Source organism: Nicotiana tomentosiformis, chromosome 4, assembly GCF_000390325.3.
Source record: "Nicotiana tomentosiformis chromosome 4, ASM39032v3, whole genome shotgun sequence".
Classification (NCBI taxonomy): Eukaryota; Viridiplantae; Streptophyta; class Magnoliopsida; order Solanales; family Solanaceae; genus Nicotiana; species Nicotiana tomentosiformis.
The window spans coordinates 50,084,551-50,156,639 of NC_090815.1; the positions used below are offsets into that span (position 1 = coordinate 50,084,551).

At 40.2% G+C, this 72,089-nt stretch overlaps 1 protein-coding gene across 1 annotated transcript; it reads left to right on the top strand.

The window, feature by feature from the left end:
- The first annotated feature begins 33,830 nt into the window (after positions 1–33,830).
- On the top strand, positions 33,831–34,226 carry LOC138909652 (uncharacterized mitochondrial protein AtMg00860-like). Its single transcript, XM_070200863.1, has one exon. It carries the CDS (start codon positions 33,831–33,833, stop codon positions 34,224–34,226), a length of 396 nt encoding a protein of 131 aa, XP_070056964.1.
- Positions 34,227–72,089: the final 37,863 nt, after the last annotated feature.

The following is a 72,089-nucleotide window of genomic DNA, read 5'->3' on the forward strand; positions in this document are numbered from 1 at the left end:
CTATGTCGGTAGACTTAACCGGCAAAAAGTGTGTTGATTTTGTGAGTCTATCCACAATCACCCAAATTGAGTCAAACATACGAGGAGTACGAGGTAATCCTACCACAACGTCCATATTAATCATTTCCCACTTCCACATTGGAATTTCTATGTTCTGGGCCAACCCACTGTGCCTTTGGTGTTCCACCTTCACTTGCTGATAATTCGCACATCTTTTCACAAAGTCCGCCACATTCCCCTTCATGTTATTCCGCCAATAGACTTCCTTAATATCATGATACATTTTTGTAGAACCTGGGTGTACGGAATACCTAGAAGTGTGAGATTCAGTCATAATTCTTTTCCGGAGACCATCCACATTTGGAACACATAGTCTACCTTGGTACCTTAGCGTACCATCATCCATGCCAAGAGAAATGGTCATGGAATTGTGTTTATAAATCCCCTCTTTCAGTTGCACTAACAATGGATCGTTGTATTGCTTCTCTTTGACATTCACAACAAGCGATGATTCAGCCCTATTTTGCACAATTACCCCTCCTTAACTAGAGTCCGCAAGACGAACTCCCATACTAGCCAATCGGTGAACTTCCTTGGCCAATGGCTTTTTATGTGCCTCCAAGTGAGCCAAACTACCCATAGATTTCTGGCTAAGAGTATCCGCCACAACATTGGCTTCCCCGGATGATATAGAATATTGATGCCGTAATCCTTACGCAACTCAAGCCATCTTCTCTACCTTATATTCAATTTCATCTATTTGCAAATATATTGAAGGATCTTTTGGTCCGTAAATATGTCCACTTGATTCCATCATCGATGATTAACTCACCTTATTCCTAGTATTGTAGTCACCAATATTGTTTCCCGGTATTGCAGCCTAAGAGCTATCATATTAAACATGTTTGGTTCGTAACAAGTGGTCATCCTCTTTCAATCTGTTTCAAACGTTTCCCCTTTGATCTAGACAATATGTTCGTACTATACCTCCTTCATGATTGGAGCATTCACTCCCACCCCATTTTCCCTTAATTCATAGTTGACAACCTCATTGTGCCACACACTTGTCTGCCTCCCATGAACTCGTAGTATCATTATGCCTGGTTTGTTGAGTTTATCACACCACCACTTCATCACCAGTAGTCTCACTTTCCAATGTAATATTTAGACATGAACTCCCTCTAAATCGTTTAGCCGATATTCAGTGTCACTCAAGTCGGCTGCATTGTAGTTTATCCTTTATCTCTTCTATTGACACTTGGGCTATACGCGAGTCCACTTTCTGATACGAACTATTTTGCGATAACCATGACCATCTCAATTTATATATTTTCTTCCAATTCTTCTCGCCTCTTGACACTTGTGGGGATATCCGTGGGAAAGTGTATTAATCCATGTATCACTTAACACTTCTTTGCTTGTAAGATTCTTAAGAGACTCTCCATCACGTCCCGATGCACTCTTGGGTTATTATAATATCACATTTATCCCCCCCACTCATTTTGTCTTTCTTAAAGTCTTGGAATTTTAGCTAAATCGTAAATCAGTGATTAACTCATTCTAAGAAATTGCAAGCCTTTCACATTTGACATGTAGTACTTCTTTGGGTTCCATTGTCCTTGACTTTCTAACAAGTATAAAAACCTTTTTGCAAACCTTGCTCTTAGTTTCTAGTATCGTTGACCCTGTCATGTCTATTATCACGTATGAAGAATTTACATTTCTTAACCTTCCACATTATTTTCGTACTAGTGGTTTATCATCTGCATATCCTCTAAGAGAATCATGTTACCTCTTACCACTTTTATAGACTACACATGTCTTCAACAAAATATCCAAACATCATAGTTACACGGCCCAACTCTCATTTTATTGAGCTTAAGTAGCCTCACCATGGCCCTTCCCTCTCCACTTGGGGTGAATGTTTCACATTTCGACACAACTTTTGAATTTAGCAATTTGAGGATCACAAGTCCCACATCTCTAGTCCTCTTGTATATGATTGACTATTAGGGATATTTAAGTCCCCATGGTATTATCCTCATAAGTCCTCTACTCTTATTCAGACACATAGGCTTGGGATCCAAATCCCTCGCGTCAATATCCTTTTTGGAGTGTAACACAACTTCGTGCATTCCTAGGATTTTTATAACATTGATAGTGCTAGGGTCTTCTCATTGTGGGTTCAATTGACTCTCCTTTCATAACTTTTTGTCTCCTGTGAGAGACCTTCACATTTATCATTACTCTCCAGGCCATGCCTTTCATATATCATGTTCCTATGTAACAAATTTACATCTTAGAATCATACACATGGTTCCCACACTATCCACATGTACTAGTTAAGCTTGGGTCTCATTTATCACGTCAATGCCTCTTTGGAGGTGGGTAATCACTTCTAGCACTCTTCTCATATAAAGTATGCTCATGGTACTATATACTTGTCTCATATGGCCATACCATTCATTCAACATGATACATGTGCCATTCATTTAATATTCAGGCCTTTACCCATTCATCATGTGACATGACAGCATTACTTGGAATAAACCAAAAGAGCATTTAAACTTACCTTGAACTTCAACGCACGAATTAGAGGAAGAACAATTTCCCAATCAGTCTCATCGCACGATTCAGAATATCAAAGAAAGGTATTATTCCTAAATGTCCAAGTAGCATCCAACTTATAGATGTGGTCGACAACACACCGATAATAAGGACTCCACTAGACACGGGTCCGAGACATCCTAGGATACTTTAAAACCTTAGGCTCTGATACCAAGTTTGTCATGCCCCAAAAATCGAGGAGCGCGACCGGCGCTCAACCGAGAAAACCCGGCCGAGCAAGCCTATTAGATTTCCTTCTACCCAAACTCATCCATGAATAAAGAGGAGATATACTCCATTAATCAAACACTGAAAAGATTTTATTAACAACTTCCTTTTCATTGCCATTAGCAGTTTCATTCATAATTTCCAAAATGTTACTAGTTTATAGAAATAATGAAAAACATGATTTCAAAATACCAACATTTCCAGTTCAATTCCCCAACATCAACCACAATCCACAACCTGTCTACGGAGCCTCTAATTAGAATAGAATAGTAATATGGAAATGCCGGCAATAAGGCCCCGGCTATACCTCAAAACACAGTACATGAGAAACAAAAGATACATGACCCCGAAATGATGTGGGGCTCACCAAATTAGCTGAAAAAGAGTGCATTGCTATCACTGATCAACGCCGCCTGCTGTAGAACCACCTGCATCCATTTAAAGATGCAGCGACCCCAACAAAAAGGACGTTAGTACCGTCGAATAGTACTAGTATGAAAACCAAACACCAATTTAAAAAGTTAGAAATACAATATGAATATGATAAATTAGGGAGACAATAACATGATATAACTAACCGTTTAAACCAGAGCAAGCTTATTAAGAGCTAACATTATCAAAGCAGCTGTGCCACTTCACCCCAATATATATATGTGGGTGGTGGTGCCACAACAATACCAAAACTATACACAAAGTGGTCGTACCGCCTCACCCCAATGTATGCATGTGGATGTGCAGTCCCACCATATCATAATCCCTACACAAAGCGGTCATGCCGTCTCACTCCAATATATGCGGGTGGAGGTGTTTCACAATCACAATCTCTATACCATAATCCCCACACAAAGCGGTCATGTCGCCTCACCCCAATATATGCGGGTGGAGGTATATCACAATCACAATCTCTACACAACTTGGCATAATAACTTTCACAAAAATCACGACTTGAAATTATAACATGTGGATACACAATCCATAGTTTGGAACACATCCTCAATTTATAATGCAATATGATAAGATCATTTGAAACACGAATTGAACATATATCATTATCACAAAACTTATCGGAATATTCGATTTGTAATCAACATCTTGGAACTTACAAGGATAATGGAAATTCCAATTCTTAAAAAAGAGTTTAGCCAACATACCTCACTTGAGCTTCCTTACACTCTAAATGTTCCAGAATTCTTAGTAACTTTAATCTATTATAGAAATATAATAAATTGAACCAAAATTAGGAAGATGATTATGGTTCTAGCTCATTTGAGCATTTTATCAAACACTAGGTGTGCATAAGGTTTCAAGATCCTTTAAAAGAGGATTCCATCATCCCACAACCCAATCTTTACCATTTTTAGCTCAACAATCTTCCGACACTCTTTGATAACACATGCAAGAAAATAAACAACTCTCATACCCAAGAATTGTCTTGCTAATTATCTATTTTCAAAACATTTCGAAATTAAGGGTTGGGGTGTAGAATCTTACCTCTAGTATGAAGATCTAATGAGTTTTCCTTGTTAATCACCAAAGATTTGAGCAAAATTCAAAGGAAAATTTGTTGAAGAACACCTTCTCACTCTAGGAAACTCTCTCTCTCACTCTAAAAATATCAGATTTTGGCCAAAATGACTTAACCCCTCTCTATTCCCGGCCTTGGGGTTATTTAATGAGTTTCCACGTCCGCGGCCGCGGATTGGCCGTTGATTGGAGGCAGAAACTCTGAAATATGCGCGGCCGCGGATTCGGCCGCGCATCTGGTCGCGCATATGACACATGTCCAGTAAAATGGCCATAACATTCTGTATAAATATCCAAATAATAAACGGTTTGATGAGTTAGAAACTAGATTCAAAGAGCTTTAATTCGATAGGTTATACACCATATAACCCTTCCAATCTTGAGTGTTATTCTCGTTTGAAATTAGATCTTGTGCAAACTCACTTGAAATGTTATCCCATCATATAATTTTTAACTTGACTTAGCCTTAGGGCTCTTCTTAGACCATAAATAATTCTTAATATACCTCATACATATATTATCATCATCAATTGATATAACTCAAATTATCAGTCTTGTTCATACCCGAATTAATATAATTAGCACCCGCCAAGTTTCTTAATGGTCTTAAAATACTTCAAAACTTTTTCGGGGTGTTACAAAAATATTATAAAATGACTAATTTAAATCACTCAAAATAATTTGGGGAATAGTTAGTAAATATTTTAATAATTAGAAATGCATGAAATCAATTTTAAAACTTTTAAAATTATATAAATCACTTATATGACCCCTATAATTTGGGTAATAGTGCAAAGTATTATTTTGAAAGAATATGAAATACATTATAAAATATGAGGGTAAAATTGTGTATCAAAAATATTATGTTTGAATTTGTTAACACTGAAAATCAGCTAGATATTTTCACAAAACCTTTGCTTGAAGAAAGATTTTGTTTACTTCATGATAAAATAGGCATTTGCTTAAATCTCGTTTAATTTCTTTAGTTTCACAAAAGAATGCTCTAAAATGTTTGCAAAATTTCAGCCAAAAATATCCCTAATTGATATGACTACTCTGTGCATGCATTAATTGTGTAATTGACGGCGCGTCTTACACACATCTCTCCAAAATCGAGGCAACCCTTCATCCCTCATTTTAACACACATTCTCGTTCATATATCTAACTCACAAAAAGGATCCTATTTTTCTCTCATGGAAAAAACCAAACCCTCCCTGTCTTCCTCTATGCCTCGAAGAAGTCATCGTTTCAGAAAGAAGCCCACAAACTGATGATCTTGTAGATGCCGAGTCGTCGGAAGGCTCAGACCATCAACAGTTTGAAGATGAGTTCAATGATTCACATGAGGAAATCCTCATTACTCAAAAGAGAGCTGGAAAACGTTCAATGGAGTCAAACCTCAAACGGTCAGCACAGAAGAAAGGAAAAACAGAAAGTGTAGAATTTGGGCTTGAGGACTTGATAAACTTCTACGGTCCCGAGAAGAAATCAAAATTTATTGCCTACAAAGGGAATTCGATTGCTTATGGACCAATTGTAAGTTTGAAATCTATAAAAAAAAAAAAACCTCACTTTGCTGTTATCTCTATGTTTGAAAGTCAAAAATTTCTCTCTATTTGCCATTGTTGGTGACACTGTTTATGAAGAGCATATGCGTATGTTTTATGCTAATATGTTTGTGAATGAAAAAGATGATTTGAAATCCATGGTGTTGGGAACTCACATCATTCTTGACTCTTATCAGTTTGAAAAGATTTTTGCAACTAAGTTTGTTAGGTATAGTTTCGTTGTGCAACATTCATGGCCTGATAATTTTGAAGTGCTTTTTGAAGAAGCAAAAAATATTCTTTCTAAAAAACTCCCAAATATAGGTCTTAAAAACTGGAAATTTAAGCATTGTGTACTAGCCCACATTATTTCTACCACCTTGTTATCCCGCACTGGATCTCTGAGCACCCTATCTATTGGAGATGTGTTTGTTCTATACTGCCTTATGAATGGAAAAGCTATTGACCGGTTTGCTTGGGTATGTCATTATATGCTTGAAAGCATTAGGGATGTATCTTCCTATGCTAACAGTTTGCCTTACGGTATACTAATGTCTCACATTTTAAAAGTCATAAAAGTGGACTTATCTCCCTTTGCCCCTAAGATCATATCCAGCACCTATGACAAGACTGCCTTTGCTATGATGGGGTATATTCTAGTTGAGGGAACTTGGTTCAAGAAAGACAAAGCCCCAAAATACACTACTAAATAGGGCACTGGAGGAATTAAGTCTGAAGCCAATCAATCCTCTTTCTCGAAAGAGCTGCTGCAAATGCATCAAAACATTATAGGTATCAAGGAATTGCTAACCTCTTCGCAGGAATAGATGGACAAAATCAGGGATGTGACAAAGAAAACCGGAGCAGACGTGGCCAGATTAAGGATCAATGTTCAAACTACAAAAAGGCAAGGGATCGGGGCTATGAAGGATGTCACTAAGAAGTTGAACAAAGTCACCAAGGAGATTGATGCTTATTCTGATAGCTTCTGCACTAAAGTAATCAACACTTTGAAGTATTTTCTTGGGAGGAATTAATTTTTTGGATTGTATAAACAATTATTTTTGTATGTTTAAACTTTTTTTTGGTTGTTCTTGATCGGGCGTACAGTCGACTATGCCCACTTTTGCTTAACTATGACTGTTTAGTTGTATATAAATATGTCATACATGCTTGTTTTATTATTATTTTTCAATATCTATATCTCTCTTCATTCTCTTTTTTATTGATGTCAAAGGGGGAGAAGAAAAAGAGTACAATACAAGGGGAGAAGGAATACAACAAAGGAGCAAAGACAGGGGGAGCAGGAATACAACCTTGAAAGGTAAGTGTCCCCAAATCCGTCAAACTCTTTTTGGTTTATTGTCATCATCAAAAAGGGGGAGATTGTTAGGTTTAAAATTTTGATGATGACTAAAAGCAAAAAGGCTCGACTAATGTATCTACCTTGTGTGCAGATTCACTAATCAAAGCTATGGAAAGAAAGTACACCAAAGGCGGAAGAAACAATCGAAGGTCAAACGGCTATGTCATTCAAATCCGTCTACCAAGTGAATACAGGAAAGGAAAGGGAATCAGTCAAACGGGCAAAAGACTTTCAAGGATACAGGAAATGAAAGGGAATCAATCAAGTACAAGAAATCAGTGGAAGACTAAAGAGCAAGTGATTGGGAAGATAAAAATCTACCCAGCATATTAAGAATGAATCTGATTGTACTTCACAAGCAAAATTCATGAGGCTACCATTGGGTCCTACTCTTAGAGAATACTATCTCAAAAGAAAAGTCGGACTATCAATGATTTTTCGAAATCTCAGAAAAAGAAATTAGGGACTTCATCGAGTACTATTAAAGAAGTGAAGAAAGGACGTGGGAGATAACGCAACTTTCATCCAAGATTTTAGTCTTTCTACTTCTTACAAAATATTGTATTCCTAAACTTACTAGTGTATCAGAAGATAGAGAGAAAAAGAAAGCAGTTAAAGATTGTGTCAAGAAATCAGTTCTAACTCGTTTGTGGTGAACGTAAGAAAACCACTCCTATTGTAAGTACTATTGAAGATCTAAGAGAACCCCTATGACCCAAGGCAACTTAATGTAGGTACCACACCGGTATACGAACCAGTATAAAAATCTCTGTCTCTTTTGTTTATTTTCATTATGTACCTTTAGTTTTGTTTGGTATACTAAACACTGTCTGCGGAATCACGATAGTCAACTACAAACTAAGTTAGTCGACTAAGAAGGATTTTTACAATTCACCCCTCCCCCCCTCCCCCCCCCCCCATATTTTTAGTTCCTGGTGTAACAATTTCGAGCGAGTAAAGGGACGGGGAAAGGGAGGTGCATGAAAGAATCAAATAAAACAACTACATTGACATTACCACACTAGCAGAAAAATCCATTATGGTAAGAGCTTAAGTATCCCCAACAGAGTCGCCATGTTGTCGCACCTCATTTTCTCACGAAAGCGAGTTTCGACATGTGACAACTCTAAAGAGAAGAGTCGCCACCTAATGATTTTAAGGTTATTTAGGGAACCTATTTGTGAATAACTCTATTTTAGCTAGTTAGCGTTGCCAAAGATCGGGTAAGGGCTCAAATTATCTCAAAATAAAGGTGTTAGGCACTCTTCAAAGTCCATAACTATCATTCCAAGCCGATTTTTAAACTATGTGGGAATATTAAGTTATTAACTAAATTATCCTAAGTGAACATACGAATTCATTCATTATTAAGCTAAGTGAATAAGCGATTAAATAATCTACTAATCATTCTAGGTAGAGAAAATTACCGGATATAGTTCAACTACTAATATCGACTAACTTAGAGGATATTCTAAGAAGTAACACAAAGATAATACAGAGATGTAACGTTAATTGATAAAGCTTAATGATTCCTTAATTAACACTAATATCGCCAGTTAATGATTCCTTAATTAACTAACGTTAATTGATAAAGCTTTTTTTATTACAAAGATGTTCAAACCTTAGAGCAACTCAAGCAAATCTTAAATGCTAATCACTAAGCTTAGGTATAACATACATGAATAATTAGACATGGGGGGGGGGGGGGGGGGAGAGTCATACATTTTTAAGCCTAAAGGATCACCCCGTACAACATGAATAATACTTCATAACCTTAGGTGCAATGGTTGCTCATATTATCCAGCAACCATAGACTTTCATCTCCATCTACCCGATTACTATCTTTAAGTTATTTACCTAAAGCACGCTGATTCAATTCTAAATCGTACCTTATGTGTACCTACCCGTCCTATTTCTATTGTCTATGAGTCATTGGACAGTTATAGGGGTAGTTCTAGACTCGACCTAAGGTTGCTAAATTAATTAAAACTAAGAGACAAACAAGTTAAACTAATAGGACTTTCAAAGAACACAATTAGAATGTAAAGGGCTCACATTTACCTTCCATATAAACTCATATATAGGTGTGAGGAATTTTACTAATTAAAACATATTTTTAAGGTGGCGAAATTGAATATGTTGACATGGTATACTAGTATAACAATTTATGTCCTATGATCAAGATTTCTAACCTTGATGGTATACCGGACAGTTTTCCTAAACTAACTTGTGCCATTGAATTAATTTTCTTAAGCTTGGAACAAGATTTCTAGGTGACAGTTATAAGTGACCGGTTATAGTAGTGAGGGGTGTAAACTATCTAAGTGTTAATTTTATAGGCATGATCTCTATGTGAATGTCATAGAAAGACATACAAAAACGGAATTTCGTTAAAAGGTCCTATAGGCATGATATCTACGAGATTAAGGCCTTAGTGGGCACAACTCAGTTAAGTTGTGACGCAAACAAGTAACACATGTCATTAATTATAGTCTTATAGGCATGATTTCTAAACATAAGAACTTGAGAACATGATCTCTAGGCAGCGGTGAAGATAAGCGAGAAAATTAACATAGACTGGACCCTATAGGTATGTTAACTAGGTGATGTTATTGGTTTATTAAGCCTTATAGGCCAATTATATTGGCAATGCTCATTCCGCGTTAATTAAAGTCCTAGAATCATGGTTTCTAGATGAAACAAGCAGAAGATGAAAACATGTTTAGAGTATAAATCCTACATGCATGATCACTAGTAACTGGTAGCACATAGGAAATTAAAACATGATTTATAATGGCGGGTAGCATGTAAGGATTTTGGGACTTATACGCATGTTATCTACCCAAGCATGTATGAATTAAGATATCCCCAGGCCCAGTTCACTATTTCTCCAATTATTCATCTTTAAAAGTTACTACAGACCAATTAAAAATATTATAGGACAATATGAATACAAGAATAACCACATCATACTCTTGGGCCTTCAACAACCTTAAAACATCATGCAAACAGCATGCCCAAACGCCAAGTGCACAAGATTAAGCTGACAGTGCAATGTTTGACCCAATACCAAGTTTGGCCCAACAAACGATAACCAAAATCATAAGTAAACCACACTTTGTTTACCTGTTATGACCAATAGCTAACAAAAGTACCACGAATGCAAGTGAAATCCTACGCAAGCAGGTCATCTAGGTGAGTTCAAAGTTAGGCAAGAAACATACGTATGAACTCAGACGATTTGGCCTTTAACGTTTGCAAACTAACCAAGAACATTGTCTTCTAAATAATACTTTGGTATGTGATATCTAAGAGGTGAGAGAGAAATCATAAGCAGGACAAAAACGCACTTGAGAACCCACTAGATTCATGAAACCACACAAAGGATCTTACAAGCGTATACCTTAGATAGATTCAAAGTTAGCATGAGAGGCATTTAGACATATGCCTATATTGGGGGAAGCATAGTACAAGAACACATATTTTAGCATTAAGACACAAATTCAGCAAAGAATAACCTATGAACATTGTTGTATATGCAGAATACGTAGCACGTCACAAAGAGGGATATGTATGCTACTGGTATCAACAGAAGATTGGAGGATCATACATGTCACTTTAGCACACACACATATAGGAGAGTGTTGCTAACATATGGCAAAGAATCAGATAGAGATGTTTAAACTAAATTGACTAGTAGTATCAAGACATGGACCTACATAATTATACACAAATTCACACATTAAGAAAGTCCTACGACATGGCTTCCACCTTGAAGGTTTCAACATGGCAGTGGCATATAGAGTACACCTAGACATGAGTAGGTAAGGAATATCCATCTCACACTCCCGAGCCATGCTGAATCGGATACCATAATTGAGCCCCTCAATAAACCTGCGGACTCGCTCTCTAACTATAGAAACCAAAGTAGGTGCAGGCCTGGACAAATCATTGAATCTAACTGCATACTCTGATACTGACATAGTACCCCGGCGCAGCTGCTCAACTCCACGCACCATGTATCTCGAAGGGTCTGGGGGAACAAACTCTCTCAAGTACATCTCTGAAAATTGAGTCCATGAAAGTGAAGCTGCATCAACTGAGCTACCCTCCTTGTCAGCCCGCCACCAATGATACGCTGCTCCCGACAGCTAAAATGTAGTAAAAGCAACCCCAGTCGTCTCTACAATACCCATGGTGCGTAGAATACGATGTCACTTCTCCAGAAAACTGCGTGCATCCTCTGAAGCTATGCCCCTGAAAGTAGGAGGACGATACTTCTTGAACCTCTCAGTTTATCCTCCTCAAATGCCTCTGGCCTGACCTCAGGCTGAACCGAAATAACATGTTGTGCTGACATGACACCCGAAACCTTACCAACGTGGAATCGCTTCTCTAGAGTACGGGCGGCGGGTGTCTGAGCTCCTCCCTCAGTCTGTGAAGTAGCTGGTGCAACCGCAATCAATCCTATCTGAGCCAATGTACTAAACATGCTCAGGAACTGCACTAAAGTCTCCCAAAGTCCCCGGGTAACAACAGGCGCCTCCGGTGCTTGTCCCCCAATCAGAGCTGCCGGTGGCTCCTCAGCTGTTGCTTTGCTAGGTGCTCTAGCTGTAGCACCTGCTCCTCCTTGGTCTTTGCCTCTGCCTTTTCCCCGGCCCCTATCAACACCGGCTCTGGGGGCAGCGTCATCACTAACTACATCTGTGAGAGAATAGAACGACAAAGGCTCAAACTCCAAAATCAATAAACTCGCACGGTAGTAATGAAAGAAGTGAAGTTTCCGAACAGTTCTGTAGCCTCTCGACGATAAGTACAGACGTCTCCGTACCGATCCACAAGACTCGACTAAACTTGCTTATGACTCGTAACACCTATGAACGTAGAGATCTGGCACCAACTTGTCACGACCCAAAATTCCTCCATAGGAGTTGTGATAGCACCTAGTATCTAAGACTAGGTAAGCCTAACGCTTGCCGAATTAATAATAGATTTCAACCAACTAGATATTAACATGAACTAAATATTTCTATATAAACCCAACAATCCAAAGTAAATATATAACATCACAAAACCGGTAGTACAAGTCATAAGCTCTACTGAGTTTGCTATAAAAGTTCCAAGTACAACTGCTCCGTAATAGAAATAAATATTACAAGTAAATTTCAGAAAGTGACTCTGAGGCCTGCGAACGCATCGGCAGGTATACCTTGAAGTCTCCACAAAAATACTCGATCCGCTATCTAATAACTAGAACACTCCCAAGTACTTAGATCTGCATAAAAATGTGCAGCAAACGTAGCATGAGTACACCGCAGTGGTACCTAGTAAGTATCAAGACTAACCTCAGCGGAGTAGTGACGAGGAATAGTCAATACACCTACTAGACATAATAACCTATACAAGTAGGAATTTTTGAAACTAACAGGGAGTAGTATAAAGCTAAGCATGGTAAGAATGAAGTTACAATACTTGCAACAAGAACTAGAACAACAATTAACAACAAGGAGCAATAGGTAATAATGGCGTAATGTAAGTAGAATACAGTTAAAGTCCGGTGAAACTAAGTAAGGGAAAACAAGTAACAACCCAATAAAACAATCGCTTTCACACAAGGTTTATACAAGAGTTTCCCCGACGTACCATACCTCAAAGTCACAAATCACTGGTCCCAAATCACGAACCCTAATTACTTGGCATCTTGTGCCCACATTATAAATCACAAGTGCACAGCAACTCACATGCCAATACCATCAACACCTCATATCTGCACGGATAACTCACGTGCTAAGGGAGTGACAATATCTGATATCCGCACGGACAACTCACGTGCTCGCAATAACAATATCTCATAACCGCACAGAAAACTCACATGCCAATAATGGCAATATCTCAAACAGAAGGCAAGTATATGAGGATACATGTAAATGATCAATAAACATCAGGGTTTATCTTCTTAGACTGATATAAGTGACTAATTACGGTGTATGCTTGTGCAAGTGTTCTATCACGACTCGAGCCAACAAGTAAGATCAGAGACAACGAATGGCACATAGGAAACAACACAACAAAACGTAAAATGCATGACTCACTTAAGGGAGGCACATCACTACACAAATATCATCAATAACAATTCCCCCATGCCATCACAAGTCATCACAAATCATCCCCGATATAGCCCCCTCTGTCTCGCCACGTGCGCAACAATAAAATAAATGCCCTCCTTGTCTCTCCACACGGACATAATAATATTCCTTCTTTGTCTCGCCACATGCGCAAACCTACATATATAGCGTGCCTTGTCACGCCGCATGTGCAAATATCAATAATAACAATAGCACGAACAACTCATTTGCGAACACCCCAACAATCCTCTCAACAATATCATGTGTGCCAAAAATATAACAACACAATACAACAACTTGCACCACATGTGCCCATATGCCACAACATTTCCTCTAAAACTATTCCACTACCACAACCACGCATAGCCCTTAGTTCAACAACACTGAGTACAACAACAACAATGATAACACGGGAGCACGACAAGTAAATAACCATAAGAATTACTAAACACAAAGACTAGAAGAACGAGCTCACAATGAAAGACATAAAAAGTAATACTGGTTTCAAACAAGAATAACTAAACCATGAGAGAGACAGTGTTTAACAAGGATATCAAATAAGAGTAACTCAACAATAGGAGAGATGATATGTAACAACGACCTGAGATAAGGATAAGTCAGCAATGGAAGAGATAACAATAACTTCAATTAAGGATAATCAACTACCGAAGAGATAATAATAACTTCAATTAAGGATAATCAACTACGGAAGAGATAACAATAACTTCAATTAAGGATAATCAACTACGAAAGAGATAATAATAACTTCAATTAAGGATAATAAACTACGGAAGAGATAACATCAACTTCAATTAAGGATAATCAACTACGGAAGAGGTAACATGGCAATAAAAGAGGTAAAAACTCCAATTACGGCATATAAGTGTACATTTGGTAATAAATGGTAGAACATGAACCAATCGACTTCAAATAAGACATGTAAGGGTAAATTTCGCAATGGAGGATTTAACATGATAAGACAACTTCATTTTAATGTAGATAAGAACCTAAAAGTCTAAACCTGTCAAAAGCCGTGTACACACTAGTTACTTCGTGTACATGTTTTTCACGTAGTTTAAATAGTGCAAACAAACCAATCCCTACGGGGCAGTTCCCACACACAGCGTTAGGTAAGATACTTACTTCAAAAACCCTTAATATATATTCTAATACGGCTTTTCCTTTACAATTCTCCTCCGCTCGGCTCAACCTAACCAAAATCGACACACTAACATAAAATAATCGAAGAGAAATCAATTTCAATAATTAAAACTATGATCTTTACACAATTCCTCAAAAGTTAACAAATGTCAACCCGGGCTCGCCTGGTCAAAACCCGGGTCTAAGGGTAGATTCCGACTACCCATAACCACACGATTCCATACATGTGTTTTATTTCAAAATTCGAATCCAAATCGACTCTCAAAAGTTAATTTTTTCTTTTTCAAAATATAGACAATGTTTCCTAAAATTTCAATTTGATTTTTAGATTTTGATGTTAAAACACACATATAATCATGTAAAATATTTGAAAATTGAACAAAATCACTTACCCAATGATTGTAGATGAAAATCTCTTTTCAAAATCACCTCCTACTGAGTCTAGGGTTCCAAAATTTAAAAATGAGACTAAAAATCCCGTCCCTCAATGTTTTGTCTAGCAATTGCGACCCGGGGTTCTCAAATGTGAACCCCGCAAATGCGAAGAAACAATCGTAAAAGCAAAGAACCTCACATTCCTGCTCCCATCGCAAATGCGACGACTGGTTCGCAAATGCGATCTTTGGACCATTGCAAAACCAACTAAGATGATCGCAAATGCGATCACTGCATAACCCAGACCACCTTCGCAAATACTAAAATTGGGTTCGCAAATGCGAACCTAGAAGACTAATCCAAACATCACAAATGCGACGCATATCTCAAAATTGCGAGACCTATAGCTTTTGTGCAGAAACCAACAGTACTTAAAACTCTATAAATCACTCTGCAACGCATCTGAAACTCACCCGAGCCCTAGAGGCTCAAAACCAAACATCAACATAAGTCTAAAAATATAACACGAACTCGCTCACACCATAAAATCATCAAAATAACATTCGAAACCAAGAATCGGACCTCCAAAACACATGAAATCAACATGAAACTCAAGAATTTCTAAAAACACAACCGCTCATCGGATTCCTATCAAATAAAATCAGAATAATGCCAAACTCTGCGGACAATTTCCAAATGACAAAACAGACCTATTCAAAGTCCTGAAACATAAATCCAAACATGATAGCTATGAAGTCAACCTACGGTCAAACTTATTAAAATTCTAAGCCTTTAAATTTCTAACTTTCGGCAAAACAATCCAAATCAGCCTACGGACCTTTGAATTCGATTTCGGGCATATGCCCAAGTCCAAAATCACGATACAAATCTATCGGAGCTATCAAAATACAGCTACATGGTCATTTTAAAAAAGTCAAATCTCACTCAATATTTTCAACTTAAGCTTCTAAAGTGAGAATCACCCATCCAAATTCATCTTGAAACATCCGAAAATCAAATCCGACCATGCACGCAAGTCATAATACACAATATGAAGCTATCAAGACCTTAAACTGCTGAACGTCACCTTACAGCTAAAAATAACTGGTCGGGTTTTTACAACCCTTCAATCCACTCATGAAGTAATGCATATTGTCCTCCTCAGCCATATTACTTACATTCACATCAAGGATGAGATTTCCTTAACATTTTCCTTCATAGTTCCATTTTGTTTTAAGCGACGTAGTCCATCTCTTGCAGACATGACGAGTTGCTTTGAAGGAATTGAGATTTTGATTCATTCTTCATCATATCCCATTTTTCAATCTTGGGCAGTCCAGCACTTTCCACTTTCACAAATCGTGTCTGCCACCACACCTTTGCATCATCAGTCAAGTACATAGTTGTGATGGTCACCTTCTCTTCATCCGGCACACGAGTAGACTGGAAATACTGCTTTATATCCCACAAGAAATTTTCCAACTCTTTAGCACTTCTTGCGCTACCATAAGCATTTGGTTCCAGAATCTTCACCTTGGTGGGATCATCACCTTTTGTGAATAGTGTTTTGCAGTGCCCTTCAAAGTAGAAGCACTTCCCCACGCATTTCTTCCTTTTTCTCTCGTACCAATTCCATTTATGCCATGGTAACTTCATGTCTTGCCGCATGATATGCCTCCAAACATGCCATACATGCAAGAACTGAAGCATATGCGCCTATTTGAAGGGCCTGCCCAACAATTGCTTCCAGCCATGTTCTCAAATAGAACCACAAAATCTGCGACTGACCGTCATGAACTTAGTCTACTCTGATACCAATTTTCACGGGGGCATTTTCTATCAGCCAAAGCCACATCCACGCGACAATCAAGTTGCACACTTGACTCATCCTTCCCAACACTAAGCAAAATTTCAGCAACTTTGTACTTAGATTAATTTTAGGAAGAAAATGTAAAGAGAACACAAGCCAAAATTGGAAACTCCCATGGCGCTCCAACTTGCCAAACCTGCCTTGTCAAGCCTTTGCCAATCATGTCTTGCCTGTCCCACGACCTTGGCCAATACTTTCCCACAACAGCCTACATGACAATGCCTTACTCATTGTTCGCATCATTGGTTTTCCCACACATAGGCTAGTAGCAAGGCCATCACGCCCAATCCTTACCACAAGCATGCCATGCCCGATGCCAAAGTGTTAGATAACCTAACAACATACTACTCTTCAGCCTAGGACAAAATCTTATGATCTGACCTCCATCTTCTGAATCAAAGCAATCCTTCGGCTGAAGTGGCTGCTAAATCTAAAGCTATCCCTGACAACCCGAATAACCACCATTGAAACTCTATATTGGGGGTGCAGTGATCGGACACAGAGCTGGAGGTGCACTGTATGATAACTGCCCTAGGCGAGAAACATAATCACTATGGCAACCGGAAGTACCATGAGATTCCTGGAGCGCTGATTGCACTGGTCGAATGGCATGACCTCTACCCAAATAACTCTACCTATAGATGTGTCACCACTAGAAATATAAAAATCACTAGGCCTCTAATCAGAAGTTGCCTCTCTCCCATGATCATGAATTCGCTCATTCCTCCTAGCAATCTTTATCACCTAAGTGAAGGAAGTTTCAGTCTCGGCCTCTTTGGCTATCTGAAGTATGATATTATAGGTAAGATCCTCTAAGAACCTTTGCACCCTTTCCCTCTCAGTAGGGATCAAGATAGTTGCATGGCAATACAAGTCCAAAAATCATGTCTCATATTAGGTGACTATATTGCTACCCTGCTAAAGACTCTCAAACTGGCTGTGTAGCTTATCTCTCAGAGTAAGTAGAATGAACTTCTCCAAGAACAATGATCCCACTGGTCTACCCAGTTCATAAACCAACCACCACCTCTTGGCTAAACCATGCATCTAAAATACGGTGAAGTCAACTCCATTGGACTTAACTAGTGCCAAATTGCGCAAGATCTCATAACAACGGTTCACAAACTCCTGGGCATCCTCTAATGGCGTATCATTGAAGTGAGGAGGAGACAACTTCGTGAACGTATGCAACCTCTTCAACTGATCAGCTGACATCACGATCCTAACCTCAAGTTACGCGGCAACAATAAGATGAACCACTACAACTGGTAGCACTCTTGGGGTAGGATAATCATGATCCATCTACTATGGGGTATGAGTGGAAGGAGTCTGAACGCCTCCCCGGGTCTTACAAGAGGCTGGTCTCATAGGAAGCATACATGCATGAACCATGCTGTCCATAAGGCCCACCATGCGGATAAAGGCATCCTGAAGCACTAGAGTAGCAATAAACCTCTCTAGGTCATGTGCTTTCTTACTGGCTCAACCAGAACAAAAATCTCATCCTCTGGATCCATCTGCGGCTCAACTGCCGCTGCTGTAGGGAAAGTGTGAGTGCCTGTGGGAGCTGCTGCACGTGCCCTGGGTTAGGCTCTAGCTCTGCCCCGGCCTCCATCTCAGCCTCTACCCGTCGTAGCAGCTGGGACTTGGGGCTACGACTCCTGATCAGCTGCGTCTGAATCATGTGTCATCACCATATAGAAGAGAATAAGAGACGAAAGATTCAAAATTTAGGACAGAACAGTCACACAATAAAGAAAGAAAGAAAGGAAGTAAGGTTTCCTAAAGCCTTATAACCTCTAAAAGATAAGTACAGACATCTCTGTGCCGATCTCCAGGACTCAACCAAGCTTGCTCATGACTTTTGAGACCTATGAAACCTAGGGCTCTTGCACTAACTTGTCACGATCCAAATTTCTAACAAACAGGATCGTGATGGCGCCTAACACCGTTTGCTAGGCAAGTCAATACTTAACAATAAATAAGTAAAGTAGACTAACAGATAACAACATAATAACCTATAATAAGAGTAAGGCTTTGATATATATATAAATATGTCTAAAAACAAACGTTGCCACACAACCTACCAAATGGTGTCACGGAGCACATGAGCTATTAAAAATACTACATATAAATTTTGAATAGAAATGCAATACTATCTGGAGTGTGCGGACGAAAAGCAGTAGTACCTCGATCTCCCTCGAGTCTACCTCAACTCAATATCAACAATCCAACATAGCTTTTTCGTTGGAACAAGCCTCTAGATCACTTGAATTTAGTCAAATAATATCCAAATAAGTAAAAACAAGCTTTAGAAACTACCCTAGTCTCAAAAACAATCTATCTTTATCATATTCGGTAAAGTTAACAAAAGGTCAACCTGGGTCCACTTGGTCGAAATCCGAATTCATGACAGAATTACGATTACCCATTTATCCCCGAGTTCAAATTTGTTATTTGTTTCGAGATACGACCTCAAACCAAGGTCTAAATCTATAAAATACAAAATCTTAAATTTATATCCAAAAACCCTATTTCTAATCTATAAAATCTTAGATTTAGGAATGAAAATCTATAAAGAATCACGGAAATTAATCAAAAACAAGTTAAGTTACAAATCTATGATGTTTGGATGAAGATCTCCCCAAATGTCAACTCTACAAGAAGTTTAGATCTAAAAAATGGGAGAAAGTGAGCTAAAGATCGAAGCCCTTACCTGTTTCCCATCCTCTAATATCGCCGGTGCGAGACTGACCTAGCAGAAGAGACATCGTAGACATAAAACTAATGGCTCGCAGATGCGAGCATGCATCGGTGCAGATGTTACAGAAGTGACACGCCCTTCTCAAGTGCAAACCTCACATCCACGACAAAAGTCGTGCAGATGCAACCCTCCCAGGTTTGAGCCTCCGCAGATGTGAACCAGCAATGCATATGTGTCTCAGAACTTTCATAATACACACCGCAGATGTGACTAGCTGCCCAGGTCTCCTTAACCACAGATGCAAGCAAGTATTTCACAAGTGTGGCCTCGCACCAGCGCACCTACATGTCGCAAATGCGACTACTGTTGTACCCCCCTTTTTTTGCAAATACGAACTTACACACGTAGGGGAGAGCTTGAGCCATATAATCGCAGGTGCAACACTTGCAACACCAATAGTGCTAAGTCTTTCAAAACAACCCGAAACTAATATGTAACTCACCAGTGCCCCTCATGGACCACTCCAAACATCCACACAATCATAATAACATTACATGAACTCGCACGCTATCTAAAATCATCAAAATAACGCCTAAAGTCAAGAATGAATCATCAAAACTCAAAGCTTTGAATGTTCATAACTTAAAATTTTTATCTTTTCAAAATAAGCACTGAAACGGCGTCGGTTCATCCGGACGCTAGCTAAATATGTGTACAAGTCCAAAATCATCATACGAACCTACCAGTATTATCAAAATACCGATATTAGATTATTTACCAACAATATTGACCGTCGTCAACTCCAACCATTTTAAAGTTTAAAAATTCAATTTTCATTGAATTTAAACTTTTCGGAAATAAAAAACGGACAACGCATGCAAGTCATAATCATCATATAAAGTTATATAAGGTTTCAAATCACAAAATGAGAAGCTAGAACTTAAAAGGACCTATCGGGTCGTTACACTTTACCTTCCTGTAGAACTATTCTAGATACACGCTGCTTTGTGCATGTCTCTTTTGTACGCGGATTTGGTGCAAGTTGAATTTGCTTGACTTGTTGAACTCGAAAAGCATGACTATTACCTCTTATTTGGTTGTACACCTTTGTTATTGATACTCGTTGTTCTATGACTATTTCTTTAGATATTTCTCTATTATTTTACATGTTATTGAGCTGCATATTATAGATAATGTGGGTATCTTTTTGACTTAAAATCTCGTCACTATTTTACTAAGGTTAGTCAAGATACTTACTAAGTACATAGGGCCGTTGTACTCATATTATATTTCTGCACCTTGCATACAGATTTTGAAGTTGAGCTGCCGTGAAGGACAAAGGCGAGCATTGAATACGTACCAACGTTCCAGATACAAGCTACCACTAGTTCATGGTAATTTTTGACTAACATTATACAACAAGTCCTTTGGATACTCATATGAATTTTCACCATCTTATATATTGTTTATCGATAATCTTTCATTCGAGTTGTGTTATATATTGCTTGGTTTACCTAACATGTTGGGGTTAGATACCATTATGATTAGGTGAAATTTTGGGATGTGACGGTCTTTCAGAAGTCAAATAGTGACTTGCTCTAAATTCTACTCATGGATATCCAAGTAAGTTTCTAACCTACCAATTTCAACCACTGATATCTACTTCGTTATCAATTCGAGTACCAAGAACAACATCTTTATGTTCCTCTAACTACACAAGTCACAAATGACTTGATACAACCTCATGGAACCTAAATGTATCGAATACTCTAATCCGTAGATCTTTGAAGTCTTTCCTTAAATATGTTCCCCACTCCAACACAAAGAAACAAGGAATATAACTTCTTAAAATATACTTCTCAACCAAAGGATCTCCAAGAGATCTTATTACACATAGGCAGAAACGTTTTTGAATCATAAGTTGAATCCTAAAAATTTCCGATGCATATTCTATCCGAGTATCATCAAATTTAACCACTAACCGAAAGTCTCCTACCAACGAAAGTTATTGTAAAGGGATAATATGCAAATGGTTAAATGAGGAAAGGGGTGAGGGTTTTGGTCAAAATAAACGAGCTAGGCAATTTACGGAGGATTGGCATTTTCAAATGTGCGTGATTTAATTTGATTTGGGTTACACGTGGAAGCATTATAACTTTCCACACTGGACGCTTAAATGTCCCGTTAATTATAGGGGTCCATTTTGGTCAAAACGAAATGGCGTGACAAGCGTTTCTCTGGATTGATGTGTTAAATCTTATAATTAGTTGTTGATGTGTTTGATAAAACATTAATATATATATATATATATATATATATATATATATATATATATATATATATATATATATATATATTTATGCCATTACATTTATTTACAAACAAAAAAAATACAGTAAGAAGCATCGATACAAATTAAGGAATGACGAATCATAGAATGAAGTGGAGAGGGGAGTTAAGGGTTCTTTATTCAGACCATATACCGTACTCTTATCTTGATATGATAATTACTTTAATATAATTTTGTCACTTATTGTTAATATAAAGAAAAATAAACTCTGAATATTGTTCTCTTGCATGCGATGTGGTGATAATATGAAGAATTCTAGATAAAAAAAGATAATATGAACAATTATATTTTAATATTATATCTTGTTGACCAGATGGGGCTAACATAAAGAATTATATATTGCCATAATAGAAAATATTAAACGTTGTCATATTTATTTTAATATTAAATATTTATATCCTGCTGCCAAAGTGGTGCTAGTGTAGAGAAGCATTGTCATGATATAAAAAATTATATATTGCCATAAAATAAAGAAATATACTTGGTCATATTTGTTTTACTATTAGATATTTGTCTCCTGCTGCCAAAGGGGTGCTACTAGAGAGAAACAAATCTTGTCATAATATAAAAGAATATATTTTGTCATTTACAATTATGTTAAAGAATTAATTATTAGAGTACATTTTTCTCTTTCTTGCAAAGTGGATCTAATTTTTTGAACAAATATTCCCACCTGTTGCATTCAGATATCGATAAGAACAAAAGAACAAATATGTTGCACTTTTCTTACATGTTGAGAACAACATTGTATACGCGTAAAATCTAGCTCATGGTATATCCTAACCTCCGACAAGATAAGTCAGACTCCAGATATGGCAATAAGGGACCGAAACCGATCCTAAGTCCTACCGGGTTGGAACCCGGGGGCATGATGCCTGCCTTCGAGGATATCGAGGGCGCAATCCAAGAATCGATCCTAGTCTCGAATGACTTTGAAAAATATTGTCAAACGATCCAGCATAGCCAACAGAAGGCCGAAATATCCGTGACCGGCCGAATGTTACGACGGGGATCTCGGCACGTATCAATAAGGAACCGACAATCACTGAATCAAAAGATCTTTTACCTTTTATAGAATTGTACATAAAGTAGGACTCCCTACTATATAAAGGGGGTCTAATAATTCATTAAAGGCATTGTAACCCGCATTCCATGTCAATATATCATTATTTTTCTATTATTAGTTCTTTTGCTTTCGTTCGTCAGTGTTTGTTGTTACGAGCCAGGATCGAGGAAAAATATTTCACTAAGGCTTCAATCGTCTTCCTCGTGTATTTGAGTTTACTTCATCCTTATTTATTTAATTTGTCTTTATTTACCGCTTTGTGTCAAATAAATATGTGTATCCTTAAAACCACTTATAAATTTAATTGTTATACGATTTTGAGCGTAAACAGTTTGGCACCCACCGTGGGGCTGAGGATAATAGTGGCTATTTAATACAAATTTCTATAACACACACTACTTTACATATGTTCTTTGGGGTGTTTCTAATTTCAGGTTAAAGCCCAAAATGTCAAACTCCTAGTCAGCACCTCTACATGTTGACAATGAGTCTAGTCATCACGGCGAAAATAACAACATAGTGCCCAGTGGCGAGGTACCAACTATTGATCCCATCGGAATTCCGGTCGCTGACCCGATTGACGCCAAATCGCATGTGGCCATCAACGCAAATCTGCCTACCGACCCTGAGAATAACGTCCGTGGTGAAGCCCGATCAGCAGCCCGAAATACACTAGACATTGGTGGGGACGAGATCAATTTATGGGTGATCTTTGAAATGTTGCAGGCTCAACAGGTGGCGATAGCCTAGTTACAGAACCAAAGCCGTGCGCCGAGCAGAGTTGAACCCGATCCACCCCGGGAAGTCACCCGCAGAAACGAACTGGTCGCAGAGAGGCCTAATGAAAATGAATCGGGGACCAACCCCGAGATCATAAAGATGCTTGAAGAACTGACAAAACTGGTAGAATTAGGAGAGAAGAAAATCGAAGCTAATGATAAAAAGGTGGAAAATTACAATTCTAGGGTCGACCAAATCCCAGGAGCACCGCTGATATTAAAAGGCCTGGATTCCAAGAAGTTCGTTCAAAAACCTTTTTCTCCGAGCGCAGCTCCACAGTCGATCCCTAAGAAGTTCCGCATGCTCGAGATTCCTAAGTACAACGGAACGACCGACCCAAATGAGCATGTGACCTCCTATACATATGACATCAAAGGGAACGACTTGGAGGATGATAAGATATGTCTGTCTTGTTGAAAAAGTTCAGGGAGACCCTGTCAGAAGGAGCTATGATATGGTATCACAACCTACCTCTTAATTCTATTGACTCGTTTGTTATACTTGCATATTCCTTCATAAAAGCACATGCCTGGGTTATCAAATTCGAGACCAGGAAGTCAGACCTTTTCAAAGTAAAACAGAAGGATAACGAGATGCTCAGAGAGTTCGTGTTCCGGTTTCAAATGGAATGGATGGATCTGCCGTCGGTCACTGATGATTTGGACATTCAGGCTTTCACCCAAGGACTCAACATTCAAAGCTCGTTGGCTTCATAATAGTTGAAAAAAGATCCGGCTGTCACTTGGGCCGATGTCCATAACCGGTATCAGTCAAAAATCAGTATCAAAGATGATCAGCTTGGGGTCCCTTCCGGGTCTCTGTATCCCGTCAGAACCATCGGCAGAGTCAAGAGAGTCATTGATCGTGAACCGAGATCTAACAGGGATCGGTATCAGCCGTACAATGGAGACCGAAGAAGCAATGGGTCTGGGCGGAACCCTATGAGAAATGAAAGGAGAAATGAACGAGGTCAAAATAATCGAGGACTCATGAAAAATAATAGCTTCGACAGGCCCGTCGGGCCTAAAGAAGCGCCAAGGTTATCATAATACAACTTCAACGTCGATGTCGCTGCCATCGTATCTGCCATCAGACACATCAAAGATACCAAATGGCCTCGACCACTACAGTCTGATCCAGACCAAAGGGATCTTAACCTAATGTGTAAATAGCACGGCACTCATGTCCACCGAACAAAAAACTACCGACAATTAAGAGATGAGGTGGCCCGGCTGTTCAACAACGAACATCTTCGAGAGTTCCTGAGTGATCGGGCCAAGAACCACTTCAGGAATAGAGATTCTAATAAACAGACCTAGCAGGAGGAACCTCAACACGTCATTAACATGATCATCGGTGGGGTTGATATTTCCCAGGGGCCAATGCTGAAGCGCACCAAAGTATCCATCACAAGGAAAAAATGGACTCGAGATTACGTACCGGAAGGAACCTTGTCTTTCAACGACAAAGACGCTGAGGGGATCGTGCAGCCCAACAATGATGCACTGATAATATCTGTACTCAGAAATAAATCTCGAGTTAAGCATGTGTTAATTGATCTAGGTAGCTCAGCCAACATCATCAGATCGAGGGTCGTAGAACAATTCGGCCTACAAGATTAGATCGTATCTGTGGTCCAAGTCCTTAACGGGTTCAACATGGTATGTGAGACCACTAAAGGGGAGATGACATTACCGATGAATATCACCAGAACAATTCAGGTAGCCAAGTTCTATATAATCGAAGGATATATGAGATGCGACGCCTTGTGCGTGAGGCCATGGATTAACAACATGAGAGCAATACCCTTAACACTGCACTAGGTACTGAAATTCCCAACACTCGGAGGAATCAAAACTGTTTATGGGAAATAATCGGCTGCCAAGGAAATGTTCGGGATCGATGAGGTGATCCCTACATCTACACTCTCGACATCGAAGGGTTAGAATTCGATGGCCAAAGACGAGGCCAAATAGCAATTACCGGTACTAGCCTCGATAGAAACGGAGAAAGAAGGGGTAGACGAGTACAACGAATACAGAGTTACTAGATCTTTCATAGCCCCCGACGATTCCAACGCTACCAAATCAACGGTCGAGGAACTGGAGAAAGTCGTACTAATCTAATACTTGCCCGGTCGAAAGGTATACCTGTGCACGGGTTAAGCCTCGAGCTCAGCAAAAAACTCATTTAATTTCTTGTAGCTAACGAAGATTATTTCTCTCGGTCCCACCTTGATATGACAGGGATCCTACCAGAAATAACCACTCACAAGCTAATCCTGGACTCGAAGTTCCACCCGGCCAAGCAGAAGAGGTGACCCTAGTCTGAGGTCAAACACATTTTCATCAAGGATGCGGTATCTAAACTCTTTAAAATAGGGTCAATTTGGGAGGTTAAATACCCGAATTGGTTAGCAAACACAGTGGTAATCCCTAAAATGAGAATACATTAAGAATGTGTGTAGACTATAAAGACTTGAATAAGGCATATCCCAAGGACTCCTTCCCTCTACCCAACATCGATCGCATGATCGATGCAACGTCCGGCCATGAGATCCTCAGTTTTCTCGATGCCTAGTCCTGGTACAACCAAATACGGATGAACCCGGGCGATCGGGAAAAAACCTGCTTCATCTCTAAGTACGACACCTACTGCTATAACGTGATGCTATTCAGACTAAAAACTGTCGGTTCCATTTACCAACGCCTAGTAAACCGGATGTTTGAGGAACAAATAAGAAAATCACTGGAGGTTTACATTGACGATATGTTGGTAAAGTCCCTCCACACAGAGGTCCATTTGAAACATTTGTAGGAAACCTTCAGCATATTGAAGAAATACAATATGAAGCTGAATCCGGAGAAGTGTGCATTCGGAGTTGGATCCGTAAATTCCTCGAATTCCTGGTATCCAACCGGGGAATCGAGATCAACCCCGATAAGATCAATGCCATCGAAGATATCACTGATGTGGACAATGTGAAGGCCATACAAAGAGAAACTGGACGCATAGCCGCCCTGGGGCGATTCATCTCGGGGTCTTCCAAAAAAAGCCACCGGTTCTTCTCACCATTGAAAAGGAATAATAACTTCTCGTGGATCCCGGAGTGTCAACGGGCCTTGGAGGAGCTCAAGCGATATCTATCGAGCCCACCACTACTCCACACGCCGAAGACAGATGAGCAGCTATACCTGTACTTGACAGTATCAGAGATAGCGGTAAGTAGAGTCCTAGTCCGGGAAGAGAAAGGTACACAATTTCCATATTACTATGTTAGCAGAACTTTAGGCGAGGCCGAAACTAGATACCCTTACCTAGATAAATTGGCGCTCGCTTTGCTAAGCGCCTCTAGGAAGCTGAAATCGTATTTTCAATGTCACCCCATATGTGTTGTGACTACTTACCCATAGAGGAATTTAATGCATAAACCCAAGCTCTCGGGACGGTTGGCCAAATAGGCCGTGGAGATCAGTGGGTACGATATTGAATATCGGCCCCGTACCGCCATTAAATCTCAAATTTTGGCACACTTTATAGACAACTTTACACCGTCCCTAATACCCGAGGTCGAAAGAGAGTTATTATTGAACTCGGGGACTTTATCGGGGATCTGGACCCTCTTTATGGACGGCGCCTCGAAAGCAAAAGGGTCCAGATTTGGCATTGTATTGAAGCCACCAACAGGCAATGTAGTTAGACAATCTGTTAGGACTGTAAAATTGACTAACAACAAGGCCGAATATGAGGCCATGATTGCAGATCCCAAACTAGCCAAAAGCTTGGGGGCGGAGGTGATCGAGCTAAGTGCGACTCCCTTCTTGTGGTGAACCAAGTTAATGGGACGTTCGAGGTTAGAGAGGAACGAACGCAAAGGTACCTGGATAAGTTGCAAGTAACATTACATCGGTTCAAAGAGTTGACTCTACAACACGTACCTCGAGATCAAAACAGTGAGGCCGATGCCCTTGCCAACTTAGGGTCGTCGGTCGAGGACGATGAGTTCAACTCGAGGGCAGTCGTACAACTCATGAGATCGGTAGTAGAAGACGGCCACACCGAGATAAACTCAACAAGCCTAACTTGGGACTGAAGAAATAAATATATAGAATATCTAAAGACCGGAAAACTGACCTCAAATACAAAAAGAATCAAGGGCCCTGCATACTAAGGCAGCCCGGTTTAACTTGTTCGAAGACGGAACCCTGTTCAGAAGAATGTTTGATGGCCCGCTCGCGATACGTCTTGGAGCGGGAGATACAAAGTACGTTCTGAGGGAAATTCACGAAGGTACCTGCGGAAATCATTCAAGTGCTGAATCATTGGTTTGAAAAATAATCAAAGTCGGCTACTATTGGATCGACATGGAAAAGGACGCGAAGGAGTTCGTACGAAAATGTGATGAATGTCAAAGGGATGCTCCGATGATTCATCAACCCGGGGAGCTGCTGCATTCAGTCTTATCACCCTGGCCATTCACGAAATGGGGGATGGACATTATATTGTTTATGACTTACTATTTTTCTAAGTGGGTGGAAGCCCAGGCATATGAGAAGGTCAGGTAGAAGGAAGTCATCTATTTCATTTGGGACCACATCATATGTCGGTACGGAATGCCGGTCGAGATCGGGTGCGTCAACGGGAAATAGTTCATCGGTAGCAAAGTAAGAAAGTTTCTTGAGGACCATAAAATCAAAAGGATCCTATCAACACCCTACCATCCTAGTGGGAACGGACAAGCAGAATCCACTAACAAAACCATAATCCAAAACCTCAAAAAGAGGTTGACCGACGCCAAGGGAATATGGAAAGAAATCTTGCTCGAAGTCCTGTGGTCATACCCTACAACCTCGAATTCCATTACCGGGCTACCCCGTTCTCGCTGGTTTATGGTACCGAAGCTCTGATACCGATCGAAGTCGGAGAATCATGTCTCAGGTTCCGATATGCAACCAATGAATCGAACGACGAAACCATTAATACGAGCCTGGATCTGATAGATGAAAGGCGCGAAGTCGCCCTTGTTCGGTTGGCCGCCAAAAAACATCACTTTGGGAGGTTTTACAATCGAATAGCCCACCTTCAATATTCAATGTCAGGGACTTAGTGTTAAGGAAGGTGATAAGTAGGGATTTTAACCTATTATTTGCTCTCTTTTACTTGTGTTTTAGGCAAAACATACTTGAAGGTATTCCCGGAAACTAATGAAATATGCTTGCTTGTAGGAATTGTTCAAAATGAGCCAAAGGAATCAAAATCAACTCACAAAGGAGTCAAAAGTTTATTAACAACCAAGGCTGGGCAAAGAGGTCTGAAGCACGAACCGCACAAATAATGTGCGGCCGCAAAAGTTATGACGCGACCATGATCAAAATTATGCGGTCCACAAGAGGGAGATCCAGAGAGTGTGATTTTGGGCTAAGTGATGAGCGCGGATCGCATCAGAATTGTGCGGCCGCAAAAGTCACTGTGCAGCCGCAATTGAAATTACGTGGTCCGCGATGACTGAGATTCAGAGAGCTGACAACTTGAGCAAAAGAGAGAAGTGCGGACCGTACAAGAATTGTGCGGACGCGACTGAAATTATGCGTTCCGAAAGATGAAGAATCATAAAATGATTTCAAGCCAAACTCAAGAACGTGGACCGCATCAATTTTATGCGACCGTATAATCTGGAGCGTGACCGCTCTTAGAATTACGCGGTCCGTGAAAGTTTAGCTCAACCCAGATCCAAAAGAGAGGAACGTGACACGTATCAAAATTATGCGGCCGCAAAAGCAAGAGTGCGGCCACACTCAGTATTACGCGGTCGCTCAACCTCCATAGGGGCATTTTTGTCAGATATTTTCAGCTTAGTATAAATAGAACTTTTTGTCATATTTAAGGTATGTGAGGTTATGTTATGTTTTGTATACGACTGACTTTTCTGTTTTCGAACATTTTATACTAGATTCACTTATTAACATTAGATTTTCATTCCATAAATTAATATTATGGATTTTATCTTCATTTCAACTTTAATTTCTGTTATTTCCATGAGTAGCTAAACCCATAGCTAGGTTGTGACCCAACCCTAATGAGGGTATTTAATGGGTATTTGATTTTAGGGCTTGAATGTGAATGGGTTAGTGATATGTAGCCTAGTTCTTGCTAGAATTCAAGAAATAATGGTTGCAAATATTGATTCATGCTTTTATGACTTAGTCTCTATTTGAGAAAGAGGGACTAAGTCTAGAAAAACTAGGCTAATAGGGAATTGGGGTGAACTCAAGAAATTGATAGCCCCAATTAAAGGGTTGAACCTAGAGATAGTAACACCCAGCTTGAGCTAGTATCACTTGATTTGCATGAATACCCATTTGGTTTTGAGAAAGCCAAATTGGGTAGAATCACTCAAACTACCGAGAGGTATAGAGCTGAGTACCTGGGTGTGATAGCTATATTACAATCCCAACTAATCAAGCTTGCCCTAGATTTTGCTACCCGTTAGATATCCACCTAGGTAGAAGTCACTACCCTAGTCTCTTTAAACATTTGAAAAACAACAACAAAAATATTGTTCTCAGTTTCAATTATTGCACTCTTTAGAATAAAGTTAGAAATAGAAATAATCAATCATGTTTGTGGAAGTGAAATTTAAGCCAAAACATGAAATTAACTTAGATATACACCTAATCCCATATTCTAACTCCCTGTGAATTCGATCCTGACCTTTGTTGGATTTATTATTGCATCAACCACCTCGCTACTCAATTGTGGTGTAGGTTTGGCACAGATCAATATTTGGCGCCGTTGCCGGGGAGTTAAATAGATTTAGCTATATATCTAGGTATTTGTATGTTTTGTCTTTCTTTCCTTCCGAGTCACTAATTTTGTTTGTGAATTTCTTTTAGGTACAAAATGGCCCTTAACAATGAGCCCCTCAGAAATTTTCCATTGGGGGAGCAGGTCGATGATGATAAAGTGGATAAGGTTCATCCCGAGCCTCAAGTAAACAGGTGAGGCCGACCGCCTCCACCAAGAGCAGCGCACCAGGTGCTGCCGAATGAGGGCTATGCAAGTGCAATAGTCCCGCCCCGGTTTAGGGCGGGCAACTTCAAATTACCAACGTGATGCTTACACTTCTTGAGCAGCGGGGTTTCTTCACCGGAGCTCCACATCTAAATGCCTAAGAGCATCTCAAGGGTTTCGTTGATACTTGTACGGGGAGCAAGCAAACAAATGTCACCGAGGATGCACTGCGGTTAAGGTTGTTTCCCTTTTCACTACGGGGAAAGGCTTTGGACTGGATAGAGAGATTGCCCAATCATTCCATCCACACTTGGAATGAGTTGACCGAGAAGTTCATTGCCAAATTCTTATCTCTGAGGGACATGGACACACTAAGGGATGGAATTTTAGCGTTCAAACAAGAGCCCAATGAGCCATTGCACGAGATTTGGGAAAGATATCGCACCATGGTCAAAGAATGGCCGAACAATGATATGACCGAGGACATGATCCAACAGACCTTCTACAGGGGGATCAACACAACAAATCAGTGTGTGGTAAATCAACTCACTGGAGGTAACTTCATGAACATGCCTTATTCTGAAGCTTGTGAAATCTTGGATGAGATGGCGGACACCTCTTTGGCGTGGCAAAGTAGAGCCAATGTTCTTCAGGGTGACCCAAATGTTATTCACCTACATAAGGAGCTACATGATCATGGGCAAGCTATTGTGGATTTGACAACCACCATGAACCAATTGGCCAAGGCTCAGGTTCAACAGGTTCAAGGGTCGAAACAGGTGAATGCTATGGAAGGGGTGAACATGATGGTAAACAAGAGACGACAACGAGGTCAATAAGTACAAAACCATCAAGAACAATTTGAGCAAAGTAATAGTGGGTATAATTAAGATGATTCATATGATGAGCAAGATGAAGAGGTTCAATTTGTCAACAATTATCAGGTTCAAAGAAGCAATGCTCCAAATAAACAACAATGGAGATCACAAGGAAACCAGGGAAACTGGAACAACCAAGGCTACCAAGGAAATTGGAGTGGTAGAAACATCAATAATCAAAGCAATTGGGGTAATCAAGGTAATCAAGTCAATTAGGGAGGAAATAATCAAGGTAATTAGGGTGGCAATAATCAAAGCAATTGGGGGAACAACAATAATCAAGGGGGTTGGAACAATAGTAATCAAGGAAATCAGGGGTCGGGCTTTCAGAGGCGCCCGATGTATCAACAACCAAAAACCCGCCTCCATATCCGTCGTGGGGTCCTAGTTTTTTCCATATTGAAATGGGACGGATTGAAAACATGTTTAAGCAAATTATGGAGAAAAACGCCGACTCCGATGCCCAATTAGCCTCCCACAACACTTCTATCCGTAACTTGGAGGTTCAACTTGGCCAAATTTCTCAAGCTTTAAATACTCTCCCAAATGAGGCACTACCTAGTGATACGGTGGTGAACCCGAAAGGTGGTAATACAGGGCATGCAATGGCCGTGACAACAAGAAGTGGGAGAGGTAGAGTTGCTAGTACCTCAAACCAAAGAAGACATATGGGTGATGATGTGTTGGTGCAAGATGATTATGAGCCAGCAATGATGTTCAAGCTAATGAAGAAGCGAGGATTGATATTGATGAAAATGTGGAGGAGACACAAGAAGAAGTGAACCCGTCTAGGGAGCACGTGACTAACATGCCGGAACCGGTAGTGCCAAAGGCTAAGGTACCAATGCCAAGGCCTCCGCCTCCATACCCTCAAAGGCTTGTAAATCAAAACAATGAGAATCAATTCACGAAATTCATTGATATGATGAAACGTTTGTCCATAAATGTGCCATTGGTTGAAGCCTTAGAACAAATGTCGAGATATGCCAAGTTCATGAAGGATTTGGTAACAAAAAAGAGATCAATAAATTGTGAAACGATCAAAATGACACATTAAGTGAGTGCTATGGTGCACTCCATGGCTCCAAAGTTGGAAGACCCGGTGCTTTCACAATCCCGTGCACTATTGGGAGTGCCGATTTCGGCAAAGATTTATGAGATTTGGGGGCAAGCATTAACTTGATGCCCTATTATGTGTTCAAAATGTTTGGGATTGGGCAACCAAGACGCACATCCATGAGGTTGCAAATGGCGGATCAGACAATGAAAAGTCCATTGGGGATAATTGATGATGTGTTAGTTAGGGTCGACAAGTTCATCCTTCCCGCAGATTTTGTGATACATGACTGTGAGGTTGACTACAACGTGCCAATAATTATGGGGAGACCTTTCCTTACTACAGGGAAGGCCTTGGTTGATGTGGAAGCTCGAGAGCTCACCTTCCGGGTGGGCGATGAAAAATTGGTGTTCCATATTTGTAAATTAATGAGGCAGCCAAATAGTAACGAAGTGTGTTCGTTCATGGATCTTGTGACCGAAGTAATTGTTGATGACACAAGTGTTGTGATAAATGTAGAAGACACCTTGGAAATTGTATTGTTGAATCATGATGAGGATGAGAAAGAAGGCTTTGTAGAATGTGTTAATGCTTTGCAAGGAATGGGATTATATACTTATAATCCCTGGAAACTTTCCTTGGATCTCGAAAATCGGAAGACTCCACCAACAAAGAACTCAATCGAGGAGCCTCCCACCTTGGATTTAAAGACGATTGAATGAGGCCATGGAAGAGGTAATAAAGAAAGAGATCATCAAGTGGTTAGATGGCGGGGGGGTTTACCCCATTTTTGATAGTTCGTGGACCTCGCCGGTGCAATGTGTCCCAAAGTAAGGGGGAATGACTGTGATCACCAATGAAACAAAATGAATTGATCCCCACAAGAACTGTCACCGGGTGGAGAGTGTGCATGGATAATAGAAAGCTCAACAAAGTTGCGCGGAAAGACCATTTTCCTCTTCCATTTCTTGATCAAATGTTGGATACGTTAGCCGGACGTGCTTATTATTGCTTCTTGGATCGATATTCCGGATATAACCAGAATTGTATTGCACCTGAAGACCAAGAGAAGACCACCTTCACTTGTCCATATGGCACTTTCGCATTCTCGCGGATGCCATTCGGGTTATGCAATGCACCGGCAACTTTTCAGCGGTGTATGATGTCCATCTTCACCGATATGGTGGAGGACTTTCTCGAGGTTTTCATGAATGATTTCTCTGTCGTGGGGGATTCTTTTGAAGAGTGCTTGGATAACTTGGATAAGGTATTGGCAAGTTGTGAAGAAACTAACTTTGTGTTGAATTGGGAGAAGTGTTACTTTATGGTCAAAGAGGGCATTGTCCTCGATCACATGATTTCCAAGAATGGTATTCAGGTTGATAAAGTAAAAATTGAAGTGATATCCAAACTCCCTCCCCCTACTTCCACAAAGGGAGTGAGAAGCTTTCTAGGTCATGCGGGGTTCTACCGCCGATTCATCAAGGACTTTTCTAAGGTGGTAAACCCCTTGTACAAACTATTGGAGAAAGATTCTAAGTTCCATTTCAATGAAGATTGTATGAAAGCATTTTAACTATTCAAGAATAAGTTGACTACCACTCCTATTATTACCGCGCCAAATTGGAGCTTACCATTTGAGCTCATGTGTGATGCAAGCGATGTAGCGGTTGGTGCGGTATTGGGGCAATGAATAAATAAGATCTTTCATCCAGTCTACTATGCTAGAAAGACCATGAATGAGGCCCAAGTCAACTATACGGTGACCGAGAAAGAACTCTTAGCCATTGTCTTTGCAATGCAGATGTTCCGCCCGTACCTAATGGGTACAAAGGTAATTGATCTTACCGACCATGCGGCACTTCGTTATTTCATGAGCAAGAAAGACTCTAAGGCAATGTCGATGTGGTGGGTGCTTCTATTGCAAGAGTTTGATCTAGAGATTAAAGACAGAAAGGGTAGTGAGAATCAAGTGGCGGACCACTTGTCCCGATTGGAGGAGGAGGGGAGGCCACACGATGGCCTTGAGATCAATGATTCATTTCATAACGAACAACTCCTTTCCATTTCTATGACTGGGATGCCATGGTTTGCCTATGTGGCCAACTATCTTGTGAGTGAAATTATTCCGAATGAGTTCTCCTCAAACCAAAGGAAGAAGCTCAAACGGGATTGCCTGGACTACTATTGGAATGAGCCATATCTCTTCAAAATTTGTACTGATGGTGTTATCCGAAGATGTGTACCAGAAGAAGAACAATTGGGTATTCTTGAAGCTTGCCAATCTTCGCCCTATGGTGGTCACCAGGGTGGGGCGAGAACTACTACACAGGTCCTAAGTTATCGATTCTATTGTCCTACCTTGTACAAAGATGCTAACAAGCTCGTTAAGCGTTGTGATGAATGTCAAAAGGATGGTGGGATCTCCAAGAAAACTGAGATGCCTCTCACCACCATCCTGGAGATTGATATTTTTGATATTTGGGGCATTGATTTTATGGGTCCATTTGTGAGCTCATGCGGGAACACCTATATATTGGTAGATGTGGATTACGTGTCCAAATGGGTTGAAGTCGTGGCTTTGCCCAATAATGAAGCTCGGAGTGTGTTAGTTTTCTTGAAGAAGAACATATTCATAAGGTTTGGTACTCCAAGGGCCATCATTAGTGATGGAGGTTCACATTTTTGCAACAAAGCCTTTGACACTTTACTCTCCAAGTATGGTGTCACTCACAAGGTGTCAACCCCCTCACACCCCCAGGCAATTGGACAGGTTGAAGTCTCCAACATGGAGATTAAGAGTTTTCTATCCAAGACTGTCAATGCAAATCAGACTGATTGGTCAAGGAAACTTGACGATGCTCTTTGGGCTTGTAGAACAACTTACAAGACTCCAATTGGTATGTCTCCATATCGGTTGGTGTTTGGGAAATCATGTAACATTCCGGTGGAATTAGAGCATAAGGCCATGTGGGCGTTGAAGAAATTGAACCTTGAGTGGGATGTAGCTGCCAATCTTCGGGTGTAGCAATTGAATGAACTTGATGAGTTCCGGTTCCATGCTTACTCCAGTTCGTCCTTGTATAAGGACAAGATGAAGCACCTACATGATAAGTATATCCGGAACAAAGAATTCAAAGAAGGTGACCTTGTTCTTTTATTCAACTCTCGGTTACGGATGTTTCCAGAAAAACATAAGAATGGTTAGATCTTTAGAGTCAATATGCACCGGGTGAAGCACTACCTTGGTAAGGTTGATGATGGGCACATTGTGGCATTGCTCCATTTCAAATGAATGACGGTAACATGCGTCGTGCCGTAACGTTAAATCGGGCAATTCTTGGGAGGAAACCCATGCGTTTTACTTTCTTTTGATTTTCTTATTAGATTAGGCATTGTTTTGGAATAACTGTTTGTGAAGTGTATGCAGGAATTGGGTGTGCAGTGCAGAAAATTGACAAGACAAAAATAGGCCAACTGGTGAAATTGTGAGGACCGTGCCAGAATTATGCGGCCGCACAAGCCCTTCGTGGCCGCACAATTTTGTGTGCGGTCGCACATCTGAAAGATGGAAAATGCCAACTCTCTAAGTTTGGAATGACAAAATCCCTAAAGGATTCGCGGTCGCGATCAAAATTTTGCAGACCACACAGATTGTGCGGCCGCAGCCATTTTTATGCGGACTGCGCTACTGAATCCGCTACTGAGTTAGAAAAGGTAAAGAGTGCGGACCGCACAAAAATTATGCGGCCGCACTCGGGTAAGTCAGTGGGCCAACATGGTCGAGTATAAATAGGACTTTTTGAGACTATTCATACTTTACACACTCTGACCTCTCAAACCACTTTACACACTCTGACCTCTCAAACTAGAAAGAGCAGTACAGTCTTTCTTATTTTCAATCTCATCCCATATTCATCAATTATTGATTTCCTATTACATTTCACTACTGGTATGTTAATTTCAATGAATTAGTTTCATCTTTTTCTTTTTCTTTTTCTTTTCTCTTTGTTGTAGTTTTCTTTTTATCTAGGGTTAAATTCATGCCAAAAATGTCAAATTGATGATTAATTCTTGTTTAGAAGCATATGGGTAGTGTTTGAATGCATAATGGGGTCTGGGGTTAGTAGCCTTTATTGTTCAATTTCCACAAATCATGCATAATTAGTGAAAACCCTAGTATTAATCGTACTTCAGTGCCGCTCTAATTTAAATTTTGCAGCCGCACACATTTTTGTGTGGTCCGCGCTAGTGTATGTGGCCGCATAAGAAATTGTTTGGTCCGCGATACCCTAGGTTGAAGGCACTTGTCATTGCTAAGTTTGTGCGGCCGCACTCAATTTGGCGCGGTCCGCGATTGGTTTTCGCGGCTGCACTCAATTTTGTACGGTCCGCACAATTAACCTTCAGAGACCCAACAAATCGATTGTGCGGCCGCACTCAATTTTGTGCGGTCCGCGATGAGTTTTCGCGACTGCACTCATTTTTGTGCGGTCCGAGATGGGCAGTCCACGACCGCACTCAATTTTGTGCGGTCCGCACTGCCCTGTTCTGAGAAGCTGTGTCTTTCTTTCCAACTATAATTCAATAACACATGTTGAACCCCAATTCTAACTGACTTTCAATACTTGTTTGTTGCAGACAATGGTGAGTTCACGTGGTCAAGGTGATACTTCCAAAGGGAGGGCAGAATCCTGCCGAGGACGGGGTAGAGGAAAACCTAACATGCCACTATCCGAACAGAAAGTCTTGGCCAAAAAGACTACTCTTAGTAGACCACCTCCGGAATCCTCAGACACCAGTGAATACCTCCCATCCCAGGAAAAATCTTAGGGGGATTCTGTACAACCACAATCGGGGGCTTAATCCTCTAGTTCTTCTGATGGCTCAGAGGGAGGTAGTCAGGAATATGAACCATCTTCCCCACCTGCTACAACACCTGCCATGACAGCAACCCCAATGATTTTAGATGATGATGATGAGGTTCTGGATGATGGGAGAGGGGGTGACACAATTGTGAGAGGCCTAGCTAGATCAAGGAAGCCTGAGGTATGGGCTGATAGATTTGTAAGTGAGAAGGTGTATGGAAACTTTCGGGAATGGTGGCCCCAAAGGTCGCTCACTCTTGAGCGACAATTCATAACCAAAGACCTAAGCCAGCACAATCCGAATGTCCTAAAGCAATTTACGGAGAGAAAATGATAGAAATGGTTCACCTGTCGGATGCATGATGCAAATGAATACCTTGTCAAGGAAGTTTATGCCAATGTTGCCCACATCAAAAAGGGTACAAAGGTGACGAAGGTCAGAAACTTACTGAACACATATGTATGGTTTGAGGATGTCGGTGCAGTGCAATACTTGGAGAAGCTCGCCTTGGGTGATGCAGTTCGCCCATGGCTCGCTGAGATACTTGCTATTCTGGGGACAACACCTGCATGGCTCACAGCAGGAGTTGAAATTGTCTGAACGACCCTTAACGTTGAAGCAAAAGGGTGGGCAACATTTGTGTGCAACCGTCTTGACCCGTGCCAGCATGAGAATGTCCTTCCACTTCCCCGGGCAGTATTGGTAGCTTCCATCATGGCAGACTATTCTATTAATGCAGGAAACTTGATGTCCTACAACATCTCCAATGCAGTCCAAAAGAAGAAAGATCGTATCCCTACCCCAACTTCATCACAGTGTATTTCCAAGACCAAGGGGTAGAGGCTAGACATTTTGATGTGGAGGTGAAGGCTAAAAAGCATTTCTCATGGTACCATCGCCAGGGAGTGGACAACCCTAAATTCAAGGGTAAAACCACTACCTCCACTGGCCAGTCTGAAGAGCCGGGGGTAGTGGCCACCTGGTCAGTTGTCGAGCCTTCCAGAGCAGCCGGTACTTCTGCCGGAGCAGCTGCCATGCCTCCTCCTTCATATGGACCATCCCTCTCAGTGCCACTGTCAGTTTCCATATCTTCTACCTACCCTCAGACTGCACTGCGGGTTTCACAGAAACTATCCAGTCTCAATAACTGGATGCAAGCAGTTGCCACAAAGCTGACTGCCATATCCAGTGCAGTGGCAGCACAATCTTCAGCCCCATCCGAGCTTCAGGTACCTCCATCAGTGGAGGACTCTTTGAAGAAGATTCTAGACAACCAGAAGAAGATTCTGGACTACCAGAAGAAAATCCAGGAGACTCTTGATACACATGGGAGGATTATCTAGGATTTGGGAAAGCAGGTGAAGAAGATGCGGAAGACTCAGGAATCTAAGGAGTCAGTGGAGAAGTTAAGCAAAGAGGTTGAGAAGATTGCTTCTGCTGGTGATATTACACTGGACCTGCTCATGGAGGAGACTGTCCCAGGAGCACATGCAGCAGTGCCCGAGGCAGCAGCCGGCCAGTTTGAGGAGCCGGCTACCACTACACACACTACTGCGGAGCTGATTCAGATGCTCAGCAACCCCGTAGTCCCCCAGTCAGAAGATGTGGAGATCCAGTTAGAGGATACAGAGGGTGCTGAGGACCCGATGCAGACAGACAACATATAAGGACTTTTCTCTACTGTCTACCACTTTTCCTGTTCTTATTTTTTATGAGCATCGAGGACAATGCTATTTTTCATTTGGGGGGTGGTCCATTTTGAGTTGATGACATTTGGTATGTAATAACCATTATATTATTTTTCTGTATCTTTATTTTTAACGTTATTGATCTTTATTTTCACTTTTGGTATGTATATATTCTTACCATTCAACTTATATATTCATTCCCATTATGTATATATTCGCTTTACTTCATTTTGTACTTATTCAGTCTACTTTTTGTAGTTTACTTCATAACTTCTTTTATTGTTTTTCCTTAGTAGCATAGCTTCTTATTTACTTTAGTAGCTTTTTTTTAAGTTGTTAGCTTCTTTTTTATGTTTTGTGTGAACAATAAGCCTTTTGGTTTTCTTAATGTCATGGTTCTTTCCAAAAGGTGGATGTTGTGTGAACCGGGGTGCTCTTCCCAACGATCGATGACGTGACAACCTTCTTAAGGGATTGAGTCCGTTTTCTTTATGTTTTTGTATATGTAGTAGTAATGAATAAAAGTGTCTCAAGCAGGCTTCACTTGGTACTAACACATTTACCTTCAACCTTATGGTTAGAAACAAGTTGATTTACCTTTGGAGTATTTTTTTGACTAAAACAATCATCGAGTGGTTTCTTTGAGCCATTTGTGATTTTCAATCTTACCTAGGGTTGTTGTGGGCCCTCGAATCTGTTCTATTTAACAATCCTGTAGCTTGAGAGGTGAGGTATTGAATTGCAAGTCCAAGTTCCGTGCCAATAAGTCTAGAAATTACCCTGAATGTTTGCCTAGGCGAAATTCTAAGTGTAGCTCGACTTGAGAAATGATTGTAGGCTCTCCTTGATCCAATTTGAAACTTAAAAGCTTCTGTAGCCTACCAATGTGATATCCCTAGTCAACCCCTTTGAGCCAAAGCCCTTTTTCATTTAATAGCCATGTTACAAGCCTTTATCCATTTTATAATGATCCTCTCTTGGCACCCGATCTTTCCTTAGCATTATTGATACAATTGGCAAAAACATAAGTTTGGGGGAGAGACGAGGAATGTGAAAGTGATAAAAGATACAAAGAACCAAAAAAAATGAAGAAAAGGGAAGGCAAGAAAAAGGAATAAAGGCCAAAAATAAATATGCCAAAAAGAAAGTGAATAAAGAAGAAAGTTGAAGGGATTCAAAGAAATCAAGGATGAAAAGCATGGAGTGATTAGAAAAGGAGAAAAATGATTGTCATGAGCAAGAAAGACTGACATTATGGGTATATAGTTCCCGTAAGGAAGAAGAAAATGACTCAAAGAGTCAAGAAAGTATGAGCCAAAAAGAGGAAATGGAGTGCTTAAGGAAAGATGAAACCATCATATGCCGATAAGTCCTACCTTGATCCAAAAGCCTTCATTACGTTCCCGCAAAAGCCCTATATGATTTCAAGTTGAGTGAGCTTACATTAGTGGTGATTTACATAAGGGGCAAGCTTAAGTACTTATAGCAGGACTTGTGACATTCTTTTGAGAGAGTTGAACGCACTTCTTCACAATCCTTGTTTTGAGTGTTACATTTTAAAGTGAGATTTGCTCATGGAGAGTAGAGGAGGAGGGTTCCACAATGACCTACGTGATAGAGTGAGATTCCTTGGTGAATTAAGTCAACTCTTGATGCTCTAGTGTCACATTAGAACTATGGTAGTCAAAAGGTCAAAACATGGTGTTGTTGATAATTCATTTGTGTTGAGGGTAATTGTAAGTCCCAATTGATGCATGATTGATTCACCTTTGGCCAGCTGAAATATCTTTTTTCTAGTGGAGGTGGTAATTACCTTATTTTTTTGAGGACAAGCAAAAGCTTAAGTTTGGGGGAATTGATAAGTAGGGATTTTAACCTATTATTTGCTCTCTTTTACTTGTGTTTTAGGCCAAAAATGCTTGAAGGTATTCCTGGAAACTAATAAAATATGCTTGCTTGCAGGAATTGTTCAGAATGAGCCAAAGGAATCAAAATCAAATCACAAATGAGTCAAAAGTTGAACAAAAACCAAGGATGAGCAAAGAAGTCTGAAGGGCGGACCGCACAAATAATGTGTGGCCGCGAAAGCTATGATGCGGCTGTGATCAAAATTATGTGGTCCGCAAGAGGGAGATCCAGAGAGTGTGATTTTGGTCTAAGTGATGAGCGCGGACCGCACCAGAAATATGCGGCCGCGATAGTCCCTGTGCGGCCGCAATTGAAATTACGTGGTCCGCGATGACTAAGATTCAAAGAGCTGACAACTTGAGCAAATGAGAGAAGTGCAGACCGCACCAGAATTGTGCGGCCGCAGAAGTCCCTTGTGCAGCCGCGATCGAAATTATGAGGTCAGCAAGATGAATAATCAGAGAGTTGATTTCAAGCCAAACTCAAGAACGCGGACCGCATCACTTTTATGCGACCGAATAATCTGGAGCGTGGCCGCTCTTAGAATTACGCGGTCGGTGAAAGTTCAGCTCAACCCAGATCCAAAAGAGAAGAACGTAGCCCGCATCAGAATTATGCGGCGGCGAAAGCAAGAGTGCAGCCGCGCTTAGAATTACGCGGCCGCACAACCTCCGTAGTGGCATTTTTTTCAGATATTTTCAGCTTAGTATAAATAGAACTTTTTGTCATATTTAAGGTATGTGAGGTTATGTTATGTTTTTTATACGACTGACTTTTCTGTTTTCGAACATTTTATACTAGATTCACTTATTAACATTAGATTTTCATTCCATAAATTAATATTATGGATTTTATCTTCATTTCAACTTTAATTTCTGTTATTTCCATGAGTAGCTAAACCCATAGCTAGGTTGTGACCCAACCCTAGTGAGGGTATTTACTGGGTATTTGATTTTAGGGCTTGAATGTGAATGGGTTAGTGATATGTAGCCTAGTTCTTGCTAGAATTTAAGAAATAATGGTTGCAAACATTGATTCATGCTTTTATGACTTAGTCTCTATTTGAGAAAGAGGGACTAAGTCTAGAAAAACTAGGCTAACAGGGAATTGGGGTGAACTCAAGAAATTGATAGCCCCAATTAAAGAGTTGAACCTAGAGATAGTAACACCCAACTTGAGCTAATATCACTTGATTTGCATGAATACCCATTTGGTTTTGAGAAAGCCAAATTGGGTAGAATCACTCAAACTACCGAGAGGTATAGAGCGAGTACCTGGGTGTGATAGCTATATTACAATCCCAACTAATCAAGCTTGCCCTAGATTTTACTACCCGTTAGATATCCACCTAGGTAGAAGTCACTACCCTAGTCTCTTTAAACATTTGAAAAACAACAACAAAAATATTGTCCTCAGTTTCAATTATTGCACTCTTTAGAATAAAGTTAGAAATAGAAAAAACCAATCAAGTATGTAGAAGTGCAATTTAAGCCAAAACTTGCAATTAACTTAGATATACACCTAATACCATATTCTAACTCCCTGTGGATTCGATCCCGACCTTTATTGGTTTTATTATTGCATCGACTGCCTCGCTACTCAATTGTGTTGTAGGTTTGGCATAGATCAGAAGGTCAAGCTAAGCACCCAGAATTTGAACGAAGGGAAGTTGGGTCCGAACATGGAAGGTCCTTATCAAATTATCGAGATCACCAAAAAGGGATCATACAAACTCGGAACAATGAACGGTGAGCAACTACCGAACAACAGGAACATAACTCACTTGAAACGATATTACTGCTAAGGTATGACCCCATTCATTCCTTTTACTTATTTGCATTTTGGACTAACACTTGCAAGCGATCGTCAAAGAATGACACAATTCGTACGCCTGAAAGCATGCGTTGCACTCTTTTTCCCTTGAACCGGTTTTATCCCAAATGGGTTTTCCGGCTAGGTTTTTAACGAGGCAATAGTAAATCATGCTAACTTATAATTGAAGGCCGGTTACGAACCGGTATTGAAGACCACGACAACAGTAATCGAGGCTTCTCTATGATCAGCCTTGAATACTGGGGGGCATCACCCTCGGATAATTACCTTAGCAAGGAAAGAAACTTTGTGATCAAATAGTCTCGGCTCAATCAATATGATTTACTGTAAGGGCCAAACGGTCAAATGAACCGTTCCCACATAGACTACTCGATCCCTGACATAAAGATTGTACACATGTGTAATCATATATATTACGTACAAAAATAAAAAGAAGTTTCTACCTTGCGGATAAATATCTTGTCCCTTAAAATTTATTTTTCTTAAGGAATTTTCTACATCCGATCCCCTAAAGATATCTAGCCCAAGGGCTGCCTTCATTCGGGTTCAAAGGATCTCTCTCACTCGGGGACTGCCATTTAAAGACAAACTCAAACGGCCTGGGCTATCGGAGCCCTGGGGCACAAGACCTATTAGGCAGCGCCCGAACCTTAAAGGCTTTGGCCATCCCCATTCGGGGACTGTTATCTTGGGCAAGCCCGGATAACTTGGGGTAACAAGTCCACTAGACAACACCCAAACTAAAAAGGCTATGGCCATACTAAAACGGCTCAGAGACGTCCACGACCCATAACAAAAAAACAAGGCCTTCAAAATTTCTAAACCTGTTCAAAAGGCTACACTCGGCAAAATTATCATCTAAAACGTTCTAAGTATTTTGGGGAAAGCTTCCGATAATACCGAGCCCCTACGAATCATAAACAAAATAATATCAAAAGAAAGGCCTCTTCGAACCTCCGAACAAGACCTAATTATTACATGCTAAGGCATTTCGATATCTTTGCAGTCATAAAAGAACAAAGCAAAAAGAAACGAGCTTAGAAACTTTCGATATGTGTGTGTATATATATATATATATATATATATATATATATATATATATATGAAAATATATTTACAAAGGCCAAACGGACTTGACAAAAAAGGTACAAAAGTGCAAAATACAAAAACAAAGAAAACTATACAAAGTACTTAAACGGCTTGGTCTCCACCAGAGCCCACCTCATCACCGGGACCATCAGAGTCTCCTCCGTCCTCGGATCCGCCCAATCTCTCGGAGTCTTCTTCATCCTCGGGGTATGCCAACTTCTTGTCCTTGGCCTCAAACCCCTTAGCGGTTACGATCTCGGCTGACACATCAAAACCCAGAGCATGAACCTCCTCGAGGGCCTCCCTTGTAACGACCCGATCGGTCGTTTCGAGAGTTATAGTCCCGTTTCCCCTATTTCTGCTTTCTTTTATGCTTTTCAGCTATATTATGATATATCGAGTTAGTTGGTTCGGGTCCGGAGTGGTTTCGGAGTGGACTGAGACACCTAGTCTCTAAAGTAGAAGCTTAAGTTGGAAAACGTCAACCGGATATTGACTTATGTGTAAATGATCCCGTATTTGAATTCTGATGGTTCCATTAGCTTCATTAGGTGATTTTGGACTTAGGAGTGCATCCGGAATGTGATTTGGATGTTCGTAGTAGAATTAGGCTTGAATTGGTGAAAGTTGGAAACTTGGCGATTTTGGTCGGTAGTGGAAAATTTGATTTCGGAGTCGGAATGGAATTCCGAAAGTTGGAGTAGGTCCGTAATATTGAATATGACTTATGTGTAAAATATTTTAGTCAATCAGACATGGTTTGGTAGGTTTCGGCATCGTTTGTGAAATTTGGAAGTTTAGAAGTTCTTAGGCTTGAATTCGGGGTAATTTGGTATTTTTATGTTGTTTTGAGTGATTCGAAGGTTCGACTAAGTTCATATCGGGTTATAGGACTTGTTGGTATATTTGGTTGAGGCCCCGAGGGCGTCGGGTGTGTTTCGGGTGGTTAACGGATCAAGTTTGATGTTTGGAGAATTTCTGAAGTTAGTTGTTGCTGGTGTAATCGCACCTGCGAGGGTAGGGCCATAGGTGCGGTGGGACTGACGACCGTAGGTGCGAGTGCATGTACGCATATGTGAGCCTGCAGAAGCGGGTAGGTGCCCGCAGAAGCAAAAGAGAGGAGGTCAGGCACTGGCCGCATGTGCGAGGTCTTTTCCGCACCTGCGACGTCACCGATGCAGATAGGGAGCGCAAGCGTGAAGTTGGTGATTTAAGTAATTTTCCGCAGGTGCGCATTCTGAGCCGCATGTGCGAAAAGCTTGGGCAGAAACTTTAAATAGAAGACTTCGCGAATTTTGCTCATTTTCACCATTTTCAAGTCGGTTTTTGGAGCTTTTGGAGTGATTTTGAAGAGAGAGTCAGGGGGGTTTCATTGAGGTAAGTTGCTTGAGCTCTAATACTCCTATCTATGGTGATTTCCCATTGTTTAAATATTTAATTAATGGGAATTTGGGGTGAAAATGAAGGGTTAGGGCTTGGGATTTTGGAGAGTTTAATTTAAGGATTTGAGGGATCAAATGATGTCGGATTTTGATAAATTTCATATGTATGGACTCGTAAGTGAATGGGATTTCAAGTTTTGTAACTTTTGTCTAATTTTGATATGTGGGACTTAGGCCCGGGTTTTTGGTCTAAATTGGTAGTTTTCTTTTGGGATTCATTCCTTAGCTCATATTGATCGTATTTGTTTGCTCGTTGTAGATACGGGTCATTTAGAGGCCGGTTCGAGAGGAATGAGCATTCCGGAGTAGGAGTTCTACGCTGTTAAGGTAAGTAACAGTTTTAAATCTGGTCTTGAGGGTATGAAACCCAGAGTTTGGTAAAATGTGACTGTTTGGAGGTGGAACTCATGCTAGGTGACGGGCGTGTGGATGTACGCCGTGACGGATTAAGACTTGGTCCGTCCCGGGAGACTGTGAAGTCTAATAGCCTTTAATTGTGTTTATAAGCATTCCTCTCTACTAGAACATGACTGTTTTCATGTTAGAAATAATGCTTAGGCTATATTCCTGCTCATGGTAGTTATACTCAGTCATAGTGATTCCTGTACATGTTTACCTCAGTCTTTGTTATTTGTTTTCCTTGATGATATACCGTAACACTTTGATTTGGGCTGTTTTCCCTTTCTTTATTGAGAGCTATGAGACTAGAGAGGTTCATGACTGAGTAAGGCCGAGGTCCTAGTTGTGAGGTATTGTTATATGGCACGCGAGTTGTCCGTGCGGATCCTTATGTTTATACTATGGCACGTGAGTTATCCGTGCAGCATGTGAGTTGTCCGTACGAATCCAGATATGATATTATAGCACGTGAGTTGTCCGTGCGGATTAGCGCCTGGGTTGTAGGAGCCCCTCATGAGTTTGAACAACCCAGTGAGCGCATGTACTTATTGAGAGTGTGTATTGAAGGCTGGGAGCCGAGAGTGTGAGCTGTTAAGATGGGTTGAGTGACTGCTGCCTTGAGAGGCTGTACTTGATTTTATTTATTGTTGCACTTAGTTGTTATCTGTTATTGTTGTGAAATTTCTGGAAGATTCATATTTGTTTTACATGAGCGTGAACCGATTTGACTTATACCACAGGATTTGAAAGCATGTTCACTCTTTACTGAGAACTTTTAAAATAAACTGTATTTTATATCTCGTCACTGCTTCTCAGTTCCTTATTTACTTCTGTTACTTGTTGAGTTGGTTGTACTCATGCTACACCCTGCACTTCATGTACAGATCCATCTGTGTTTTAGCACGGAGATTGTTGAGTCCAGGCCTGCTTGAGTTTTGGAGACTGCAAGGTAGCTGCCAGCGTCTGCAGGACCTTGTTACTCCTTCTATATTTCTTTCTGTCTAGTATTGATACTTAGACACTGGTTGTATTAGTTTTGTTATCTAGATGCTCATGACTTAGTGACACCCCAATGTCGAGCTATTTTTTCGCAGTTATGTTTTGTTTGGGTTTCATCTCATATTTATAAAAAACTCCGGTTATTTTAAATGTCTTAATTTACTTCTGTTAAATTTTGAAAGTTTTTTGGAAAAGTCGGCTTGCCTAGTATCACCGATAGGCGCCATCACGACGGGTTAGGGTCATGACATCCCTTCGGGACTGCCACTTCGTGTATTTGACCATGTCAATTAAGTGGTCCTGGGCTGCCTCGATGTCGGCCTTATACCGGGCCTCCATCTTGTCATCATTACCTTTGGTCACTTCAACCACCGACTTGGTTGCTTTGAGATCCTTGGAAAGGGTTTCTCGATCAGAGACGACCGAGTTTAGCTGAGACTGGAGCTCCCCAATTTTTCGGGCCGGCACCTCAGTCTTTTCCTTTGTCGCCCGAAGATGGACCTCTGCCGAGGTCAACTGCTCCCGTGCAGTCTCCTTTTCCGAGGCCAGGTGGTCCATCCCGCCTCTCCATTCTTAGAGCTCGACCTTGACTGCATCCATCTCGGCTCAGAGTTGGTCAATCCGATCGATCTTCCATTGAACCTGCGGGTTCCGACCATTAGTCACCGTGTCTAGCTCATCGTCACTAACTTCAAATATTTTGACATGTTCAACCAGATCGGCGTGTTCCTTCTGAGCCACCTCCAAATCAGTTCGAAGGCTCTTAGCCTCTCCTTCATGTTCCTTGCTGAGGAGTTTATAGGTATCTCTTTTCTTAGTGAGCATTCAGACTTCTGCTTTAAGTAAGTTTAGCTCATCCTGATACCGAAGGAAAGTTTCATGGTGATGCACTGAAGCCTACAAATACAAAGAAAAATGTTCGGATTATATATGGATTAGTTTGAGTACAAAACGAGAAATTGAAGTCATCGAGAGATATCTGAAGTTACCCGGTTCAGTGCCTATTGTGCTTTGTTGAACAGGCAGGACCCGTGCATCTTCCGAAATAGAGATGATGATGGATTGCTTCCGGTCAGGATCCACACTCGGAGATGGAAGTCGGTTGATTAGTTTCGAGCTCAAGAATACCCACTCACTCCCGAATTTGGACTCTTCTTCAGTACCTCTAAGTCACCCAATGCGGTGACATCCTCCGTGGCGGTGGAATCCACAACATCAAAAAAGCCACGGAAGGGGTCGTCCTCTCCATAGGCCCCCTCGTTGGGATGCTCTTTCACCGTTTGGGCCTCGTTATACATGGACTCAATAAACGAGGGTGATTCGGTGATGTCTATCATGTCGAGTGCTTCCTTAGGGGTACTGCCTGCATCACGGGAAGCCTCGGCCCCAGCCTCCTCATCGACCTCCTTAGCTTGAGGCAGCTCGGCCTTGAGGTTCTCTGGTTCGTAGGCCCCTTGCCCTTAGAGCTACGACAGCACGCGGGCTATCAGGACAAAGGCTTCTTCTTCATCTTCGGATTCATCTCTCAGCTGGTAGAGCGAATCCGGAGGTAGTGCTCGGGCACTGGTGCCTTCTTTTGGCTTGCGCACCAACCTCCTTCTTGTTTTCTTTTTCTCCTAGCTCGGGGAACTAGGAGCCATTTTTTTTTCTTTTCTTCGTCCTATCTTGGAGTAGGGGACTCGCTAGGTAAGTCCTCGCCACCGGCCAGAGGCCTCAGCTGGATGTCCTTAGATAAGCCTGCTAAAAGAAGTAAAGGGGGTAAGGGCTTAATACTAAAAGAGGAATCCTAATACTACCTACTCGGGAAAGAAGCCTCACCATGGAAACGGGCCTCCCAACAACCCTTCGAGAGCTTGCACCACGAGTGCTCGGAATATAGCATCTGTGATACGATACCCTCGACCCACTCCTTGAGTCGAGGGACACCGTTCAGAACCCGAGCAACGGCTGCACCAACACAAAGCATCGGTAAGAAAAATCGAAATTCAAAGTTAAATCATACTTATGTGAGGTATTCTACTTTCCGGGTAATGGCCTGCACTCGGTTGGGATTAAGTCCGAAGTCCTAACTCGAACATAACGGCCTTGCCAGCCCCGATCATGGTCCTCATCAATACTTGAGAACGGGGCTTTACTGACCTGCCGCACAATCTTTATCAGTCCTCCCTGGAAGATTCGGGGACTATATAAGGGTAGAAGACGGTCGACAGTGAACGAACATCCATCGATTTTGTTCACAAAGAACCGGAGGAGGATCACGATCCTCCAGAGCGATGGGTGAATCTGGCCTAGGAACACGTTGTACCTTCTGCAGAAATGCAAAATGACCGAATCCACCGAGCCCAATGTAAAGGGATAAGTATAAACACTTAGGCATCCCTCGACATGGGTGGTAATGGCTTCATCGGGGTCGGGTACCAGTATGTCCTTATCGGCCCAGTTACAATCTTTTTATATAGTGGAGAGGATCTCTTTGTTGATCGAGCAGATGTATCTTGAGACCTCCTCACACCGGCCTTGTACGGAGAAAGGATTTTCGACCTTGAAGTCGACGTTGACCGAGCATCCCCCGGGAATGAAGATTTTCAAAGGGGGTTTAGGTACTGGTTCATCAACGACATCACGCGAAACGGTCTCCTCAGCGTTAGTTGCCGGTCGCGAAGTAGAAGGGTTTTCTTTTTGGGGAACGGTTTATGAACTCTTTGCCAAATTTTTAAAAAATGGAGGAAAATTTGAGGAAGGTGTAGAAAGAAAGGAAATTGAAAAATTGTACTTGATGGCTTAAGATGAAGACGGGTAAAGGTTCTTGCAAAGGATCTCGAAAAGCCAGAGTAAAAGTGCTAGAAAGTGTTGAAATCTCAAAGATATGAGGGCAGAAGGTTTGGATGTAAAGTTTAAATGAACGAAGGAGGAGGTATTTGTAGTAGTTCAGCGGCGTTTGGCATCCAGGGACGGTCGACCGTCGGCTGACATGTATTTTATGCCATTAGGACTTGACTGACGAGACATTTCGGTTGTTTTGTCGTTTCTGTCATGGTGTATCGGAGTAAGAATTGGATTCTAATATAGTTTCCCGTCGTTTGCTCTCCAAAAAATAAGAGGACTATCTGTATACGGGTAAAATCGAGCTCATGGTACATCCTAGCCTCCGATAAGATAAGCCAGGCTCGAGATATGGCAATAACGGACCGAAACCGAGCCTAAGTCCCACCGGGTTGGAACTCGGGGGCATGATGCCTTCCTTCGAGGATATCAAGGGCGCAATCCTGGAATCGATCCTAGTCTCGAACAACTACGAAGAATATTGTGAGATGATCCAACATAGCCAACAGAAGGCCGAAATATCTGTGACCGGCCGAATGTTACGGTGGGGATCTTAGCACGTATAAATAAGGAAACGACAATCGGTGAATCAAGATATCTTTTACCATTTATAGAATTGTACCTAAAGTAGGACTCCCCTACTATATAAAGGGGGTCTGATAATTCACAAAAGGCATTGTAACACGCATTCCAAGGCAATATATCATTATTTTTTCTGTTATTAGTTCTTTTTCTTTTCGTTCGTCAGTTTTTGTTGTTACGAGTCCGGATCGAGGGCAAATATTTCACTTAGGCTTAAATCGTCTTTCTCGTGTGGTTTGAGCTTACTTCATCCATATTTATTTAATTTGTCTTTATTTACCGCTTTGTGTCAAATAAATCCGCGTATCCTTAAAACCACTTATAAATTTAATTGTTCTCCGATTTTGAGGGTAAACAAACATTCCCTTTATCTTAATGAAATTCAATTTTGGAAGGATCCTCATTCTCTTTTTATATATATTTTACTGCTATTTAATGGAATAAAGATAACATTGAATGGAAGTTCCGGTTTGGTATATATTTGATCCAGTCTTCTCAGCCGTTACATTTAAATAGCGATATGAACAAAAAGGCAAAGCTTGTTAATTCTTTTTCACGTACAGGGAACGATAATTAGTTCAAGATTTAGCTCTGGAATCAATTGAACACGACATAATTCAGGAGGCATTTTACTCACGGAAAATAAAATAATAAAAAAGTGATTGTGTTACATATAAATAGCACTTTTTTCATGGAATATGGAGATAGGGCCCTGTGAGCGAGATCTCAGATTATAATTGAAATTAAGTGGCAGTGAAATTAATAATACAATTGTAAAGCATAAAAGAACACGAACAATGGCTTTTAGATGTTTTACATTATTTACATATAATAATTTATTTTTTCTGCTAAATTTCTTAAAGCAAATTAAAGAAAAAATTAGTTTTAGAGACTTGCTCTTTTCACATGCGGAAGTGGATTCATCGCAATCACTATTTATTATCACAACCCAAATCTCACCAAGAGATGAGTACACCTAACCCAATTTGCTAGGCGAACCAACTAACATAAAAGATAATCTAAATTGAAATTTATCAAATAAATAATAAAATAAGAACGTAAACTTTAATACGAACTATCCCAATGTGACGACCTGACCGGTCGTTTTGAGTTTTAGCGTTCCGTTCGGTGGTTTGACTTTTGTGTAAACGATTCCGAAAATGGAGTTTTGATGGTTCCAATAATTTAATATGGTGATTTGGACATAGTTGTGTCTCCGAATTTTGATTTGGAGGTTCGTAGTTTGCTTGGTACTTATTGGCGAAAGTTGGGAAGTTGAAGGTTTTTAAAGTTGAGTGGTTTGACCGAGAGTTGACTTTGTTTATATCGGATTCGAATTTCGGTCCCGGGAGTTGGAGTAGGTCTGTTGTGTCATTTATGACTTGTGTGCAAAATTTGAAGTCATTCTGAGGTGTTTAAACTTGTTCGCCATTTGAATTTGAAAAATTAATTAGTTCATTATGCTTGAATTGAGGTGCGATTCATAGTTTTGATGTTGTTTGGTGTTATTTGAGGATTCAAGTAAGTCCGCATTATATTTTGGGATTGGTTAGTGTGTTTGGACGGGTTCCGGGGGCCTCAGTGTGTTTCGGAAAGGCTACAGGCCATTTCTTCATGTTTTTGTATTGCCGGTTTTTCTGATGTCTGCAGTTCATCGCGTTCACGGAAGGAAGTTCGCGATCGCGAAATGTATTTTGGGTAGCTGAGGGTTTACTCATCGCGTTCTGGAGTTGGACATCGCGTTCGCGGTTCCCGGATAAGATGGTCAACGCGTTCGCGAGCCTTGTGTCGCGATCGCATAGAAGTAGAGCTGGAGGGGTGCCAGTGGATTGGCCTTTGTGTTCGCCTGAGTAGGGTCGCGTTCACGTAGGCCAATTAAGCTGAGAGGTCGCGTTCGCCTGCTTCAGACTGCGTTCACATAGAGGCAATTTCAACAGCTTATGATTTGTGCTTTGCAATCGCGAAGAAGGTACCGTGAACGCGTAGAGGACCCCTTGGCAGAACTATATAGTAATCTATTTCGAGGGCTTTTGTTATTTTATTAATATTTTAGTTAGAGGGCTCGATTGTGATTAATTTTTGAAGGGAATTTTTACGAGTTGGATAGGAGTAAGTATTTTTTTACTCTGATTTGACTATTATTCATGATTCCATCGTTGTTTTTATCATTTAATTAGTGATTTGAGTTGGGAAAATTAGGAATTTATATAAAAACTTTTCTAAAATATAAATTGATGATTTGAAGGCTGACTTGGGATCGAAATTGGATGATTTTGGTATGGTTGGACTCATATCGTAATGGGTGTTCGGAATTTATGAGTTTTTCCAGGTTCGGAGGCTTGGACCTGAGGTTGACGTTTGAGTTTTCATTAAAGATCAAAGCTTTATTATCTGAAATTATTTTTTATTTATCATATTAAGTTATTTTGGCTAGATTCGAGCCGTCTGAAGGTTATTTCACACTGAAAAGGGCTTCTTAGATTATTGATTTAGATTCTTTGAGGTAAGTATCTTGCCTAACATTGTGTGGGGGAACTACCCCATAGGACTTGGGTTAATTGTACTATTTGATTTTTTTGGAAGGCTGTACAAGAGGTGACGAGCGTGCACACAAGCTCATATATGGAAATTGACCGGTTTAGGCTTGTAGATCACTCATATGCAATTAATAGAAGTTGTTGTTTCGTGTTATATCTTTCATTGTTGAGATTATTTTTATATGCATTGATTGAAGTTGTTATTTCATGTTATATCCTTCATTGTTGAGGTTATTTGTCCGTTTCAATGTGTTGTTGATTGTTATCGTTATTGGTATTCGTTGTTGCCGAGCCGTGGGCTATATATGGTTGTGGCATTGGTATTGTGGTTTTGTCAATTTTCTGGTATATGGGCACGTGTGGTGCGAATTGTTATGTTGTGTTTCGGCACATGTGGGCCTGTTGAGCGGATTGTCGGGGTGTTTGCACGAGGTTTCTGTCGTGCTAATGTTATTATTGATATTGCACATGCAGCGAGACAAGACAGACTATTTACATATGTTGAGACAATGTGGGCATTTACTATACTGTTACACATGCCCAGACAAGGGGGGCTATGTTAGGGATGATATATGATGGCCTGGGGGAATATTATTGATGATATCCATTTGGTGGTGTGATTTCCTTGTGTGTGTCATGCATATTACGTGATTTATTATGTTGTTTCCAATGTGCTACTCGGGTTCAGTACTATTTAGTTGTTGACTTGGGTGTAATAGTTCACTTGCACATGCATACACCGTAACATGCCATTTATAGCAGTCCAGGAGTATGATACTTGAAGATCATTGACCATATACTCCATTCTTATATATTTGCTTTCTTTGGGATATAGCTGGACTGTTAGCATGTTACAATGCCGGGCGTTTTGTGATATTGAGCCTGTGATCATAGCGGGTGGGTTGTGATATTGAGCATGTCACCATGCCGGGTAATTTGTGATATTGAGCTTCTGACCATGTCGGGCGACGTGATATTGACACATGAGTTATCCATGCGGTTGTGATTGATAATGTGGGCACCAGGTTACATGTGTGTATGATTTATTTAATTGGGACTCGTGAATTTTGCATATGAGATGTTGTACCTTAGGGTGAATCTCATCGTAAACCTTGTAATAGAACGGTTTGATTATTTGGTTGTCATTTGTTTTCCTTAATTGGTTTCACTGTGGAAGGCACCGTAAACTTTTACCTAGAACTAGTGGTTTTGTGGTGCCAAAGTAGGCTAATGTGCCGAGGTAAGCTCGCCGCGACATGGACTTTTTGGGCTGTGCAATGCGTTAAGAGTTGGAAGAATGAATTTTGCAGAACATGGCCTTTTTTGTGGTCCATTATGCAGCAGTATAACTACTCCGCAGACCGCAGATTTGCCGTAGAGTTCAACAGGAACAAAGCCAATATTGGATGTCCTTTTGAGGTCAACTATGCGACCGCATAAATATTTCGCGGGCCGTACATCCGTCGTAGACTCAACATGAATAATTTCGGAGGGAGACTTTTGCGGTGTGTTATGCAATCGTATAACTAGTTTGCGGACCGCAGACCTGTCATAGATCTGACCCGATCAGCCCAGTTTTGAATGATGAATTCGCGCCCCTTATGCGGACCGCATACCTGTTATGAGGTCCACTCTACGACCGCAGAGTTGAGTTCGTAGGGTCCATTTTCTATTTTTATAACCCAACCTCATTTTGTTTAAAAGCCTTTGGGGCTCGTTTTGAAGGCAAAAATTTGATGTTTTAGAGAGAAGAGAGTATCTTAGAGAGAGAGGGGGGAAGATCGATCAATTCTACTCATCCATTATTGCCCCAATCTTCAAGAATGAAGAAAGCCCTTCACTAGGCCATCATCTATCTGGGTAAGTCCTTCTCCTAAGCCTTCATGCAAGATGTTATGGGTCTAAGTGGGTTGTGGAGTTAGAGATAGGCCATGCATGTGACAATAGGGGATAGTATGTGTGGTTGTTGAACTATTTCGGGTAGTTTATTGATGAAATTGGTTGAGGGAGGAAGGGATTAATTGGCTTATTAGAGGTACGTAATTGTCATCTTTGTTAGATAAGTCCGGAAGTTAAAATTGACTCCGTCAAGTGCTATGGCGGAGTTCGTGAGTCGAGGAGGTTACCTCGAAGGCCGAGAGTATTATGAAAAGAAAATACTCTCACTTGTTTATATAGCCAAATGATTGTGATTCGAAAGGTGCTTTCTATGTGTTATGACTAAAATATGTGCAGCTCATGTCCAGATACCACTTTAGATAATATAATACCTGTAATTTTGAGATTAGTGTTATTGGTATATATTGTGATGTTTTGTTGAGTTGTGGATGTGTTGTTAGAGTGGTTTTGGTGATTCTCTGACAGGTGGATAGGCCAAATGAGATGGGAGACTATGCCGAAATTTCTCAAATATTTGGGAGTTAGTCAAAATTTGGGAGCTTGTGATGTGTGAAAGAAGAGCTGAGCTATGTTAGGTGTTTGGGGCTCTACTCCTAATTCGAGGATGAATAATCCTAAGAAGAGGAGGATGTAAGGCCCCGTAAAATTTTGCCAAGTAAATTAAGGTTCTGTGGTGCCATGTTTGACTAAGGTGTACGAAGGTAGTGGTTAAGAATGCACTGAGGAATTGATGGAAAGTTTTGGGAGAAGAAGACAATTATGCGGTCAGTTTTGCGATCGCAGAACCATTCCGCGAACCACATAACCATCACAGAGTTGGGCATCGAGCCATATGTAAAGTAGCCTAGTGTTGTGATCTTTCTTGAGCCTCTCTCTCCCCCTCCTGTGTATGTGGCTCATAGGATTTAAGGAATGCCTTTACTCCCTTTGTGAACATTACCATGAATCCTTTTCACTGTCTGGTAATATAAGAGAATATCTCAGCACCTATCATATGTATACATGTCAATTTAAAGCATCACTTATCCGTATAAGGGTTCTCTGAAATTTGAGATCCTCACAAATTTGTCATAGGAAAATCATTTGTTTGCCCATATCAGTATAACTTTCAGTCCACTTAGATCATTCCACATTAAGAAACTCACCTCGTTCCTAGTATTGTAGCTGCCCATGATGTGGTCGGAAACTGTAACTTGAGAGTTATTATAGCAGAAACATGTCTAGCTCATCACAAGTGTCCAATATCTATTTACATCTCTACAATATGTTCTGACTGCGTTCCTTAGTTAGTAAACTCATTGTGCTAGTCTCCCGACACTTGTTAGGATAACCAGAAGAGATCGCTTCCTTCCATGAATCGCTTTAACCCGTCCTTTCTCATAGGATCCTTAATAGGCTCTCGGTCAAGACCGAATACACTTTGGGGGTTATCATAGCATCATTTCTATTTCTCATGTTTTCCCATCCTTCATTCGTATATGGGTACTTTCCAAGTCACTAAACCTGTGGCGAACTCATTATGAACATTTGCAAACCTTCCATGATTTCTCTATAGTGCCGCCATAGGTTCCGTTATCTTAAACACTCGGCTTCTAGAATCATTTACTATGCCATTATCATGTGTGGAGAGTTTTCTATCTTTAACATTCTACATCCCTGGGTGGATAGGGGTTTATCATATGCCTTTCTTCCTTGATCATTATATTAACCGTTAGAACCTCTCCAACCCATGCATGATTCCCCTCCACCCCAATATTAAGACATCCTAGATACATGGTTTCACTTTTGTGTGGTTGATGTTAAGTAGCCTTACCACGACCTTTCCCTCCCCACTTCAGGTGGATGTTTCAGATTTTGGCACATATCATGCACGTATTAATTTGATGGGAAAGTCTATCGTATCTCAAGTCCTCTTATATAGGAATTATCGGTAAGGGTTAAGTTGCCAGAGTAATAACCTCACAAGTGCTCAACCAGATTTTCAACCTCGTGGGCTTGGGGCATAGATTCCTTGAGTCAAATACTGTTAAGAGCGTAACGCAACTTCATGTATTTTTGAAACCTTTATCACATTCATCGTGCAAGAACCTTCTCATTACGAGTTAAACTGATTTCCCTACACTCAAGGAGGCAACTGGTGTCACGTACTTGGCTATTTCTCCTTAAAGCTTCCTATTGCCGAACAAGGCACATATTGAATAAAACAATTGCAACTAACCCTCTCATAACTCATCGTCTTCCAGGAATAGCTGATACTAGTGTCTTCATCCGCCCAATCATGCCTCCCATATATCACATGTCTAAAATGACTCACTTCTTCTACATCTCAAGATAAGGTACATGGTTCCCACATTACCAATGTGTACTATTTAACTGTAGGTCTCGTTTGTCGAATCAATGATGTCATCACAATGAGTAACCATGTCAATGCTATTGGTAGTAACCTTCATATCCCTTAGGATATAACCTCCTGAAATTCCCCTTCTCAACACATTGGAAAATTCTCAAACAATTATATCTCAATATCGAACCCCGCCATTGCTTTTTGCATTGAAAACTTGCTAGGGTTGTAGGTTCAAGCATGTCAAAGAAGAAGTATCATTCCATGATCAAACATAGTGAGCAGGAAACTTTATGATCATATTCATTCTAGCACCTCATAGAATAATTATTGGTGATCATCAAAGTCTAATTCGGATGTTCGACACAGGGATTTGGGAGTTGCTGAAAGTGAATAGGTTATTATCAAGATTTTCTCCATGAAGATATTATGTGAATTGTTGATAAAGATAAAGTAGGTGCAGTGCACCTTGGGCCTTATGAAGTCTTGAAGGAAATAGGCAAAACTATGGGTATGATGCCCCCCATCGTTGTCCTCCACGAACCCGGTGCTTCATGTGCCTACTTCAAAAAAGGTAGTTGGAGATCCTTGCCTATCGTCCCGATGGAGTTTATTGAAGGTGAAGTTAATAGATAATTGGCTTATGAGAGATACCTAATTGTCATCCATGTTAAACAAGTCCGAAAGTTAAGATTGCCTCAGTAAATGTGCTATGGCAAGGTCTATGAGTCGAGGAGGTCAACTCATAGGTTGAGGGTGTTGTGGAAATAAAATATTCTGAATTGTTTGTATAGACAAATGGTTGTGGTTCGGAAGGTACTTTCTATGTATTTTGATTTAAATATGTACAGTTCTTGTCAACATACCACTTTTGATAATGTAATTCATGTAATGTTGAGATTTGTGTTATTGATATATATTGTGATGCTTTGTTGAGTTGTGGATGCGTTGTTAGGAGTGGTTTTTGTGATTCTCGGACAGGTGGATAGTCCCAATTAAAGGGGAATCTCTGCCGAAATTTCTGAAACTTTTGGGAGTTAGTCAAAATTTGGGGACTTGCAATGTGTGAAAGAAGAGATGTGTTATGTTGGGTGTTTTGGGCGGACTCTACTCTTCATTCGAAGACAAATGATCCTAAGCGGGGGAGGATGTAAGGCCCTGTAAAATTCTTCTTGGAACCCAAGGTTTCGTGGTGCCGAGGTAGGCTAATGTGTTCGAAGGTAGTAGATAATCTTGAAGATCATTGACCATGTACATGCATTCTGGTATATTTGAAGATCATTGACCATGTACATGCATTCTTGTATCTTTGCTTTCTCTGCTATATAGCCAGACTGATAGCCTCTGACCATGCTAGTTGATTTGTGATATTGAGCATGTGATCATGGCGGGCGGATTGTGATATTAAGCATGTGACCAGGTCGGGTGATTTGTGATATTGAGCCTACGACCACACCGACCGACTTGATATTGGCACGTGAGCTATCCATGCGATTGTGATTGATAATGTGGGCACGAGGTGCCGTGTGTGTATGATTCATTGAATTGGGACTCGTGAATTGTACATATGAAGTGTGTTACCTCGGGGTGAATCTCATTGTGAACCTTTTAATATAATGGTTTGATTATTTGGTTGTCAATTGTTTTACTTAATTGGTTTCATTGCGTAAGGCCTGGTAAAATTTTAGCTAGAACCTGGGGATTCGTGGTGCAGAGGTAGGCTAATGTGCCGAGGTAAGCTCGCCGCGGCACGAACCTTTTGGGTTGTCTAATGCGTTGGGAGTTGGAAGAATGATTTTTGCAGAATATGGCATTTCTGTTGTACATTATGCGGTCGTATAACTACTCCACGGACCGCACCTTCGCCGCCGAGTACAACGGGAACAAAGCAAATTTTTGAGGTCATTTTGCGGTCAACTATGAGACCGCATATTCATTTCGCGGGCCGCACATCCATCGCTGATTCATCATGAAAAATTCCGGACAGAGACTTTTGCGGTGCATTATGCTACCGCATAACTTATCTGCGGGCCGCATACCTGTTTTGCGGTCCACTCTGCGACCGCATAGTGGAGTTCGGAGGGTCCATTTTCGATTATTATAACCGGACCCCATTTTAATTAAAATCCTTTGGGGCTTGTTTTGAAGGCAAATATTTGATATTTTAGAGAGAAGAGAGTATCTTAGAGAGAGAGAGAGAGGGGAAGATCTATCAATTCTACTCATCCATTCTTGTCCCAATCTTCAAGAATCAAGGAAGTCACTCACTAGGCCATCATCTATCCGGGTAAGTCCTTCTCCTAAGCTTTCATGCAAGATGTTATGGGTCTAAGTATGTTGTGGAGTTATAGATAGGCCATGCATGTGCCAATATGGGGTAATATGTGGGGTTGTTGAACTATTTCGGGTAGTTTCTTGATGAAATTGGTTGAGGGAGGAAGGGATTACCGTTGTAGAGTCTTGCCTTCGATTTTGCATAGTAGGTGTTTGACGAAATTCCCAAGAGACTTATATCATGAGAATCCTTCTAATTAGTATTCGATTTTCCCTATCTTCCTATAGATTGAAATTGCTATAAGTATTGTGACGTTGTTGTAATCTAAGGAAAGCTCAAGCAATGTATATTGTCTAAACTCCCTTTTTAGAATCGGAATCCATGAGTTCCCCGTAAGTTCCAAATGTGGATTGATCAATCTCTTTCATACGATTTCAAATTTCTTCCGATGTTAGAAGTGCATAAAAGCTTATGTACTCGTGTCATATTCAAACTTCCCTTATCATATCATGCTCCCCTTTGTGGGAAAATGTTCAAATATGGTTATTGTAGCTAATGCATATGACTTGAGTCTATGCTTCAATCATAAATAACCATGATCTCCTTTGTAAGTGTTTCCAATGTGTATTGAGTTCTTATGTACTCATGAGTTGAAACAGTGCATTTCCCTTTGAGAGGAGTATTTCAAAAATAAATGGTGTATTTCTCGTTTATGATTCTAAGTTGTGCTTCGATTGCGAGCCATTTTGCTCCATTCTTTGGAAAGAAATCCATTGTGTCTAAAGCCTTCATTACTAAGGAAATTAAAGCAATGATTTCCGAAATATTCCATATGTTGATTTTTATGATCATGGTCCTTGAAAGTAAAGAAATGAAAGAGAGAAATATGAAATACGACCATCGTGCCTATAATAAAGAACTCTATGTATTGCCAAGAGAGTCGATGAAACAATGATGTTATGAGTGCTTGAAAGTACTAATGAAGCTAAACATTGTATGAACGTTTATGATATTAATGCATTAAGGCCCCGTAAAAATTTTCCTAAAAACTGGGGTTCCGTGATGCCGGGGGTAGGCGTAGAGGTTGAACAGTGCGCTAGAGAGTTGAAGGAAAATATTTTTGCAAGAATAGGCATTTATGCGGCCCATTATGCGGTCGCATAATCACTCTGCAGGCCGCAGAATGGCGGCAGAGTGAAGCAGCTACTTGGGCCATTTTGATGTCAATCTCGCGGCCAATTATGCGACTGCGTAACCATTTCACGGGCCGCACTTTTGTCGCACAATCAGCCTTAGAATTTCTACGGAGGGAGGTTCTACAGTGCATTATGCGACAGCAGAATAGGTCTGCGAGCCGCATAACCACTGCAGACCCCGACATATGTTTTCCAGTTTTTGGCACCAAATTGTACGGCCGATATGCGGACCGCATATCCATTATGCGATCGCATATGCGACCTCATACCCTGTTCCAAAGTTTTATTTTTGGGGTTTTTAAACCCGATCCTACTTCGTTAAAACATATGCCACGGTCAATATTTAGCATATTTATGATACTTTTAGAGTGAGAAAGAGTGCTTAGTGTGGGGGAGTAACCTTCAACCTAATATCCAACAATTCTTGCTCAATCCTTGAAGATTACCAAGAAAGTCCTCATCTTAAAGGTAAGAATCTATGCCCTAGCTCTTAATTTCCAAAATCTACTTGGGGGAGGGGGAGGGGGGGTAATTAGCAAGACAGTTTTTGGGTGTGGGAGTTATTATCTTGCATGCATGCGTTATCAAATAATGTAGGAAAGTTATGATCTAATAATGGTAGAGAATGGGTTGAGGAATGATGGAATCTTTCACAAAAAGGGCCTTAAAAACCTTAATGCACACCTAGTGCTTGTTAATATGCTCAAATGAGCTAGAATCATGACCATCTTCCTAATTTTGGTCTAACTTGTTATATTTCTAAAATAGATCGAAGTGCTAAGAATTTCGGATCGTTTTAGTGTTTAAAGGAAGCTCAATTGAGGTATGTTGGCAAAACCCCCTTCTTATTAGAATCGAATCCCACAGTGTTCATGTAATTGGAGTAAGTCCTTGATCATTATTGAATTGGCTATTCCTAATGTGGTTATGTTAAAGGATGTATGTTCAATATTTATTCTAAATGCTTCATCATGTCATCTTGCCATTCGAGGATGTGTTCAAAATGTGGAATAAGTGTTAGAAATGTTAAGGCTTTATGTCAAGATCGAAATAACGATTGTCATGCCAAATTGTATGAAAAGCCACTATGTGCCTAAGATTTTCTAGATTGCGCATATGTGAATTTAATATCTTGAATTGGAAGCCATATTGTTGTTGATAATGATAATGATATTTGAATGTGGAAAAGGGAACTGGAACTGTGAAATACGGCCAAGTGCCAAGAATGACTTTGTAAGCGTGATCACTAGTGCCAATGAGTCGAGAGAATATGAAAGAAGTATGATGTGAGATGATTCACTAAAAAAGGTAACGTCTTGGGTGAGACGGCCTAGCCGATCGGGCCGTGATCGGATGCCATGCCGCACACATGGTGGTGACTGTGCTGAAAATGATAATTGAAATTGTGTTTATGGTTGATGTCTCAAATGAGACGACCTAGCCAATCGTGTCGTGATCGGACTCCGTGTAAGAATACGATGGTATTGTGGGTTGTGGAATATCGGTACTAAAGTTCACCTAGCCTAATAACATGGAAATTGACTTGAAAACTTATGTGATCCTTAACTTGATGTTTTAATATCATTTGAAACTCTTATTGAATTCTTGATTGTTCCCCTTGTATCATTATTCATTCTATTGAGATGGTGTTTATCCTTACATACTAGTGCTATTCGACGGTACTAACGTCCTTTTTGCCGGAGGAGCTGCATCCTGTGTTGATCAGCGATAGTGGTACTTCCTCTTACCAGAAGACTTGGTGAGCCCCACTTCATCCCGGGGTCACGTGTTGTATCTTTTGTTCCTATTATTATCACGTCTCAAGGTATAGCCGGGGCCTTGTCGCCGGCACTATCATAGACTCTTTTGTATGTTTTAGAGGCTCCGTAGACGGTATGTGGGTTGTATATGGGTGTTGGGAATGTTGAACAAGTTATGTTGTGTTTGATCCCTTCTTTCACTCAAACTATATGAATATGTGTATTTTGAGACTTACTAGTGAAGCAACTAATAAAACGATTTAGTATTGTATGTATGAACCTTTTACTGTCTAATTAATGAAATCATGTCTTCTCTTGGTCATGGGTGAGTTGGGTAAAAAGTATCTATAGGCTTCCTTAACTGGGTTCACTCAGTTGAATACCGGTCGCGCTTCCCGAGGTTAGGCCGTGACATTGTATTTCTATTTCTGTTATGTGCAAAACAAAATGTATTTGGAAGTTTCATTAGCGATCCGAGGAAGGATGGGTTGTAATGGCCCAAACCTGAAACTATACGTGACGGTGTAGGAGTTGAATGAGATTATTCCCCTTAATTGGGATGAGACTGATGGGTTGAGATTATTTCCCTTACTTTGGATTAGATTGTTGATGGCCTTGGATTTGATGTGACTAACACGGCATATGTGGGGAGATGACCTAGTCGATCGGGTGGTGATTGAACGCCATGTCGCATGCATGGTGGTTTCTCCTTCTTGGTATCTCCATTTATTCGCATCACCATGTCAATCCATATTTATTCGTGGAGAGATGGTTCAGCCGATCGAGTTTGTGATCGGACTCCGTGCCGCTCGTATGGGGTGATGATCGGAGGCTAATGATCTTCCAACCTAAAATCTAAATTTATTATTTTAAAAATTGTTGCATTTTAACGTTTCATTTAGATATCATTGGTTTTTCCTTGTTGCATTTCATGATTTTTACCTTATTATGTTGGCATTCTATTTTATAAGTGAGTATTTAGCTCTACATACTAGTACTATTCCATATACTAACGTCCCTTTTACCCGGGGCCCTACATCTTTAATAGATGCAGGTGGTTCGTTAGCGGGCAACTTTGATCCTCGTTAGCAGTTACCCTTTACTCAGCAGACTTTGTGAGCCCTATTCTACTTCGGGTCCTTATGACATTTGATTTTACACATTGTGTTTTGAGGTATACCTGGGGCATTATCGCCGGCACTTCAATACTACTCTTTTGTTATACTTAGAGGCCCCGCAGACATGTTGTGGGTAGTGTCCGATGTTGGGTAATGAACTAGAACTTTTGGTCTTTGTCAAAACATGTTTTCCCTCGTAACTATTAACTTGCAATATTTTAGAAATTGTAAATGAAGCTCCTTTGAGTAGTGGAAAAAGAATGTGGAACACTTTACTTTAATCATGTCTATTTCCTGTGATTGATTCTTAAATTGTTCATGGGTAAGGTTGGGTAGAAGGCATCAACTAGACTTGCTTGACTGGGACGTCTCGATAGAGCGCCGGTCTTGCTCCCCAAGGCCGAGGGCATGAAAAGCTTGGTATCAGAGCCTAACATTTTAAAGTATCCTAGGATGTCTCGGAGCCGTGTCTAGTAGAGTCCTTCTTATAGGTGAGTTGTCGACCATATCTATAATTAGGAGGCTACTTGGGCATTTATGAATGTCACCCTTCTTTGATATTCTAGATCGTGCGATAGAGCTCAAGATAGGATGCTAATTTCCTCATTATGTCTCCTTTTCCAGATGAGTAGTCCACGGGTTCAAAGCTTCGAGGAGGGAGTGACCCTGCCATTGAATCAGGGGGAGATTGCACAAGAGTTCGTTGGGAGAATGGGTCTAGCCATAGAGGGATTGGTAGAACTAGTTGCTTGGGGAAGTGCCCTTGTTCCTATCAATGTCACCACACAATCGTATCATGTGGCGTGAGCTCCTAGGAAATGAAAGAGGGTCATTTGTACCAATAAGCCAGAATGTTCGATTTTTATGAAGCGCCACTTGGGGACATATTGGATGACTATTGAAATATAGTATGGTTGTGGAAAGTAGGGGCACAAGAAGAACAAATGCCCTAGGCTGGGTACACCTAGCCCGATCTGCCCGATGTGCGGGAGGGAACATTTGGCGTCATGTCACGAGTATGCTCAAGAGCGTGATTGGTGTGGCAGGCTTGTGCAATTCCGAAGGCCCAAACAGTAAGCCGATATATAGATTGTTAGTCCCTCCATGGGGGCTTGGAGAAATGATAGGGGGATGCCTATGATGTATGCAAAAAGGTAAAAGTCATGTCAGTGGGGCGAGTCAGCTTAGAGGACCTCATCCTTATTGCTAGAAGTGTAGGAGATGTCATTCCGGGGTATGTCACTATGGTACCAATGTATGTTATGGATGTGGAGTCGAGGGGCATCAGTTAAGGCACTCCCCCAGCAACCTAAATTCACCAAGTAAGTCATTCATTGCTACATCATTATGAACACCACATAATTTTCCTTGTTGTATATGTACATCTGCATTATAGAACTAACATAAATATCGTCTTAACAACACACTAAATCACAAAACATTGCATGTGTCTACTTTTGTTTAGACACATTATTCGTGAAGCCTTTTTACCATAATTCTATTACCGACAACCTCTTGAGGAATTGAGTTCTGTAATGATTTCCTTGAACTGAGTTATAACCCTAGGTTAATACTTCCCACTTGCTTCCCCAAATTCTCAACAAAGGACTATACCTAATGAATTTCTTATATAACCTTCGGATTCAAATGGATAACATCTGCTCACTTGTTCACGCACCAAAATAATATTTACCTACATGGCATCGAATCTTATGTAAAGCAGCCTAGTACTAAGATCTTTCTTGAGCCTCTCCCTCCCTCTCCTGTGTATATGGCTCATAGAATTTAAGGAATCACTTTACTCCCTTTGCGAAAATTACCATGAATCCTTTTCACTGTCTAGTAACATAAGAGAATATCTCAGCACCTATCATATGTGTGCATATCAATTGAAAGTGTCACTTATCCGTATAAAGTTTCTCTTAAATTTGAGATCTTCACAAATACGTCATAGGAAGATCTTTTGTTTTCCCATCACAGTATAACTTTCAGTCCACTTAGATCATTCCTCAGTAAGTAACTCACCCCGTTCCTAGTATTGTAGCTGCCCATGACGTGGCCGGGTACCGCAACTTAAGAGTTATTATAGCAGAAACATGTCTAGCTCAAAACAAGTGTCCATTATCTCTTTTTATCTCTACAACATGTTCTGAATATTTTCTTTAATTAGTAAACTTATTGCGCTAGTCTCCCGACACTTGAGGGGATAACCATGAGAGATCGCATCCTTCCATGAGTCGCTTTTACCCTTTCTTTCTCATATGATCCTTAATAGGCTCTCCGTCAAGACCACATACACATTTAGGGTTATCATAGCATCTTGTTTGTTTCTCATGTTTTCCCATCCTTCTTTAGCATCTGTGTACTTTCCAAGTCACAAAACCCGTGGCGAACTCATTATGAACATCCGTAAACCTTCCATGAATACTCTTTGAACTGACATTATCATGTGCAGAGAGTTTACTATGCCTCCCTGGGTTCCATTATCTTTAACACTCGACTTCTAGAATCATTTACTATGCTATTATCATATGCGGAGAGTTTACTATCCTTAACATTCCACATCCCTGGGTGGATAGGGGTTTATCATTTTCCTTTTTCCGCGGAGCATCATATTAACCATTATAACCTCTCCAACCCATGCATGATTTACCCCTCCACCCCAATATTAAGACATCCTAGATACATGGTTTCACTCCTGTATAGTTGAAGTTAAGTAGCCTTACCGCGACCTTTCCCCACTTAAGGTGGATGTTTCAGATTTTTCACATATCATAAACATATTAATTTGATTGACAAGTCTATCGTATCTCAAGTCCTCTTATATAGGAATTATCGGTAAGGGTTAAGTTGTCAGAGTAATAACCTCACAAGTGTTCAACAACCTTTTCAACCTCGTGGGCTTGGGGCATAGATTCCTTGTGTCAAATACTTTTAAGAGTGTAACGCAACTTCATGTATTTTTGAAACCTCTTTCACATTCATGGTGTAAATATCTTCTCATTTCGAGTTAAACTGATTTTCCCTACAGTCAAGGAGGTAACCGGTGTCACGTACTTGGCTATTTCTCGTTAAGGCTTCCTATTGCCGAACAACGCACATATGGAATAAAACAATTGTAACTACCCCTCTCATAACACATAGTCTTCCAAGAATAACTAAATCTATGCTTCAATCGTAAATCGCCATGCTCTCCTTTGTAAGTGTTTCTAATGTGTTTTGACTTCTTATGTAATCATGAGTTAAAATTCTGCATTGCCCTTTGAGAGATGTATTTCAAATATAAATGGTGTATTACTCGTTTATCATTCTAACTTGTGCTTCGATTGCCAGTCATTTTTCTCCATTCTTTGGAAATAAATCCATTGTGTCTAAAGCCTTCATTACTAATGAAATTAAAGCTATTATTTATAGAATATTCTATATGTTGATGTTTATGATCACTGTCCTTGAAAGTAAAGAGATGAAAGAGTTAAATATGAAATACGGCTACCGTGCCTTGAATAAAAAACTCTATGTATGACCAAGAGAGCTGATGAAATAATGATGTTGTGAGTGGTTGAAAGTACTAATGAAGCTAAACATGGTATGAACGGTTATTAGATGAATGCATTTGTATTTCTATTTCCATTGTGTATAAAACAAAATATTTTTGGGAGTATCATTAGCGAGCCGAGGAAGGGTGGGTTGTAACGGCCTACACCAGAAACTACACGTGCTGGTGTAGGAGTTGATTGAGATTATTCCCCTTAATTGGGATGAGATAGATGTGTTGAGAATATTACCCATAATTGGGATGAGATTGTTGTTGGCCTTGGATTTGATGTCGACTCACATGGCATATGTGGGGAGTCATATCGTGAGCATGGTGGTTCCTCCCTCTTGGTATCACCGTTGATTCGCATCACCATGTCAATCCACATTGATTCATGGAGAGATGGCTCAGCCGATCGAGTTTGTGATCGGACTCCATGCCTCGTGTATGGTGTGATGATCGGAGGCTAATGATCTCCCAACCAAAAATCTAAATTTCTTATTTTCAAAATTGTTGCGTTTTAACATGGCATTTGGATATCATTGGTTTTTCCTTGTTTCTTTTCATGATTTTTCCCTTTTTATATTAAAATTCTCTTTCATAAAAGGGTATTTAGCTTTACATACTAGAACTATTCTATATGTAATAACATCCCTTTTGCCAGGGGCACCGCATCTTTAATGGATGCAGGTGATTTGTCAGCGGGCAGCTTTGATCCTCGTTAGTAGTAACCCTCTACTCAGCAGACTTTGTGAGCCCTATTCTACTTCTGGACCTTATGACTTTTGATTTTGCACATTGTGTTTTGATGGATAGCCGGGGCCTTGTCGCCGACACTTCCATACTGCTCTTCTGTTATACTTAGAGGCTCCGTAGACATGTTGTGGATGGTGTTCAATGTTAGCTAATTAACTAGAAGTGTTGGTATTTGACAAACATGTTTTCCCTCGTAACTATGAACTTGTAATATTTTTGAAATTATAAATGAAGCTCCTTTGAGTAATGGAAAATGAATATTGTACACTTTACATTTCTCATGTCTATTTCCTGTGACTGATTCTTAAATTGTTCATGGGTAAGGTTGGGTAGAAAGCATCAACTAGGCTTTCTTGACTGGGACGTCTCGGTCGAGCGCCGGTCACGCTCCCAAAGGTCGTGGCGTGACACACTAGTACTTTACATGTGTTCTGGTTGCTTTTTTGCGTTATCACATATTTACTCCTTGTTTCTATTTGTTGCTTCTACTTTCCCTTGCAAGCTTTATATTTTTGTTCTTTCCATGTTTAGCTTTATACTGATATCGTTCCATTGTTAGCTATATTTGTTTTTATCAAATATACCACTAGGTTGGGTGCCTAGTGGCTAATATATATATATATATAAAATAAACCAAAAATAAGGATCCAATGTTTACAATATGTCTAAAGTAAAATAAAAAAAGTGCTAAACTAAAGCTAATAAAATGATAAATGCTAACTATTACAAATGGTCTCATAATGAATTCCCAACATATGATGGTGTGTGTATCCACAAGCCAAGTGCAAAACCTCAATGTAGCACTCTAATGCTCTCACCAGGCGCCAAGTTTTGCGTTCCAAAGGAGAAGGAAAATGTCAAACTCAAAGCAACACCATGAACTTCTGGGACTGACCAAATAACCAAGCATGAAGCGTGTACACTAAAACTGATCATCCACGCTCTGAATAGCAATTTTCTCTTCCCTTTAGTTATGAATGTCTGCATAATGTACTAAGATAATTACAGCATACACTGACAGTAGCAGCCAGGATTGGGGTACCACTTTTGCATTTCAATACACCAATGTGCACTGTCATGACATCTCCATATTGGGCATGTAAACATGCCAATACCACTGGATAATATCCTAATAATACACATCTTCACAAAACCAATAAATATACCTTGTATGAACATTGGATCCCCACTTATTCTCACGATAGAGTTTAGCTTCAAACACCACTGATAAGTAACATAATAGTGAGCTAGGTGAACGTACACCATGTAGCTAAAACTTATCCAGTAGCCAATGCATATAGCATATACTAACCTAGTATAAGACTGTATGCCAAATTCTGTAACCACAACCTGCTTGCATAAACAACTCCATAGATTATTAGAACACCACCAGAATGGGTATGATAACATGCTAATACCACTGGTAAATGCCCTAGCAATCTACAAAGACTAAAACTAACAAACATAGCAAGAACATGCATTAATAGCTCTAACATATTCATCAGTAAAGAGCTTTTCATTTTGAAGCCCTAATCCTATGATTAGGGGTTTGTGACTTGTCAAGATTGAGTAGTCTCGTTCCTGCACTTGGTAGTTCAGAGAAGGAATGAACCTGGATTATACCTGCAAAACAAAACATAAGGTTAGCTAAATAATCCGCCATAGTGTTGCTCTCCCTTAACACATGCTGTAATATCACATTAAAGTTCTCCTTCGTCTTCTTTATTCTCTTAATATCATCCACAATGCACCAAGGTGATTCCCATTATCCCTTAATGATCTTCTTCATCACAAGTGAATTTGTCTCCAGTATAAGAGGGTATAGATTATGTTCTACATAGAATAATAAGCCATCGCTGATTACCCTAACTTCAGCTACTATGTTTGTTGTGTTCTCTAGTAATTGTGCCTTAGCAAACACCAAATCACCTTCATTATTTCTCACACAAAAACCTGTAGATGTAGGGCTTGGATTCTCTCTTGACGATCCATCTGTATTGCACTTATACCATCCAGTGTGTGGGAAATGCCATGCTACTCTTTTGGTCACAATAATAGTCTTATACTCCTCAATGAATTTGATCATATCCGGCTAAAGATAAGGTATGTTAGACAGCCATCTATACCTATGTATTGCCAAGAAATGCAATGCCTTATTAATCTCATGAATGACTCTTTGAACTGACACTGAACCCCCATTCCTATTTGTGTTTCTCATCTTCCAAAGTTCCCCAAGTGATGATTGCAGGTTCTTCTTGATATAGAGGCATCAGTTTTGGACAACAAGCAGCATTCCACCATGCCCTAATCACTTGATGTACCTACACCAATGGGATAGTGATCCAGTAGCATTTAGAAAGGTCGTCCACACCTTAGTTGCAGTAACTCTAGTCAAGAAGAGATGATCATAAGACTCCGCTTGTGGTGCTATACAGCACCAACACCTGGACATATAAATGTAACCTTGCCTTCTACAAATGTCATCCGTGGCCGGTTAGAATCTCTAAAACCTCCAGAGAAAGAAAGAAATGGTAGTCCCTTTATCCACATATTTTTGAATTCAGGATTAGGATTTGCCCTATGCTTTACAAGATGCTATGTACTACTCACAGTAAACCTACCAGAAGCAGTACGTTTCCACCAAGGCCTATCCCAGAACGGTAAAGGGCCAAATATACCCCTCTACTTTCAAAAATGGTCTAAGATTACCCCTCTTTATACTAATGATTAATCTATACCCCTGCAGTCATACTTTGGGTTCAAATATACCCCTCATTTAAACGGAGGGACACGTGTCATTGTCCTGTTGGTCAATTCTAAATATCTCCTAATTAATTAAAACGACCCATTACCCATACCTGAAAAACAATTTTTTAAAGAATTTTTTTTTTGTAAAAACTTAAATTATTTTTACTAAAAACTGAAAAAAACGAAAAAAAAAATTTCCAGTTTTTACAAAAAAAACTGCTTTAGAAAAAACTGAAAAATATTTTCTAAAACAATGGTTTTGTAAAAGCTGGAAATTAATTTTCTAAAGCAATGTTTTTAAAAAAACTGGAAAAAACTGAATTTGTTATTACTAAAAACTAAAAAAAATGAAAATATTTTTTTTCTTCCAGCTTTTACAAAAAACTGCTTTAAAAAAGATTGAAAAATATTTTCTAAAACAATATTTTTATAAAAACTGAAAAAAAATTAAAATTCAATTTTCTTTAGCAATGTTTTTGTAAAAACTAAATTTTTTTTTTTTTCAGTTTTTAGTTAAAAATATTTTTGTTTTTAATTACTTTAGAAAATTGCTTCTCAGTTTTGTTTTCTAGTTTTTACAAAAATATTGTAAAAACTGGGAAAAAAAATATTTTCGCTTTTTTCAGTTTTTAGTAAAAAATAAAATTTAGTTTTTTCCAGTTTTTACAAAAAATAATTTATTTTTCGGGTATGGGTAATGAGTCTTTTTAATTAATTAGGACATATTTAGAATTGACTAACAGGGCGATGACACATGTCCCTCCGTTTAAATAGGGGTATATTTGAACCCAAAGTCTGACTGTAGGGGTTTAGATAACCCAATAGTATAACGAGGGGTGTTTTTAGACCATTTTCGAAAGTAGATGGGTATATTTGGTCCTTTGCACATCCAAGAATCCATCACTTCCTTCAAATTGTACATGTTGCTTGATGTGATCTGCAATTGCTTCTGGAAATGATTGGTCAATGAACTCCTCATTCCAACCATTTTCTTGCCTCACTTTAACCACCTTTTCAAACTCCTCATTAATGTGAAAATCTTCACGCACTAGGTGATACAAAGCTCCTAGACCTGTTAGTTTTCATGCCAAACATTAGTGGTTCTAGCCTGCATCTCCCACAAAATCTCATGCTCCACTTCTTGTCTAGCATTCAACATTTGCTTCCAAATATGTGATCCTTGCTTAAACTATACTACTGTAGGTAACTCCTTTTTGCAGTATTTATTTCACATGAAATTTGACCACAAAGACTTTTGTGGTCCTAAACCTCCACCACAGCTTTGCAGACAGTGGTTTGGAGACATCAGACAATGATCTGAAACCCATCCCTCATTCCTCCTTTGGAAGACACAACTTCTACCATGATGCACATGCCTGTTTCTCCCTTCTCCCCTTTTACTCCAAAAGAACCTTGCAAACAGTTTATGCAAATGTTCTATGATATTCTTAGGTGGATCTAGTAATGAGAGCATGTGTATAGGCATACTTTGAAGTACACTACTTATCAAAGTAGCCTTGCCTCCAAAAGATAACAGCTTCCCTTTCCATGAGTGTAACTTAGCCTTCACTTTGTTAATATGATCATCATAATAGTCCTTCCTCCTCCTGGTATAGAATATAGGGCATCCTCGATAAGTAAA

Coding starts and splice junctions, on each gene's coding strand:
- LOC138909652 (XM_070200863.1), top strand. CDS start 33,831: ATGGTGGAGGACTTTCTCGAGGTTTTCATGAATGATTTCTCTGTCGTG.